At 46.4% G+C, this 72,089-nt stretch overlaps 2 long non-coding RNA genes and 1 pseudogene across 2 annotated transcripts; 2 read left to right on the top strand and 1 right to left on the bottom strand.

Moving 5' to 3' along the window:
* Positions 1-8,957: 8,957 nt before the first annotated feature.
* Positions 8,958-9,129, bottom strand: LOC126547494 (U2 spliceosomal RNA; annotated as a pseudogene).
* Positions 9,130-15,872: 6,743 nt separating this feature from the next.
* LOC126547362 (uncharacterized) lies at positions 15,873-32,375 on the top strand. Its single transcript, XR_011892238.1, has 3 exons — positions 15,873-16,458; positions 30,162-30,284; positions 32,090-32,375. It is a non-coding gene; the product is annotated as an uncharacterized lncRNA (long non-coding RNA).
* Positions 32,376-33,104: 729 nt separating this feature from the next.
* Positions 33,105-43,398, top strand: LOC129380772 (uncharacterized). Its single transcript, XR_011892239.1, has 3 exons — positions 33,105-33,290; positions 37,182-37,324; positions 42,949-43,398. It is a non-coding gene; the product is annotated as an uncharacterized lncRNA (long non-coding RNA).
* The last annotated feature ends 28,691 nt before the right edge of the window (positions 43,399-72,089 follow it).

Consider the following 72,089-nt stretch of genomic DNA (forward strand, 5'->3'; position numbering starts at 1 on the left):
AAGTCTGCCTATGTTCAAGGACTTTCAGCATTTATCACATTAAGTGCGTCTTTGCAGCCGTAGATGTGATATGGGAAGTCTTGAGCCGCTGGGTTATTCCCATGATTGGCCTAACTACAGCGCCACCGGAACTGGTTGATGTAATTGAGCCATCAGCATAGACGTGTGTTCAGTCGCTGTATTTCTCGTACACGAGGAGTAAAGCAAGTTGCTTGAGTGCTGCCAATTCCGAGTTTTTCTGAAGTCCTGGGATAGTAACGTTTACTTGTGTAGGGCTCACACACCATGGAGGAACCGAAGGTCTTGCAGGAGGTGCGTAACCTCACCTGAGACAGGCACGGTGGGCGAAGACAGTTGCACTTAATGTCGTGGGAGACTGCTGGGAGACTTGCGAGGTGGTGGTTAGCGGTCCGAGCGAACTGTCGTATTTGCACACGCATTGTTTCAATGGTAATGTGCGTTCTAATAGCGTAATCTGGAGCGACTTCAATAACTTCATTGTTTGACGCACTCCGCGGTAGACCAAGGCATATCTTGAGGGCTTGGGCTTGGATGCTTTGGATTGTATTCAGGTTAGTTCTGCAGCTGTTGGAGATGACCAGTAGGCTGTACCGCAGGAATCCAATAAAGAGGACCCTGTACAGTCGCAGCATAGATTGTATTGGCATTCGCTAGGTCTTTCCTGCTAGAAACTTAAACATAAGGCAAATTCCTGTCAGGCGTTTTCTCACATAATTCACATGAAGGGTCCAGAAGAGATTTCTGTCAATGACCACCCCCAAAAACTTCTGACTTGTGCTGTACAGATCAGCAATCCTTCGACAGATATCACGTATGGATATATTGGTTTTTTGGTAGATGCCACCACTGCACACTTTTCTCAAGATAATTGAAGTCCTTGTTCTCAAAGGTCGGATGATGTTAGGCCCAAACAATGAAATGTTCCTTTCCTTCGAGCGCTTCCTAACCTTACGTGAGGCCTCCTTACAGCGAAGGACCGATGGAGGAAGCAAGCGTACTCTGAGGGCCAAACAATGATATCTTCCTTACCTCAGTAAGGAAACCTTCATTGTGGTGAGGCTACCTTATGTCACTCTGAAAGCTTCCTTACTAAGGGGCCCTCGGTGAAGGCTTCCTTGGTGCTTCCTCAGCATAAGATGGCTCCAAAGCTACCTTCATGCGTCCTTACGCCGCTGCTGGCCCTGAGCGAGCGCTTCATCTCACTGCTTAATCACGTGACGTTTGCTTGCGCATGCGCGCTGTCGCCCACTTGCGGAGAAGCGCGAGCACGGTACGTCTTGCCAGGCATGTTCGTTTCAGTCACGCGTGCGTCATGAAAGCGTTGCTAGGCGTTGCACGACGCCGGCGTGCCAGCGTTGATGGAGCACATCAAGTTTTGCCCTGTAATGCGCTACTTTTTTGAACTGTAGTAAACAAAATTAGAAGAAAGCGCCCACGCTTCTCTATATTATCTATTCAATTTAAAGATTGTGCGACGATACAACATTTTTTTATAGAATAATGGTGTTCGCGTAAAGATTTTAAGAGATGGCCTCGAACCCAGGCATGCGGCAACCGCTCCTTACGTGAGGACGGGTGAAGGGAGCTATCAGAGTACGCTTGCTTCCTCCATCGGTCCTTCGCTGTAAGGAGGCCTCACGTAAGGTTAGGAAGCGCTCGAAGGAAGAACGTTTCATTGTTTGGGCCTGAAAGCTCTCTTGACCCGTGCTCACGTAAGGAGTGGTTGCCGCATGCCTGGTTTCGAGATTATCTCTTAAAATCTTTACGCGAACACCATCATTCTATAAAAAATGTTTTATCGTCGCACAATCTTTAAATTGAAGAGCTAATATAGAGAAGCGTGGACGCTTTCTTCTAGTTTTGTTTACTAAAGTTAAAGAAAGTAGCGCATTACAGTGCAAAACTTGATGTGCTCCGTTCAACGCTGGCAAGCCGGCGTCGTGCAACGCCTACCAACGCTTTCATGCCGCACGCGTGACTGAAACGAACATGCCTGGCAAGACGTACCGTGCTCGCGCTTCTCCGCAGGTGGGCGACAGCGCGCATGCGCAAGCAAACGTCACGTGGTTAAGCAGTGAGGTGAAGCGCTCGCTCAGGGCCAGCAGCGGCGTAAGGACGCATGAAGGAAGCTTTGGAGCTACCTTATGCTGAGGAAGCACCAAGGAAGCCTTCACTGAGGGTTCCTCAGTAAGGAAGCTTCCAGAGTGACATAAGGTAGCCTCACCGCAATGAAGGCTTCCTTACTGAGCTAAGGGAGATTTCATTGTTTGGCCCTTAGTGGCTGCCTTCTGAAGCCGCGCGCGAAGCAGCAGTCCTGTCAAATCCGACGTTCAAATACAGATGGTGTAGGCATGGATGGAGAGCCTAACGGTGCATGGGAGGGTGTCGGCGAGTCCAATGAGTGTTAGATTCAAGAGCGTTGGGCTCAGTACTCCGCCCTCACGCACCCCAGGGTTACTGTAATGCTGGAAGGTTGGGCCATCCTCGTTAAGTATGAAAAATGATCTCTTATCTAGATAGCTACTAATCTAGAAATAGATCGTGCTGCCAAGTCCTACTGCCTCTAACGCGTTGAAAATTGCTTCCTACGCTACGTTATCGTGTGCTCCTTCAACATCAAGCAACAGGGCAGCAGATGTTTTGCAGGACTTCTGGTGCTAGACGTACGTCACGAAGTCGATAACGTACGTCTCTGGAAGAACGGCCACGGCTGAAACCGGCCATTGTATCTGGATATACTTGGTAATGTTCGAGGTATCATTCTAGATGTACTAGAAACATAATCTCCATTAGTTTTCGCATGCAACTACTGGGATAGAACATTCAAAACAATCTAAACGCGTGAAATTTTAGCTTTTGCCACTTCAGCAACTGATTGATTTGACAAAGTTCTAAAATAAGTAGGGAACGAAATGCCTGGACATATTGGTCGTTTCGTCCCATTCTACTTCCGGACGGTATGTATGCGTTATCGACAACATAAACGTCAAAAATTAGCAATGTTTCTTGCGACCATAGAAGTAAATGGTTATGTCAAAAAGATAACCGCCCAAGCACTCCACACAGATGGTTAACCAGCGAAGCTGAAACGTGCGGTTCTGGTGTTTCTCAGTTAATCCCGATTGTTCATCAAACGACAGCTTGGTAGGCTGCCGGATCCTCGGTTCGCAGTTGCTGCTTGCGCTCGGCTGCACGGGCCTGTGCTTGTGCCCGGGCTGCAGCATCGGCACCGCGTAGACGAGCTCGCTCCCGGTTCTGCTCGCAGCGTTGCTGATTGAAAGCTGTCTGTTCCTCAGGAGGATTAGTGACGCGTGGCCTACCCATTTCGGAGCCGGAGAGAAACTGCTGCGCGCGTGTTCGGCTGCGACGGAGAGCAACGGCGTCCCTACTGGCACAGCAAATCGCTTGCCTCTCTTTCACTTTTTTCTTTTCGTGCAAGTGCATGGGGTATAGGTGACAGATGGATGCACGGGTGGACGAATCGGCCAGCCATATACAGCTTCGCTGTAAAACGTGCTTCAGTACAACATGCTCCCGACGCCGGCAAAGCCTTACCCCGCGTTGTACGCAAGGAGAACGCGGGATAAGCAATGTACGCATTCTACACATGTGCACATGGCACATATGCCTTCAAAGATTCGACACGTGCTGGCAAATGTGAAAAATAAGCTTCCGAAGAGAAAGTGCCTGGATTTCGTGTACTATATTTCTTGCGCCGATTGCAATCAACTGTCCATCTTCAAGTGTAGAATTGTACGTCAATCAAATGAAAACTGAAAATATTGAAAGTCGCCTCACAAGACATTGACATCATGTTAAAAAGTCGGAATTGTCGTTGAGCGCTACCACCGAATATTGTGTCAACATGCCACTATATTTACTGGAAAAGGGCACATTTGAGAGCAACTCAAAGTATCTGCCCTCGCGTGTTTATCTAGAGTCACTAGAATTCCAAACGACGGATTCCCCGATCAACCGCAATAACGGCAAACTTAATTTCCTTCATGCTATACTGGCAGCGCCGTTTATTTACGTGTATCACCCTCCAATTTTAATGTGTTCTTTCGTTGTGAGTAAGCCTCCCGTATGGAACACGGAACAACTTCTTTTACAGCGAAGCTGTTAGCCTCTAGCTGGCCATGAATTTACGTGCTGCGTCCTAACGAAAAAAAAAGAAACCTTCAGTAATTCGAAAAAAAAACATCCTTTCAGCGATTGAAGTTAAATTAAAAAAAAAAATTAATTATGGGGTTTAACGTGCCAAAACCACTTTCTGATTATGAGGCACGCCGTAGTGGAGGACTCCGGAAATTTCGACCACCTGGGGATCTTTAACGTGCACTTAAATCTAAGTACACGGGTGTTTTCGCATTTCGCCCCCATAGAAATGCGGCCGCCGTGGCCGGGATTCGATCCCGCGACCTCGTGCTCAGCAGCCCAACACCATAGCCACTGAGCAACCACGGCGGGTAGCGATTGAAGGGAAAAGTGCATAGAATTTTTGGTATCACACATACAACATACAGCACTGCATTCCTATCAATAAACAACAAGCAGAAAACAAGAATCCACACCATATCATTGATAATAAGGTACTCCTGCTAACAATGCGAAGCACGTATAGCGCTCGCATAACACCTTTCTCGGTAAAGACTGCTGTCGGGCAAGCTGCTGCGGCGATGACAGCTTGCGGCGTCGGAAGTCACGTCACTAGCCTTTCATATATGAAAAAATTGGCCTAGGATTTGATTTCTTTGGTGTGGCGGCACTGCTATACGTAGGCAACGCATAGTCAGGCTTCCCGAGGAGCAGCGTGAATACGAGGAGCGGCAAAGGGGAGAAAAAACGCCAGTACGACCAGCGGCGGCGTACTGCCAAAATTACTGTTACTCGCATTGCTACGATTACTCAATATTACCATTACAAGCATTACTGTAAGCAATAAAGCACTGCATGCTCCCAACAGCAGTAGCAGTAATGGTTTTCAACAGCCTCGCTCGACATCCACTTTCGGAATGCCGGGATAGCGAGCCAATTTTTTTTTTCTAAGCGAATAGCGTTCTTTTAAACAAGAGAACAGACTGGTGGACTAGTTGGTACTGCATAACTTGAGGCAAAGCACAAAAAACTCGAGGACAAGCAAAGGAAACGAAGACACAGTGCTACTAACAAATGAATTTTTATTGCACCTGTTTACACATGACGCATGGTTAAAAATGGCGCGAAAGTTAACAATACTGCAGGGAGGCGCCGTGACTGCAATAAAAAAAACACCGAGAAGCGTTTGTTTTGTGCATGGAAGGAGTGGTGTACCGCATTTTTCAAGACTGTTAGAAGGAATACATCGGTCAGACGGGAAGGTGCCTCAATGATCGCTTACGGGAACATTCGCACCATGTTAATAATCTGATAAAGACTGGTCATCTATCCGCGCACTGCTCGCGTTGTGGCTGTAAACCCTTGTTCGACAAATCGAAAGTGATATCTAGGAACCCAGATCAAGTCAGTAGAGAGATCATCAGGACGTTTTAAATCAGTACAAATGATAAATCTGTAAGTTTCCCATCTGTGTCGCTGTCAAAAAAAGAAATCATGTTTCTATCGTGGTAGCGGCCTGTAGTAGATTATTATGCCGGAAAGAAATCTATGTTGCGATATTATCCTGTTGTATGATGCTATATATGTAGTAACCATGTGCAATAAAAATTCAGTTGTTAGTAGCGCTGTCTTCGTTTCCTTCTCTTGTGCTCGTGTTTTTTTTTTTTTTTTTTTTTTTTGCACTTTGCCTGCGTTCTTTGATTCGTCCGCCCGTTTTCGTGCATGTTTGGTGGCGGATGGTGGGTAGTCAGACTGGCTAAGCAAAAACGTTCGTTCGTTTGGTCTCTCTCTCTCTCTCTGGTTCTCACACTCGTTTTCTCGCTCGCTTGCTCTCTCACGCTTTCGCTCGTCCTCTCTCTCGCCCTCTCGTTCACACTCTGGTTTGTTCGTTTGTTCCTTCCGGCTATTCACTTACACAGACACTCTTCTCGATGTTTTATGCGCATTTATAAAAGTTTTGGTCAGCATCTATTTTTATGTTTGACTGAGCACAAATATGCAAAACATCCACAGTTCCGCAAAACTGGTAATCTGCGCGTGGCCGCAATGCTCGTTTGAGAGTAGAGGAGAACGTCGGGTTAGCAGCAGCCGATAATAAATCTCTAGACGATAGCCCATGACGGTGACCGTTGAATTTTATCGTCGCCTATAGAATGCATACAGCATTATTACAAAAAGATTACCTGAACATATATCATTTGCGATAAATTTGCACAGATTTGGAAAAGACAAAATATATGTACAAAATAAATGCGAATGGAAGGAACAAAAATTATTGGGGTGCCACTCTTTCGGTCTGAACAAAAGTCTGGATTAAATTTTTTCGTCGGTTTGCGTCCCTCTGAGCGGAAGCACAAAACACATGAAAAACTACGGTGGTATTTAAGAGTCGCCAATGACATACAACAGCGCACATGATCTTTATGAGTTATATAATTAAAGTATATGCTTCCTGGCTGATCTTCCTGAACACGTGACATGTAGTTACCTGTATTTCTTTTTATTTGCTGCAGGGTTTGTGTGCCGCTCTTCTTTGTCATCATGTGCACCTACGTGCTTCCCCGCTTTGTAACTGGGCCTGATGCCAAAGGGTTTTTCCGGACGCTTGACGAGGAGATTGCTGAGACCTGGTGGGCGCTGCTTCTGCAGATTAGAAATTTCTTCGAAATGACCGAACGGGTAAGCAACGCACGTAAAGTTGCTCTCACGTGCAGCTAAAAGCTGCTGTTGGACTGTTGTTGTCACAATTGGAAGCAGCCATATGCGACGTTTGATCACCGGAAAGAACTTTTTCTAATTTGACTCAAGTCAACCTCCGCACAATCACGAGCATCAGCGCCGGACACCATAAATGGCTGGGTCATTGCGTGTCGCCTCCATCCAGACTGGGATCTCTTATTAAAATCGTCATGGCGTGGTACGGTGTCTCTGCATTGCACGGCGTTCTGAAGGAATTATTAGGGTATCACACTGAAAATTGCGTCAGTTCTTAGGAATTTCGAGGGTGCTGTGCGATCAATATTAGAAGTGTGTAGAGTAATTAGGCACGTTATAGAAAATTACATGATTTGTTAATTCCTCTGTGCATGATGTATCGGCCAGTATGCCGCTTCAGAAATACATCCTTGCGTTATGGGAGAGAACTTGCCAAAAATAAAATATGTTTTAAAATATAAATATTGCTCGAGAAATGTTATAGTTGTGTGTGCACTGGGGGCACCGTTAAAAATTATCATAGTTGTACCGGTTGGAGTTCTTCTCGACGCGTGCCTGGCGCAAACGGTAGGGCATTTGCAAACTACAAAGTGTACAAAGAAGAATATATTCGTAGATATAACGCGGCGCTTGGTGGAATGCGCTAGAGAAATGTCAAAGTTGTAGCTGCACTGAAGGCGCCGTAAAATAATGAAAATCGCTTAATGAACTTTTAGAATGCTCCTCCGTGCAGGGAATTCGGTTTTAGAATTGCGGCTGTAACCGAACGCCTCAACATTGCTGCTTAACAATTTTCTCACGTATGTGGAAGGCCTTCTACGTTTATCAAGAAGCTCTTCATGTATTTTTGTTATTTCAAAGTATCAATTTACCAGCAATAACTTTAAGCAGCCATGCATCAAAATTTATTCTTGAATTTTTTTCAGATGGTACACGTGAGGCCTTCTTTATAAGAAAGCTCTGAAAGTATGTTTGACTTCCATAAGTATTAATTTCAAACTGTATATTGCAAGCAGTCACGCATTCAACGCCGTCGGCGCAAGAGATGTAGCTTGAAGTGACGCGCACGGAAGGTCAGGGGCGTTGCACAAAGTGTGCGAAAACGTTTCACAAAAAAATCACCGCCCAAGCACTCCGTACACATGGTTAACCATCGAAGCTGAAACGTGAGGCCCCGGTGTTTATTACTGAGTTAATAACGACGGTGCATTAAACGATGGCTTGGTAGGCTGCCGGATCCTCGGTTCGCAGTTGCTGCTTGCGGTCGGCTGCACGAGCCTGTTCTGGTGCGCGGGCTGCAGCATCGGCACAGCATAGATTAACTCGTTCCCGGTTCTGCTCGCACCGTGGCTGATCGACAGCTGCCTCCTCCTCAGGAGTACGTATGACGCCTGGCCTATCTATTTCGGAGCTGGACAGAAACTGCTGCGCGCGCGCTCACCTGCGACGGAGAGCAACGACGTCATTACTGGCACAGCTAATCGTGCACCTATATTTATCTTTTCACGCAGGCGCACGGGGTTGCGCCGGAGGAGTTTTCCGCTTACAGACGACAGACGGACGGACAAATACAACTTCGCTGAAAAAACGCAAAGGCCTTCTCGCCGGGAGAACCCTCCCCTACAGGGAGCGCATAAGGCGCTGCCGACATTTTGGATAAGATAGTGCATCGTCGGAATTTGGGTTGCGATTCCAAATGACAGCGTCCATTGCCGTTTGTGAGTGCGTGTCTTCGCGTGTGCGTCCGAACTGTGCGCGTGATTCCGTATTCTGGAAAGTATCGCTTGACCTGTGATATCGTAGCGCGTACTGATGGTTGCGCAGATACCACACAATAGACGATAAAAACTAGTCAAAAAAGGGAGAGCACTTTTCCGTCTAGTTTGTCGTGCTCCTACATGGCCTCAATCGTTGTGCAATGTTCACGTTCACCTACGTCGTGTGTCATAACAGAAATCTCTGTCGTGCAAAGCCGCTGAACCTTCGCTTAGGCAATTGGCAGCGAATTTTCCCATACAGAATGTTTTTTTTTTCTTTTGTTTTTACAACGAAGCTGTATATGGTTAGTGTCTGATGAAAAATGTGTCCGTGGGCGATAGCCGAGTAGATCGAGAATTTCTCCTTATACATGGGCCGATCCCGAAGATATTGCAAATCCGGGCCGACCTAGACGCAGGTGAAGCTGGGTTTAAGCACTCCGCCAACTTGCAAAATAAGTTTATTGTCTTTGCTCCAAATACAACCCGTATCAGCGATTAAGCTGATAAGAACAGATACTACGCCTTAAACTGCGTTGGCCACGCCTACGTTCGCACCGCCCTCTCTTTCTCAGCGTTCCAAGCGCTTACGCATCTCCTTTGCTTTCCTTCCGCTCTCCAGTGGTGGCGGTCCCGTAAGCGTGGGGGACCGCCACCGATGGGGCCCCGATCCCTCAAACTTGGAACGTTTCACCGAAGCAACGGCCAGGTTTCAGAGGTAGTTTGTGGGGAACCAATCTTGTGTGGCCTCTGTTGTTTGTGACCGCTTGCGGTTTTAGAGTGGCCTCACAACCATTACTGCACGGCAGGAGGTCGACCTACGCACGATCGCATTGGCTACGGTGAAACAGTGTGAACCCTCGGAGTGGGCGAGGTAAAAGGTGTCGTGCCACGTTCTGCAACAATACCTGTATTAGTATACCCCACGGTGCCTCATCATCTTCCAAGGCTCAACATCATGGAGGAGCGACCAGTCACGCCTCACAATTCATTTATGTGCATACGACGTTTCACGCATGGCAGTGGACAGTTCGCCATTAAGGGGCCTAGATACACAGCTTCGCTTGTTATCCACCTTCAGAGTGGATTGGCACTATTTTTTTTAAATTTGCATGCGTCTTGATCGCGCTGGCAACCTAATATGGTAGCTGCTTTTGAAACAGGTCTTACACCCGCACACGCTAGACTACATAACTTGATTAAAACTTTTATTATTTAAGTCATTCTTCTTCTCTGCCAAGTATTTATTAGTACCTCGTGTCATCTCACTGATGTTACTGGGACCACAAGTTCTCAGTACTTGATAAATAACTCGTACAAAACAGTATGAGTTTTGCCATTTGTTGGGCGTGTTGGTAAATTGAAAGCATATTTAGCGCCAGCAAACAAGGACGGAAGGGAGACGACAACACAATGCGCTAACTTCAACAACTTGGTTTTTAGGAAGTACACCTATATAAACCATGCACAGTGGCGCCACCTCATCCAAATCTTATCCATCCAAAAAAGCAGTCTCCTTATCTAACAGGTCGATTGAAGGGGCACTAACACACGTGTCTCTATTCCGCCAGATAGCCTGCGCTTCAATGATCTCTCGCACGTCTTTATCTTTGTGCTTTGCAAGAACCCGACAGGATTCATAGACCGGCGCACAGCCGCATTCTTGACAGTGGGTTGACAGATGACCGATTTGCTTATTTTTCACAGTTTGGCAATGCTCCCGTAATCGGTCATTAAGACATCTCCCTGTCTGTCCGATGTATTTCTTCCCACAGGACAGCGGAAGCTCATATACAACACTTTCTGCGCATCCCACTGGCGCTTTCCGATGATTCGTAGAGCACCCGGCAGCTGGCTTACGGTAGGGGTCTGTCAATCGACATATTTTTGCCAGCTTTTCTGGTGCGGAAAAGACCACTTTTGTGTCCACCCGGCTAGCCATTTTCTTAAGTTCGCCGTAGAACCAAGGTTGAGCGCACCGGAACTTCTGAGCATTGTGCGAAGGATTTCAAAGTGCGCCCCACAAGGTGAAGTGAATCGATGTATCTCTGAAGGGGTCGATGTGGTTTCGCGCAACAAACCGATGGTCTCACGTGTACCGGTTAAGCGCGCAACTTCGTTTTTGAGGCAAAATGGTCTGTGTGTTTTGCCAGCGGACAAGGAAGGTGGCTTTGTTGTCCTCAAGGAAGGTGATTTTAATACGAAAGCCTGCTCTGCGATTGCCTCTGTGTTCAACCAGTGTAGTAATGTGTCTCTCCGAAAAATCAAGCTAGAAGCGAAGCGTCTTTGTAAGAAGGCAGACCTTAGACACTTGGTTCGTGAAATTGACAACGCAAAGTCTGGTTGCCTTCAAATTATGTTTAGTGCGAAGACGCACAAACCAGATTACCCATTAAGGGTAATAGTTTCAGAAACAGGTTCTTGGCAGAAAAAGTTCGCTCTTTTCTTGCAAGATAAGCTGCGAATTCTTAATATTGACGACCCATTTTTGGTTAGGGGCTCTGCAGAAATCGTAGATTTCCTGAAAAGAAATTCTGACAAAAGCTTATCAGCTTGCTCCTTTGACATAAAGGACTTGTACTACTCCTTGCCTCAAAAGAAACTAATTACTTGTGTAGAAGAGTGCATAGACGAGTATGGCGTGGTACCGTTCCAAAATTCAGCCGGTTTGTCCGTTCAAGACTTTTTAGACATGCTTAGTTGCTACCTTCACTCTACATATGCAGCATGGAACGACGACATATTCATTCAAAAGCAAGGGGTTTGCATCGGTTCATGTTTGGCGCCCATACTAAGTGACATCTTTCTAGCTCACCATAACAGAATCCTGTCCCGTACCTTGTCGGAGCACAGGGTGGTTAAAGTTGTCAGATACGTTGACGACTATCTCGTTCTTTTTGAACCTGACGCACGTTTTACGGTAGGCAAGCTTTACGAAGTATTTTCTGCAGGCCTTAGCCCACTTACTCTCACGATTGAAGAGCCCTCCAATAACGTGCTGCGCTTCCTAGACATTCAGCTCGAGTTCATGGAACGGCACACGTGTTGGGAGTATAAACCTAGAGCTAATAAGCCCCTGTTATCATATAAGTCAGCCCACTCGAAGCTCGTCAAGAGGAGCATTGCCAACTTATGCTTTGGAAATGCTCTAAAGAAGTCTTGCCACCACAAGATCTATACGAGCCTTATGGATCAATCGGGAAGGCTATCAGCAGCAGGGTTTCCGGAATCAGTGCAAGTTTCGGTCGTCGAGGGGCTGCTAAAAAGGTGCAGGTCGGATAGCACAATTCAGGACACGGCAAATCAAAGGACGGAGCGTAGAAGGAAGGTAGTGGTAGTGCCCTACCTGCATAGAACGGCACATAAACTTAAGAAAATGGCTAGCCGGGTGGACACAAAAGTGGTCTTTTCCGCACCAGAAAAGCTGGCAAAAATATGTCGATTGACAGACCCGTACCGTAAGCCAGCTGCCGGGTGCTCTACGAATCATCGGAAAGCGCCAGTGGGATGCGCAGAAAGTGTTGTATATGAGCTTCCGCTGTCCTGTGGGAAGAAATACATCGGACAGACAGGGAGATGTCTTAATGACCGATTACGGGAGCATTGCCAAACTGTGAAAAATAAGCAAATCGGTCATCTGTCAACCCACTGTCAAGAATGCGGCTGTGCGCCGGTCTATGAATCCTGTCGGGTTCTTGCAAAGCACAAAGATAAAGACGTGCGAGAGATCATTGAAGCGCAGGCTATCTGGCGGAATAGAGACACGTGTGTTAGTGCCCCTTCAATCGACCTGTTAGATAAGGAGACGGCTTTTTTGGATGGATAAGATTTGGATGAGGTGGCGCCACTGTGCATGGTTTATATAGGTGTACTTCCTAAAAATCAAGTTGTTGAAGTTAGCGCATTGTGTTGTCGTCTCCCTTCCGTCCTTGTTTGCTGGCGCTAAATATGCTTTCAGTATGAGTTTCCTTTCGTATTTTAGTACGCAGAACCGGCTTCTTTTATTCGGTTTATTGGCAAGGCGCCGGTCCGTTAAGCTGCACCTTTCAGTATTCCACCTTTCACAGGGCCGCTAGGACTACTCCGTCCCCATACCCTAATTGTTCTTGAACACATGTATGTCTTTGTCCAGACATTGACAATGGCTGTGCCTTTAATTTTCTTTCTTTTGATGCGAACCGCCTTTAAAATCGGTCAGGAGGCGATCGTTCGCTAAAACCGCAAGTAAAGAAAGGATGTTATTGCATTATTGTTTGCATCTTTGTAACCACACTATCCACGTACCTTCCTTTGGTATCGTTGTGTAGGTAAAAGAAGCCATTATCCGATGATCCATGCGTCGCTCCGTGTATGACACAACCGGAGCTAAATTTCGCCTCTCGCTCGGCGTCCAGACAGGAATAGCTCGGCAGTACGTTTGTCGATCCGAGAGGGAGTGGACGGTTTGGGAGAGCTCCTTCATTCACAGTAGGTACAATCTAAACTCAAACCAGTGCTCACCAGTAGTTATCAGGCCTACAAACGTCCAAAGCTTTTCAGAAATGTTACGCTTTCTTGGTTATGGCGCGCCCCCTATCGACACGCAAAGTCCCGAAATGGCGTGAACAGATTTAGACAACAGGACAGAAGGATGTGAATTCGCATCCACGATTGCAAGACTACACCATACACTAATTTACACCATTAAAGGTCGACAAGGGTGTAAATCGGTCTATGACTTACACTATTATACATTTGCAGGTGGGAGGGTGTGAGTTACAGACCCCTTATACTTTGCGCACACTTCGAAGTGTAAATTAGTTTACATTGTTTAGGAGACCCACTAGCTGTATCATAAGTTAAGCCGTAAGCTTTCTAATGCGTTGATGGCATGCGCTTTACTTTTGATATCATCGCGTATAGGAAAGAAGTCATTGCTCCATCATGCATGTCTCACGTGCGCAGATGGCGCCATTGTTAAATTTATCCCCACGTGCGGCATTAAGAGAGGCGTAGCTCGGCAGAACGTTTGTCCATCCGAGCATGAATGTGTGCGTTTGAGTCACCTTACTCTGCCATAGTACGAATAATATATCAAGCCAAAACTGGTACTGATCAAGAGAACAAAGAGTCAACAAAGAACGTCAAGAGGAAAGTCAGAGAGGCTGTGATAATGTCATGGGTGGCGGCAAAGGACGAGAAACCTGCCATGAGTAACTATTACAAAGCAAAAAAAACGAAATAAGAAAATAAACAATTTATGATAACTCAAAGGGAAGCTCATTACTTTTCGAAGAGAGATCAGGATGCCTTACAACAGGCACTTATAAAGCGAGATACAACAAGGAAGATGAAGCATGTACTTGCAGCGTTAAAGCTAGGGAAACGACGGAGCATGTTTTATTAGAATGCGAAAATATCTGCCCAGTGGTCGATTTAGACACCTCTGGCCTCTTCGAAGCCGTTGGGTTCAGCGAGAGCAGAGGGAAAGTAAACATTCCCGCAGTAGAGATTAGTAAGAGGCGATTGGAAGATTCATGGAAGAAAATTAGGGAAATGAAAAACAATCGAGGCGTGCAAGAACAAAGTTCCCAATAGTGGTTCAGAAAGGTTGGTTATGGGAATTCTTCGCAAATTTTTCTTTCCTTTCCTTCTTGTCTTTTTTTTAACATAGGTAGGACATTAGGCAATATAATAACAAGAGCTTGGTGACGTAACCCACCGGCCCGCTCCAAAGGGGACGCTCATCTCTTACATCCATCCATCTATCGCAAGAGAGCTGCGATTGTGGGGAAGCGTACAATCAGGCAGGGATCTTTGAATTTTAGTTTTATTCATTTATACAATGCTGCAGGCCAGTAATTTGGCCCTAGCAGGAGGGTCTACAAAGGATACATACAATGTAAGGAAGATCAACACCAACAAAAATCAAGAGAACACGAAGACCGCACGTGCTTGTTTCATTCTTGTCGTCGCTGATTTTAGATCCGATGATTGCAGACAGCATGACCAAAGCGGGTGAACTTGCTGGGTCGGTTGACACAAGCAAAGCCTGAACAATAACAAACAGTCGCATAGTGAATGCACTGCTCCCTACGCTTGCGCCGTGCCCACTATTGCGTTCCACTATCGAAGGCTATCGCGTTCCTCTCTTAAAGGCGAAGCTTAAGCATCCCTGCAATTTTTTTTTACCTTAGGACCCGAACACCATGTGCAAAAAAAAAAAAAAAACCTGCCTCAGTCACTTAGGAAGCGAGCACAATTGCAAAATTAGACCGTAAGACTTCCACTAGCTGTGACATAAGTTAGGCATCTAGGCCTTCTAATGCGTCAAGAAATGTAACATGTGCATTTGGTTACGTCACTTCTGTACCCTAAAGCACTGCAGTCTTTGCTATCAGCTCTGCGGCGCGGACAACACAAGCAACTGGTGTTCGAGATTAGAGAGCTAATCCATGCCTTGGCTGAAAAAGGACACCACGTGACATTTCAGTAGCTTCCAAATCACTGCGGAGTCACAGGTAACGAATACGCTGATAATTCTGCTCATCCGGCTTTTCAAGGCGGCAAAGAGGAGTCGATGCCGTTATTAAGGGCAGATGCCGCTAGAAAATTTCGGATGCTTACACGGGAATATCACGCGCTGCATGTGGAACATCCGAATTTTTCAAGGCAACCGGCTGCACCACAGTCTGGATCCCAGCTGGACCCGCCGACGCAAGGCTACTCTGCTTTGTCGAATATCGCTAGGAGTGGCTTTTACGAAGTCTTTTGCTTTACGAATCGGATGGGACGACGACGCCTCGTGTGATGACTATTATAGCGAGGAGACTTTTCAACACGTTTACTGTGACTGTCCTCGCTGCAATTTACAGAGACGATAACTCTCAATAGCGATTGCGCGCTTTGATCAAAGACCTTAAACAGCTAGTGGAAATCTTTTCAGAATTCCAACGTCACAAACCATCGTAGCGGAGGGCGACCAGGGTACTGCTGCAGTTTCTAAGGACATCAGACTTGGATAAGCGGCTGTAGCCTGAACTGATGTTCATAGTGATGCAACTGCTACTGTGTTGTGCGGTGATAGCATGCGGTGATAGTGACCGACTGTGATTGCGTATCTGTGCTGCCTTTCTTTTTCTCGCTCTGCTTTCCTGTCATTTTAACTCGCTCCCCTCTCTCCCCAGCGCAGGGTATCAAACCGGATCTGCCACTCTGGTTAACCTCACTGCCTTTCCCCATTCTTCTGTCTCTCTCTGTCTCTCTCTACCCTATAGTGATCACACACCCTCTGCAGCATGCACCAGACGTTTCACGCGCTCCACTGCAGTTGTGTCCCTGATACAGCCTGATACGTGGGTCGATCCCGGAGATAGTGCAATACCGGTGGTGGTCCATACCCGTGGCGTAGGTGAAGCAGGCGTTAAGCACTCCCCATACGTGGGCCTATCTGCAAGATAGTGCAACGCCGGGCCAACCCGCAGCGGAGGTGCAGTTCGCCATTAAGGGGCCCTCATACACAGCTTCGCTGCTCATCCTTCTTCACAGAGTGGAAGGGTATTGAGTTTTTTTTTTCTATGAAGATTCGCACTGGGGGGGGGGGGGTCGTGTTTTTTAACTTTTTGGAACAATTTTCCGCAATTATCCTCAAACACACCATGAGAACGCGGCTAGAGGATGCCCATAGATCTGTCTTCGTCTTTGCTTAGATGCGTCAAAACATGAAATGGTTTGCAGTGCTCTATGGTGGGATGCTTTAAAACGGTGTATATATATATATATGCCTTTCTTTTTTTTTATTTCAGACCCTTCTTGTTCACCTATGGTACTTGTCTACAGACTTCCAGCTTTTCGTCCTCTCTCTTCTCATACTGCTCGTACTGAAAAAGTGAGTTGACATATCACGACAGGCCAGCACATCATAGTGAGCCGCAGCGTATCAGCAGTACCACCTTTAATGTTATATCACTCTATGGAAACTTTATGTTTAGCAATCTGTTAAATTAAGTGGTGTGCAATGTTCAGTTTGGAGACGGGTATAAATTTTGTTTTTATAAGACGTGCAAACCCTATTTTAATGACGTTGCTTTTTGCTTTATAATCTGCGATAGAGTACAACCTCATTTTCGTTTCAAAAGTGACAAGCTGCCCTAACCTGCTGCCGGAAAGCATGCATTCATAATGACATCTTCCAATTAAGAAGATGCTTATGGATAGAGTTCGCAAGGTGACGAGCGGCTAAAAATTGCCAATATGTTATGAAGGTTACCATCAATAGAAATGGTCCCAAGAAGGGAAGAAAAATACCGCACTGCAATAAAGATAAACACGAAAAACTACACAAGCTGCCGTATAGATGAGCGATCGAGGTGGACACAAATTGCTTGATGTGCCGGTTAACCTGTTCAACGTATACGACTCTTGTAGCATCGTACAGGCTTTTAGAAATTCTAGCAACAGATATCCTTAATGTGATGCTTTCACGAGATCTGTACAAGTGTATATTAGTTAATTAAGCCCCGAGATCAGATGAAATACCTTACTCTGAATTCGATTTATGTTCTACAAGTGACATATAAATGCTTTGCACGCAGAGTCTAATATATGGCACGTTTCATTACATGCACAGGAGACTTTTATGTTTACTAAAAATGGTAAAACGCATTCTGAAGCCAAGCGTCTGACAAAAATCCATTGAATACTAGGCTTACTTGAGTGCTACACATTGGGCACTGTTTACCTTCTTCAGTCATTGATACCGGGTTTAATGTTGCCTCAGTGATTTAGCAAGAATTTCTAATTATGTATATTGTATTTGTTCAGTGGGTAGTAGCAGTGGCCTAATATTTTTCTTAGTTTGGTTCAGCAAAAAGGCGCAATGACAGATAGACATTGAGTTTCCTGGAACAGCAGCGTTCTGGCTATTTTGGCTGTAGGAGCAGAATGCCCACAAAGAATTGACATTTATTCCTCAGGTGAGTGCGGTGATTTCGTAGCCACCATCGTCGAGCCTATATGCCTGATGGCGCTTGGATTGGACTGGATATACTTCTTCGAGGGCGTTAGTCCAGTCTCTTTTTCTTCCACCGAGGATCTCTATGAGCACTGTTCACTACATGGCTCCCCTACCACTCTAGCGATGAAGGCACTGCCGTTGAGCGGTTTAAGGCGTGGGGATGGCACTGCCAGAATCTAGATGAGCTGACTTCAAGCGGTTGATCGAAATGGTCTCTTTGCGTCCGCTGACAGGAAGTGTGAAAAACTTGGCCTCGCGCTTGAGGACATTGAAGGGACCGTCGTAAGGAGCTTGTAAAGGAGAGCGAGTAGCCTCCTGACGGAGAAAAACGTGACTGCCATCAAGTAAAGGTGGGCTCATGTAAACATTTCTGCGGTCGTTACTGTTACGTTTCGCCTACAACGCGCGGTATAGCCGGCGCGGATGCAACGGACGCCGGGGCTTCGTTCAAAGCGGCGGACATTTTGGCCCGTTCAGCGCCGCCGATACGCCTCCCCGCCAAGCGCGTCCAGGCATGTTTCAATGCCACGTGTCTTCAAGTGTGCGTGTGTGTGTGTGTGTGCATGTTGGTGCCCACGCTTGTCAAAGCGCGGCAGCCGCGGAGAGGAGCTCCCCAAGTGTGAAGCGAGGAGGTCTGACCGGCGCTGGCCCGGCGGATGCGTCACTACACTCGTCCCAACGTGTCTCTCAGCCTGTCCGTGCCGCGCATCACGTGCGCCTCTGACGAGGCCTTCCTTCTTCCCCTCGACTCCGAGAGTATAAGAGCAGCTGCTCCCGGACGCCGAGAGAGGCTGCGATTTCTTCCGTTGAGTTACGTGCTCTCCCGTCTCTCCACTTCGGTCGATCTGACCGCCCGCTCTTTTGCGATGCTAGAATAAACAAGTTGTTCTGTTACCAGTCGACTCATGCTTTGCCGGGACCTTCGGATGCTTCCAGTTGTGCCCCAGGCCGCCAGGCCAACGCTACCCTTGGGGCTTGCGACCCATTTGCAACAACGGACGTCAGCGCTGAGGTTCCCAACAACTGTCTGCCAGCGGTGAGATCGCGACAACGGAGGCCAGCAGCGAAGATATGCAGTTCACTGTATGCTGAGCAGCACAACGACCATCCGGGAGCAGTGCAACGAGCCCTGTGTGATGACTGGTTGCCTGCAGCGGAACGACTGCGCTGAATTCTTGGCTGCGAGGTTTGGTGAGTGCGGGACTTTCTTCTTCTGAGTTTTGCCAGGCTTTTGTTAGTGTCAGAAACAGAGCTGGTAATTGTGGTTGTCGTTGCTGCCGGGTTAGTTTGCGGCAAGACAATAGTAGGCAGTAGAGAAAGCAGCATTCAGAGCAGCCATAGATTTGAAGTCGTTGCGCAAACCGAAATTGCTGGAGCTTGCAAGAGAGTTAGGTCTGGATGCCTCAGACAAACTCAGAAACCCAGAACTGCTAAGGGCTATTCTTGAGTTAGAAGCTGAGGATGACGAGCTGTCGGAATGCCTTGAGACCGTTGAGGAGAGGGAGACGGCAAAAAGACAGGAGCGCGAACGAAAAGAGCAAAATGAGAAACAGGAGCGCGAACTTAAAGAACAGAAAGAGAAAGATGAGCGCGAACGAAAAGAACAAAAAGAGAAAGAAAAGGAAGAGCGCGACCGTCAACACGCTTTGGAAATGAAGCGTCTCGAGGTAGAGATGGAACGCGCTCGTAATGGAAGTCAGGCACACGGTGCAGGAGAACGATTATTGTTCAAAATGACTGACCTGATGCGGCCATTTAAGCTTGGAGAGGACATTGGTTTGTTCCTGGTTAACTTTGAGCGAACGTGCGAGAAGCAGGGGTTCTCTCGGGAAACGTGGCCACAGCGCTTGCTCACTTTGTTACCCGGCGAGGCGGCCGACGTAGTCGCTCGCTTGAATAGAGAGGAGGCAGAGGATTTCGACAAAGTGAAATCGAGTCTGCTAAAAAAGTACAGGCTGTCAGCGGAGGCGTTCCGTCGGAAGTTTCGGGAAAATGAGAAAGGCAGAAGTGAGTCATATACAGAGTTTGCCTACAGGCTAATGTCAAACATGCAGGAGTGGCTCAAAGAAGAGAAAGCGTTTGGTGACCACGAGAAAGTTCTGCAGTGTTTCGGGATGGAAGAGTTTTATAGTCGGTTACCTGAGAACGTGCGGTACTGGGTCTTGGATAGGCCAGACGTTAGTACGGTTGCTAAAGCCGCTGAGCTAGCCGAGGAGTTTGTGACGCGTCGGGCTCGCGGAGCTAAGGACGGTCAAAAGGGTGAATTTGGCTCCAAGTTTGAGAGGCCGAAGTTCACGCCCATGAGAGCAAAGGGGGACACACGTAGTGCGGATGCGAGTGAAAGCAGTCCGACCGAACGTAAGGAGACGGCGGCAGCCAAAGCCGAACGCAGAAAGCGGTTCGAGACGAGGCAAGCGCTCGTTTGTTATACGTGCCAGAAGCCGGGTCACTTTTCGGCGCAGTGTCCAGAAACAAAAACAAAAGTCGTGTTTTTGTCATTATGCAGCACTGACGAGAACATGAAGCTTCTCGAGCCTTACATGCGAGACCTCCTCGTGAACGGGAAAGAGTGCCGAGTGCTTCGCGATTCCGCAGCTACAATGGATGTAGTTCACCCCTCTTACGTAGAACCCGATATGTTCACGGGCGAGTGTGCATGGATCAAGCAAGCCGTGGAAGCTCATAGCGTGTGTCTGCCCGTAGCAAAAGTGCTTATTGAAGGACCGTTCGGAGCACTTGAGACGGAGGCGGCAGTGTCATCTATGCTGCCCCCCCAGTACCCGTACCTATTTTCGAACAGGTCCGATCACCTCCTGCGCGAGAAGGGGCTTTTGTTTGGTGAGGCTAGCGTTCAGGCCTTAACCAGATCGAAGGTTCGGGAGCTCGCTGCAAAGGCGATAGTTGCGGGGCCAACGTTGTCGAACAATGAGAAAGGGTCAGAGGTGCAGCAAGCTGATATTCAGAGCACGCCCGAACTGAATAAAATTGAGCCTGTAGCGTTAAAGGCACCAGATACTGGAGAGGAAATGCCCGACACGGGAAAGTTAGAAGAGCTATCTGCAGATTTGCTCATCGCGCCTACGTCAGACGGACTTAATAGGTTGCTAAAAGTCAGCCGGGCGGCTTTGATAGCCGAGCAAAAGAAGGATGGCAGCCTAGAAAACATACGCTGCATTGTCAAGGAAGGTATCGCCAAGAAAAATGCTCGCTTTGTGGAAAGAGGTGGGGTCCTGTACCGGAAATATCTAGACCGCAGGGGAGTGGAGTTCGATCAGCTGATCGTGCCTCAGTGCTACCGTCAGGATCTGTTGCGCTTGTCGCATGGGGGTTCGTGGTCCGGACACCTAGGAGTTAAGAAAACTAAGGACCGTCTCTTGCAAGAGTACTATTGGCCAGGGTGTTTTCGGGACGCAGACCACTTTGTGAGGACATGTGACACCTGTCAGCGGGTGGGCAAACCAGGGGACAAATCGAGGGCGCCGTTGAAGTTGGTACCTATCATTACGGAGCCTTTCAGATGGCTCGTTATTGATACAGTGGGACCTCTGCCGGTAACAACCACGGGGTACAGACACATTTTGACTGTGATCTGCCCAGCGACAAAGTTCCCTGAAGCAGTGCCGCTTAAAGAACTCAGCTCAGTTGAGATAGTCAATGCACTACTGTCCATATTTGCGCGAGTTGGTTTTCCTGCGGAAATCCAGTCAGATCAGGGCACGGTGTTTACGAGCGCTTTGACGACAGCCTTTCTCGAAAGGTGCGGGGTAAAGCTGTTACACAGCTCAGTGTACCACCCACAGTCGAATTCCGTTGAGAAGCTCCACTCCGTCATGAAGCGCGTGTTGAGAGCATTGTGTTTTGAACATCAAACTGACTGGGAGCTGTGTCTGCCTGGGGTGACGTTGGCATTAAAGACCGCGCCGCATGCGGCTACGGGGTTTTCGCCAGCTGAGCTAGTGTACGGTCGCTCGCTGCGTTCTCCGCTTCGCATGCTTCGAGACGGATCACTGCCCTCTCCAATGGCTGCAGACCATCACTTCCACAAATGGCCGCCTCCTGCGCTGGAGCCTCGCTTTGCCACAACATTCCTTTGAGGTGCGTTACAAAAAGGGGAGTCTCAACGGTAACGCCGATGGCTTAAGTAGAAGCCCCTAACGTGGGAATCAGCCTCAAAATTATTTGTTACTGATGTTTTTCTTCCTGAGGCAGGATTCTTAAGATATTGCTTTTGTTTAGTGTTTCAAAGTGATGACGTGCTTTCTAGTGCAATTTTCCAATTTGTGGACGCGTTCTGAGTGTTGCTAGACTACTGTAAGGAACTATAGGCAGTAGTATAAAAGGGGAAAGAGCCTGGCAGGGCTTAGTGAGGGTTGTGTCGTGCTTGCTGACTGAGCGGTTGAGTTTCGGCGTAGTTCTAACGCTTGCTGGGAACGAGAGAAAAATGGCAACTCTCCCGAAGTCACTTTGCAGTGTCCTGTGTGAACCTGAACGAGAGAACGAGGCCTTCTCTGTGCTCTGCGCTCAAGAAACGCCGAAGGACGCCCGACTTCGTTTATGAGCATCATCGAGCGACATCCCTCCGGACAGCGGATGCAGTCCCCTGACCATCGGGATCTCCTTCCCCCGGCGGGGCGGTCTGTTACGTTTCGCCTACAACGCGCGGTATAGCCGGCGCGGATGCAACGGACGCCGGGGCTTCGTTCAAAGCGGCGGACATTTTGGCCCGTTCAGCGCCGCCGATACGCCTCCCCGCCAAGCGCGTCCAGGCATGTTTCAATGCCACGTGTCTTCAAGTGTGCGTGTGTGTGTGTGTGTGCATGTTGGTGCCCACGCTTGTCAAAGCGCGGCAGCCGGGGAGAGGAGCTCCCCAAGTGTGAAGCGAGGAGGTCTGACCGGCGCCGGCCCGGCGGATGCGTCACTACACTCGTCCCAACGTGTCTCTCAGCCTGTCCGTGCCGCGCATCAGGTGCGCCTCTGACGAGGCGTTCCTTCTTCCCCTCGACTCCGAGAGTATAAGAGCAGCTGCTCCCGGACGCCGAGAGAGGCTCCGATTTCTTCCGTTGAGTTACGTGCTCTCCCGTCTCTCCACTTCGGTCGATCTGACCGCCCGCTCTTTTGCGATGCTAGAATAAACAAGTTGTTCTGTTACCAGTCGACTCATGCTTTGCCGGGACCTTCGGATGCTTCCAGTTGTGCCCCAGGCCGCCAGGCCAACGCTACCCTTGGGGCTTGCGACCCATTTGCAACAACGGGCGTCAGCGCTGAGATTCCAACATTACGAAGCGGCGGTGGTATAACAGGGGCCATTGTAATGCGAAGGCGGTAGGCATAAGATTGTAGTCAGCAGATGACGGTTCCGAGGTGAAGAACTCACCGGGTACGCGAAGTGTCATACCGAAAACGAGTTCTGCTGAGGAACACTGTGCATATGCTTTCAGAGCTTTGCAAAGACCTAGTAGAACCAAAGGCAGGCGCTCTGTCTATGGAATCATGAAGTCATGGGCACGAAGTGCTGCTTTCAGTTGACGAAGGAAGCGTATTAACATGTCATTGGAACTTCAATCAATCAATCAATCAATCAATCAATCAATCAATCAATCAATCAATCAATCAATCAATAAATCAATCAATCAATCAATCAATCAATCGATCGATCGATCGATCGATCGATCAATCAATCAATCAATCAAATTTATTATTACATAAAAATAATATACAGATAGAAGTATACAGAAGGAGGTCCCATAGTTAAAGCTGAATTGGGACCTCCTGGGTGATAAGCTGTCGTTCGTATGTGCGTTACACCCAGAAGACGGGAGAGAGCTTGAAAGAGGGACGAGTCAAATTGTCTTCCTCTGTCTGCCGTTATTGCGTGAGGTACGCCGTAACGAGAAATTCAGGCATTTAAGATGGCCTCAGATACAGACTCTGCAGTGATGTGAGAGAGTGGCATTGCTTCAGGCAAGCGTGTGAAGCGGTCGATACAAGTATGTTTCGTTGGATCGAGGACAGTGGTAGCGGACCAACGATATCGATGTGAACGTGGCCGAAACGAACGTCTGGGGGTGGAAAATGACCAGGCGCGCTCATAGTGTGTCGACTTACTTTGGCGCACTGGCACTGTAGGCATTCCCGAGCCCAGCAACTGACGTCGGCGTTCATGCGCGGCAACAGATAGCGGGAAGTGAAGAGACGAGGTGTGGCACGTACCACAGGGAGCGATAAGGAGTGTAGTGCGTCAAAAACTTCCTGCCAAAATTGTTGTGGAACGTACGGTCGAGGACGACCCGTAGACATGTCGCACATCACTGTGACGCTGCAGCCAGCCAGTAAGATATCTTGAAAGCGCACAGAATTGTTGGCAGTCCGGACTGCTTGAAGTTCACGGTCTGTGAACTTCAATGCCGGAACGATTTACTTGGCTTCCATTTACATGAATCCGTGACAGAGAGTCAGCAACGGGATTATCGGCACCATTGATATGCCGAATATCAGTAGTGATATCGGAGATATATGCAATCTGGCGAATATCACGGGGAATAAGCGAGGAACTCTTGGAGGCAATAGCATAAATCAGTGGTTTCTGGTCGGTGAGAATAAAGAACTGACGCCCTTCGAGGTTGTGACGGAAGTAACGGACTGCGAGGTAGAGTCTTAGCAATTCGCGACCGAAAGTGCTGTAGCGGGTTTCTTACGTTGTCAGTTTCCTTGAAAAGAAAGATATAGGCTGACCTGTCTTGCCAACTAGCTGTTAAAACACGGTGCCATCAACTATGTCACCCGCCGTGGTTATGGTGTTGGGCTGCTGAGCACGAGGTCGCGGGATCGAATCCCGGCCACGACAGCCGCATTTCGACGGGGGCGAAATGCAAAGACACCCGTGTATTTAGATTTAGGTGCACGTTAAAAAACCCCAGCTGGTGGAAATTTCCGGAGTCCCCCACTACGGCGTGCCTCATAATCAGAAAGTGGTTTTGGCACGTAAAACCCCAGAATTTTTAACAACTATGTCAGAGGCGTCTACCGTAAGGGACATTGGAGCGTCTGGTTGCGGGTGTGCCGGTAGAGTAGTGGTAGCAAGGGCGTTCTAGGCAGAGATAAAAGCAAATTCAGCGGCATTAGTCCACGATGTAGGCATGCTAGCTCGTGTTGTGCCAGAGAGTAGAATGTTCAGAGGCTGCAAAATTGAAGCACAACGAGGAATAAAATGTCGATTGTAATTGATGTAATTGAATGCCCGTAATTGCTTTGTGGCAGAAGGACGTGGAAAATATTTAATCGCTTGGACACGGGCTGGGATGGGTTGGATGCCATGCTCGTCTACTCGATGGCGCGGGAAATCGAGAGAAGCAACGCCAAACTCCCTCTTCGAGATGTATAGAACCCAGCCATATTGACGGAGGCGTTCAAACACCTTACGTAGGTCAGATTCGTGTTCCACAGCAGAGCCAATGAATACAAGAATGTCGTGTAAATACACTAAACAAAAAGTCAGGCCATTGAGTACTTGATTGATGAAGCGCTGAAATGTGTGGGCGGCATTACGGAGGCCGAAGGGCATGCGTATGTATTCAAGCATGCCTAAAGGGGTAATGATTGCGGTTTTAGGAATGTCAGAAGGCTCGACAGGAATATGGTGGTAGGCTTTTACTAGATACACCTTGCTAAATATACAGCAACCATGCAGTGATGCGGTGCAATCGTGGATATGAGGTATAGGGTACCTATGGGGAATCGCCACTCTGGGGAAGGGGGGGGGGGGGGGGGTTTAAGGCGCGGTAATCGCCGCACGGCCCGCAATCATCCGTCTTCTTGGGCACCACGTGTAAAGCAGATGACCAAGGGCTAACGGAAGGACGAACGAAGCCCAACTGGAGCATGTGTTCGAATTCTTGCTTTGCAATATTCAGACGGTCTGGTCCTAAGCGGCCAGGTCGGGCGTATACTAGTGGTCTTTTAGTCACAATGTGGTGCGTGACGTTCCGCACTATTGGACGATCTGGCTAGGGTGGTTCGAACAGCTCTGGAAATTCCAGCAGGATTGTGGACCGCAGTTTCTGTACCTGGGTGTGTGCTTGTACGAGACGCAAAGGTGGTGCAGACGTGCTGATACCTTGTACAGACAGGTTTGTTGAGGAGTCAAGAAGGTGGCGGTGGCGAAGATCGACGAGAAGGTTAAACTTCCACAGAAATTCAGCGCCGATGATCTGCCCGCGGACGTCGGCGACGGTGAAGAGCCATCAAAAAGGGCGTCGCAGACCAAGGTCTAGAGTGACAGATTTATGACCATAGGTTTTAATGTTGGACCCGTTGACGGCAGTGAGAAAAGACGTGTCATGGCGATGACTTCTGCGGTCTTGAAAAATAGGGGGAATGACCCAAATTTCCGCACCAGTGTCGACAAGATAGCGAACTTTCCTGACGCGGTCGGTGACATAGAAAAGACGGCTTGACGTAGGGCCACTAGCACTAGCCGTCACCAGTGACTGACCCCATCATTTCCCGGAAAGTTGCAAGGCGGACGGCACTGACGTGCGCGAGTGCTATACCTCACGTGATACCAACAAATAAAGGGAGATAGAGGGACTGACGCGTTTTGGTCATGCGAGCGATGTCGCTGCTGATGGTTATTCGCAAGAAAACGTAAGGCAGCCAAATGGTTGGTAGGTTCCTCTACTGGCGAAGTGTGGTGCGTGCTTAAACTGTCGGGTTCGTCAAAGGGCTGCTGTAACTGGGGTCGTGTCGCCACGAGTGCATTAGAACAGTCAACAGCGGGTATCACAGGATGGAAAGAATTCATAATCTGGTCTACCATCATCGCTAAGGCCTCTACAGATGTAGTAGGTGAGGCACATAAAATCATGCGTCCCTGATTCGGTAGACGCTGGAAGAAGAGCTCCCGAAAGATTTTCGAGTCTGCTGATGATTGACTGGTTCCAAGGAGTTGTGTCATGCGGCGAAGCAGCTCAGTCTGTTTTCTGTCACCAAGTTGCTCCGATGAGAGGAGCTGTTGAATCCGTCGCGACTCAGAGTCGATGGTGCGCCGCAGTAACTCCCGCTTAAGGATGTCGTACTGATCATTGGGCGGAGGAGCTGGCGAAATGTTGTGGACCAAAGCAGCAGTGCTCCGGTTAAACACACTCACGACGTTGTCGTACTTAACCACCTGAGATGTGACTCCGTGACGGCGAAACTGCGCCTCGATGTGGACGAACCGGAGTTCACAGTCTGAGCGACAGAAATCGGGAAGGTTGAGTGTGGTGACGGAAGACGTTCCGTTTTCTTTGAGACGTCGTTGTTCGGCGGCTGGTTCCATGGCGTCGAAAAGAAACTTGGTAGACGTATACAGTTGTGATGTAGTCTCATGTCGGAGGTCACCAATTTGTAGGAATAGAAGGCCCACAAATAATTGCCATTTATTTATCAGGTGACTGCGTTGATGTCGCGGCTACCATCGTCGAGCCTATACGCCTGATGGCGCTAGTCCAGGCTCTTCCACCGAGGGGATCTATAAGTACTGTCCACTACATGGCCATCTGTCACCCCAAAGTCAGTGCTATGCTGAATCTGTACTGACATCGGTAGACGTGGCTTAATTACACTCGTATAAACGACATTCTTGTACATAAGGACGATGAGTCAGAACCTGTTCTGCGCTTCGTTTTGAAACAATGTAGGGCAAACAGCACAAGCTTTGGCACGTATCAATATTTACTGCTTGTAATGCATAGAAGAATTTCGTTGAACTGAGTCGATGAACATGTGCAATTCTCGTGACTACTAAAGGCCGATCCACACGACGGACCAAATTGCTATTTTGGACCGCGGTCCGCGCATCACGTGATAGGACGTCACCAGTTCATGTGGACCACCGTTGGCTTGCGCAAGACCGCGGCCCTCGTGGTCCAATAAATCACCGAGGCTTCTCTCTCTTCAGTTTTGGCGGTGGACCGCATGCAAACCGCAGCGATTTTGGCGTAGCCAACGAATGTTGTGCGGCAGCAGAGTGTGTTCAGCCAAATCCAATCTAGTTTACGGCTCAGCAAAAGCCAGTCGTTTCATGTGCGCCGTTCCGCCGACACGTGCGTGCAGCAGATATATTTTTTAAACCCCGTGTCCTCTTGGCGTGACGAGGAGGGCTTTTCATTTTGTATCCCTCGTTGAGCAGTTCCCGGCTTTGTGCGACTCGAGCAGGAATTAACACAATGATAACACTATGGCCAAGAGTGTAGCTGGTTGGTCTACTCTGCCGTCTGCTATGGCGGTCCGCCATGTGCATGTGCTCTGCACCGAACCGGACCGCAGCCGGATGTGACGTCGCATCACGTGACCGATTGCCCTCAGACTTGGTCCGTCGTGTGGATCAGCCTTAAAGCAGCAGGTCCACGGCATGAGAGCACTACTATTTGTGGCGCACTATGACTCACGGTTTTGTCTTTCATATCATCCAAACGTAGTGGCAATGTTGTGTTACCCGAGTAGACTACACAGGAAGCACGTCAATCTTCGTCGTCATGGCTCGTGAAATCTGCCAATAAAGAGCACATAGTGTGCCTACATCGCCCGCAGTGGGATATTGGTGTGGCAAAGCAAAAGTCGATGCTAGCCTATGCCGAGCCATTGCCGACGTACAATCTGTGTAGGAAGTGTAAAGGGTGCTCTGCAAGTGACAGCAATGCTTTTGTGACTGTGGAATGGGTACTCTGAAAAACTGATCGCGATTTAAACACATATTAAACATAATTTGCTTCCTTCTCCGTTGTTATGGTAATCGCTAAGCGGGAGTGGTAGACAACCCTGGCCGCACAGGCACTGAAGAGCAATAGTCACGAGTTAAGTAACATTCAAACTTTTGACCCTGAAATTCATTTGAAGTGCAGTGAAACTGACTGGAGTTGTCTTTGTACGTTGCGATGGATAAAGTTTAGCTCTCATGACGCTCATAATTTCTTCAAACTAAGACGTCTTCCTCTCTACTTCGCAGCAATCCCAAACTTTAGTGACAGCATTGCTGCACGGTCTTAAAAGATTAACGGCATCCCGTCGACCGTATACCTTTAACGCAGATGGTAAACATAAACCTATACTGAAAAACGTCTGTTTCCCTTATCCTTGCAAGAGTAAAAAGAAAGCGATGAGAGGTTCCTCATCATAAAGATCTGATAACTGTCTGTTGTGATTCTAACTTTATTGCTAATTTCCCTTACTACAAACATATAAAGTTTGTGCGAGGAAATACTGATAATAATAAACTGTTTTCACTTGCTGTTGTGTTCTTGCTATTTAGAGGGTTAGCTGCAGTGCGTGAAAGTACTTTGAATTTTTTTTGCACTAGTTTTCCCGCTGCCTTAATAATACGCTGGTTTCGTGCTAGGTGGTGTCTTGAAAAATAGGCATTTTTTTCAGAGTAGTGAAATTAATGTACTAGACCGAAGGAAAGATGCGACGGCACAAGAACTATTTGAAGCATTCCTTCTAAATTCATGAGGTATGAGCTGAACTGATGGTGTACTTTTATCACTTCTAGCAAGCCGATTTTTGAAAATATAATTTGCCGGGCATGCTCGTCACCTGTGTACACGTATTATGTTGTACACATAGGCTAGGCTTCGACAAATAATGCAGAGAATACAAAGTGCAGTGCGCGTCCTTTTATTCGCGCATTTTGTAGTCCCAGTGTACGGTGTTATGAATTGTTTAGGTGTCGACGAACCAGAAAGCAACAAATTCTTTTCACAATGTTTTTCGCTTCACAGAACACTGCGCACTAAATGTTTATGAGAAAGCGCATTCTTATTACGTTCTTGTCGGTTAATGCACGATAAAGTATGAAAGGTATCAATTTCAGTTAAAATTGACAATTGTCTGTTCTGCATTGACTGCGTAATACATGTATGCTTGTTTGCTAGAAAAATGGAGCATGTGTTTCTTGTGAGCATTTAAGTCAGCTGTATGATATTCTGCGTGCTGAAAATAAATTTCTGTTAGGTGTAACGCAATTTCGCGTTAATGCTTTCTCATTTTCATGTACACTAAGGAACAAGATCTTACGTATATCACAGCGTCACCTGTTTTTATATTAAAGCATGCATCATCTGAGATTAATGTATCATAAGTAATGCACTTATACAAGAGCAGTGTCATGGTATGCTCTCCCATTGCCTTTGAGATTGCGTGAGCAGGTCATGCATTGGTTTTCTGAATGCTTATCCCCGTATATGCAGCATGGCCAAGCGTGTACATGTTTGAATGCATGAAGGAATGCCAAATAGCTGCAGATGGCGTAGTCATGCCCGGATTGGCTAACCGATGCATGCCATTGATTGGCGCTTTTCCTGCCTCATTTAACACTGATGACTAGGCATAAGTCTGGAACACTGCGAGTCGCTAGTGTTCGACATCGAGGAGCAGCAAGGCTGTGGTGAAATGTGTAACATGCCGAAATAAACATGGACACGATTCACTTTCGTTAAGCTTAGCCCCTTTAACACTCCATTGAGAAGATGCATGACCATGTTACGTGTTAATCAGAGGCGTGCAGTTTTTCCAACAACTTGCTCGTCATTACTCCACAGGCGGAAAAAGTTGGCGCTGGCAACGTTCACAGTGCTTTCTCTTTTGGGTTGCGCCATCGCAATGTGGACAGCAACTAATCCAAATGTTCTACCCTTCATGGCTTATCCTGCTCACACAAGAAGGTGAGCCCTAAATCAGTTCTCAGAATCGGTATGTTTACTCAGTTTCACGCATAATTACAACAAGGTAGAGTATATACAAACATTTACTATATAGGATTTGTATCTCCGATATATGACCTGATGTATAGAATATTTGCTAAATTCTAAGCGTTGTCTCATACGTCATTGGTGCATATGTGATTTAATCACGCATTCTAGCAAATCGGACTTAAGCTTTGTATACGGCCAAACTAGAAACTGAAACACCAGTTAAGTAAATTAATTTTCTTAACGTGACACTCACATATATTTTATTGGAACATCAACCCTTTGAGTGTATTCAAATTCATAAAAAAAAAGTTTGCATCCATTCGAAAGTGGCACGAATCTACAGCAGAAGCACTTACGTTCTCCAGGCAAGAAGTTTTCGCAGTTCAATAACAATTTATTTTTAGCAAGCTACGAACCCGAAGTTCCAAGGCAGTTATAGTACTAACTTGGCTGATGGGAGGCTAGTCGTTCGCAGCAACGCTTCATTTTTTTGGCATCATGGAAGGGTATTGATCACCAACTCGATACGCCGGAATTTGGATTATAAACGGAAGTTCAGCGTAAGCACGCAATTTCGAGGCTGACTCACGAATAGGAGAGTTATGGGAACCCTATAGAGCCTGAACACAAGCTAGTCGGTCAAGCAGAAATCTCTATCGTGTTTCTATATTATATTAAGCGAATACCAGATTTTGCTTCCAAAAACTTCACTGTGGAAACGCACGCGCATGTGTCAACTTCAAGCATATTGTAGAATCCACCATGTGGGATTCCTACAAGCCATGCAAAACTAAGAGGTCTAACTTAAGCGCAGTCGTTTATCACGTTGTTCGGTGACACATTTGTAATACGCGCGTATATTTAGCAGAATCGATTACTTAGGTTTTTTTCTTACTCTTGCAACATCTGCTTTTTTTAGCCCTGTGCACATCCGAGTCACACAGCCAAAATGGCTGCGCAAATAGACTTCAAAATTTATATTCTCAGTAACTCATTTTCTCAACTGGAACATTGTGCACATATAGTCATAAAATGCACACCAAAACAGAAACTATTGCATCAAATGGGTTATTTCTCACAGTATCGCTATGCTTAGTTTCATTTTTATTTAGAAAACAATGCTTAGTCGGCGAAGAGCCAATGTTGTTTCTAGTTGGCTGGGCATGCTGAGTTAGACGTGCTATTACAAGAATAATAATAATAATATATGGGGTTTTACGTGCCAAAACCACTTTCTGATTATGAGGCACGCCGTAGTGGAGGACTCCGGAAATTTCGACCACCTGGGGTTCTTTAACGTGCACCTAAATCTAAGTACACGGGTGTTTTCGCATTTCGCCCCCATCGAAATGCGGCCGCCGTGGCCGGGATTCGATCCCGCGACCTCGTGCTCAGCAGCCCAACACCATAGCCACTGAGCAACCGCGGCGGGTATTACAAGAACGAAGACGCAGAAAATGTCTGTATTTACTCCGTTCATTTCTTTTCCTGCGTGATTGCTCTAGTAGTAACGTGTTTCTTTAAAACCTAAAAGTCGCAACCAAACCATTTGCGGTAGATAGCGCTGTTCCGTCGTCATGAAGTGTTTACCAAAAAGTCATGTCTTGCATGATAAATCGCAACAATTCAATTTTTATGTGGTCCCACATCAAAAAGATCTTGAGATGAAACAACAGCAGGCATTCCTAAGGTGACTCACCCACATGCCATTTTCTAAGAGGATTGACTTAAGCATTTTTTTCAGTACGCCAAACATTCTTTTTTTTTTTTTACAGTCTACAACTGACAACATTCAACTTGTACTACACGCGACCTTTCTACCATGCTGTATGCTTCTTCAGCGGTTGCATGACGTTACTCGTCTTGGATGACTTCAGCAACCGTAAAATTTCTAAGGTGAGTCAGCATTTATAACTAGGACCTGTTTTCCGAAAATCGAAAGAAAGGTTGGAAGCCATGGTTTGGCTCAGTGAAACGCAACTTTATTGTTCTTTTCTTTAGTCGCAACATCGATACTTAACGAGTTTGCCTCACGTAGACACATCCGCTGCGAACGTTATCATACAGTAATTACGGCCTTCCGACATTCACGCACACACGTTGCGCAGCAGGCTGAATGAGCGGTATTTTACAGCTGCAGCACTTATTTAACCATGCGCGATGTTTGTAACGAGGCGCCCATTTCTGCGTTTCGCGTGGGGGTCAGCCCTGGGGGTAAATGAGCGAACGAGCACAGCGAAGGACGAAAGAGCAAACGTAGAGCGCAGCGGGGATGAAAGACGCCGATATCAAAGAGCGCGCGAGGCGGAAAGAGGAAGAGCGTTTGGCGAAAGCGTGAGAAGCGCAGTGCCGCTCAAGACGCGCTCTGCGGCGACGGCCGCTACTCTATGGCCGCTACGAGGTGGCTAGGGCAGCGCGCCGTTGTCTGTTCACTGGTGGCATGCGGCGAGAAAGCGCCAACGATACCAAAGCGCTGCATGAGCGAAGGTCTGTCGGCGGCGGCTGCTGTGAATCGCGCCCAGGTCCTGGCTCTCGCTGTCTCCCGATTAGCGAGGCAGTCGCGCCACGCTTCGCTCCGTTTGCAATGTGCCGCACGAGACAGACTGTCCGCGCCAGCTAATATATCGCGAAATGAAAGCATGTATAAAGCTGCGCTCAAATTGCGCATGAGGGAGTGTCGAAATCGTCGGTTAATTTTTTTATCTCAATCTTTAATCATTTCCTTGCCCCTTAAGTTAGTACAAATGTTTGTTGTATTCATGAAAACGTTACTTTTACTCGGCTAGACGATGCAGCTCATATGCTGGAGCGTGGCCGTCACCAGTGCGCTCTGCGCCATCTTCATGAAGATTCCCTGGTACAAGCGTCGTGATCCCACCTCGGGAGCCGCAAAACTGGTGGCAGCCTTCTTTGAGCGAGTCCTTTGGTCACTGTTCCTTGCCTGGTTCACGTTAGCTTGCGCATCGGGACGAGGTGGTGAGTTCTTTCTAGCTGTTCTAATTCCATAAGGATTTTACACTCAGTAATAGATTTAGGAAACGTCTTTGTCCCTGTCCACATGGGCTATATATTATATACGAAGGTCTGTGCCACAAATTTGTATTTTTCGTTTGTCCCTTCTATGTCTTTTCAGAGGACAATCCATCAGGTGTGTCCATCCTTAAGAAACTTGAAATTTTGGAGGAATATGTGAAAACTTGGCGAAAAAAGGTTGAAGTACTTCGTACTTCGTACCCACCGGCGTGACACGAACCAATACAACTGCGCCAATACGCTGGAAACGAGTGTCTTCACCACTCAGCCACACTATCGACAAATCTAGCGATGAAAATGTATAGTATTTGTGACTCCAGTGTAACACTAAGTACTAGCATCTCCTCATGAATTTTACATAACGCGTGTTACAGTCTCGAACCCGCCACCACAGCCGAGTGGCTATGTCGTTGCGCTGCAGAGCACGAGGTCGCGTGTTTTATCACAGCCACAGCGGCTGCGTATTCCTATGGGGACAGCATGCAAAAAACCCACAATTTACTGTGCATTTGGTGGATGTAAAATAATCGCAGTGGCCAAAATTATTCAGAAGACATCTACCACAGCATCCCTATTAAATGTTAAACATCAGTGTTTTTCGCAGTATTGAATCTTTTCACGACAAAGTAGGTGAATGCAATCTCGTTAGTTGTTATGGCGATTGTATTCTTTAAGCCAACGAACCAAGACAGTTGGACGTTACATGGAGAGGCTTAACGGGGAAAGAAGTTGCGAGGGAGAGAAAGCAAAGGATAAATTAAAGGCAGGGATTTTAATCAGGACTGACCCTCGTTGGCTATGGCCTGCACGGGGTGAAATGGGTCAATGAATGAAAGTCAGCTATTCATGTGCGCTGCAGTCGCCGATATAGTGGAATTGTCAACGCTGTGTCACAGGCGGTCGCCCAGTCCTGTTTCCTTGAGGAATCGCAGCAGCGCTTATATAATCGTGGGTGTATGAAGGTGGTCTGAGACAGAATTTCATTAAGGAGTTCCAGGCTCGAAGAACGGCAGCCGTGGCAATGTGCCACATGAGGTTGACACGGCTATAGCCGAGTGGCTCGGCTCGTGCCAGCCTCAGTTTGTGCTCTGCAGTGGCACTTCGGCATCTGCGTGTGGGCTTCAAAGAATGGGCCAACTATTACGCACGTGTGCGTGTAGTCGAAGCATTTCTGTTTGTTGGAATTGTCTCCCTGCGGTCAGAAGTACAGTGTATTGCGAAAGTAGCTATTAATTCAGTTTCTTTTAACGTTCCCAGCTCTATCGTTTTTTCCTTTGTATATACCTATACGACATAGCTCATTACTGGCAATGCGTATCTGACTATGCCCTTTGCTTCGGCAAAGAGGGCGAGATATCTCATTTACAACATGAGTACTTGAAAATGACAAGTGGCATATAACGAAAGAACCATATGAAGCGAACACACAATGAAACAAAAAAGCATACGGGAAATTCGCTGTTATGTTTGATTGCAACGTATAAATAAGAAGTTGACAGTAACTTTAGCATACGCTAATGAGGATGAAGGAAAAGGCTGCGCGCTAACGAGACATTCATTACTGGACATTTTTATTCAAATGCGTCGTTACTTCCTATTGTATTCTTCCACCAAAGGTCGCAGCTTCGAGTGCCTTAACGAACTCTATTTTAATTAACTATGCCTTAATTAACACGGAATGTAGTGAGTTCAACTCTAGACCTCCGCGATGTCAATTGGAATCCAACTTGGAGATATGGCCTGTTGGCACATATCTCCATGTTGGGTCTTGGGCTTGAGTGCCTTAATTAACTTCGCCCTAATTAACACCAAGGGCGTGGGTTCGACTCCCACTAAAGGTCGTGGGTTCCAGTGACTTAATTATCTACATCTTCTTTATTTGTGTCTTAATTCGCTTCGCCTTAATTAACACCTAATGTAGTGGGTTCGACTCTCCACCTTCACGATGTAAATTGCAATCCAACGTGCAGATATGGCCGGTTCGCCAACATCTCCAGGTGCGTTCGACTCCCACGAAAGGTCGTGGGTTCAAGTACCCTAATTACCTATCTTAATTACATCTGCCTTAAGGAACTTTGCCTTAACACCACATGTAGTGCTGACGCTATTTCGTCGCCTGGGCTTCGCGTTTTCTTATACAGAAATCGATGGCATAATTTGGTGTAATTCATTTGGCATAATTTGGCCTAACTCCCACCAACGGTCGAGAGTTTGACTCCCTATAAAACTTGGTGCCATGAATTGCTTGGCGTCGTAACGCCGGACATCGGATTTTTCGAACCATGAGTCATATGAAGCATACAATTATTGAAGCCACAGAAAACATATGGGAAATTATCTAATGTAATTTATGGAAGTGTGGAAATAACAAGGAAAATGGAAATGGAAAGGCGCCAGAAGACAACTTGCTACAGGTGGGAGTCATAATATGCAAAAGAAAACTTGCCGCTTGCAGGTGGGAGCTAAACCCACATGTTAAGCATTACCAATGCGCTGCTTTACCATTGAGCTGTTGCGGCTGCCGCCTCCCTATCCACTTTAATGGGTATTGGGTAATTGTACAAGATTAGCCCTGGGAGCGTTACCCAGCGTTACTTAGGCCCATGGCGGCGGATATTGAACGTCCTTTCAACCATAGACATCCAGTAATGCGTGAACCTGGGAGCAGAAAACTGGCCGATACTCGCAGCGGCTGCTTAGTGGCTATGGTTTTGCGCTGCTGTAGCACGATGTTGCGGGATGAAATCCCAGTTGTAGAGGCCACATTTCGATGGGGACAAAATGCAATAACGCCCTGTGTACCGTGCATTGGGAGCAATTTAAAGAACCCCGGTTGCGCAAGATCAACCCAGAGTCCTCCATTTTGGCGGATTTCATAATCAAATCGTGCTTTTGGCACGTCAAACCCCAAAAGTTAATTTAATGTCTAACTGGCCAATTAACCGCTAACTCCTGGCACCAAAGCTGCTCATGTCGGCATATTAGCGAGCAAAAGAGGGGAACGGATGGGCTCTATGTTTTGTTAATTTAAGCCATATGAACCAAACGAATGCCAGAGAAAGCATACGGGTAATTAGCTATTGTAATTTATGGAAGTGTGGAAATAACAAGGAAAATGTAAATGGAAGTGCGCGAGGAGACAACTTGCAGCAGGTGGGAGCCATCCCCAACTGCGGTAGTCCTCGCGTGCATAGTACGTTAAATTAGCAGCAGGTTTCTCTTATTCTTAATTACCGTTCATTGATTAACGAGGGTGTCGACCTTGGCAGACCTGAAGCCATGAGTTTGCATACCAGTGCTGCTTGGCCATGTCACATATTGAAGGACGGCTGCGGTTTAAAGGATGTTTAAAGGCTGCGGTTTAATAGCTGCCATGAACTCGAGTAGCAGTTGCTTAACATCCCCAGAGACAATCCTCTAAAATACCCAAATACCTAAACAAACAAACAAGCAAGAGCACGGTAGTACGTGCGCCGCGTTAGCTTACTGGTAAAGCACCCCACGCGTAATTCGGAAGACGTGATTTTGGTTCCCACTTGCGACAAGTTGTTTTTTCGTCTACTTTCATTTCCATTTACCGTATTGTTTCTACATTTCAATTAACACCTAACAAGTAACTTCCATATCCTTTCTCTGGCTTCATTGTCTGTTTCTTCACGTGTTTGAAATTATAACTAAAAATCCATCCCTCGGTTCCCTTTATTCCTGTCGCATATAAAGAACATTTTGGCTAACTGGCACGATCATTCATAATTTATTTAAAAGAACGTGCTCGCAACCATGTTATGCTTCTGTATTATTTTTGAAAGGTATTTTTTCCCATTCTTCTCGCAGGATTCGTCGGTCGATTTCTGTCTTCGAGCGTCTTCACGCCAATAAGCAGGCTGTCATTTAACGTGTACCTAATACACTACCCATTCCTCATGGCAATGCTACACGCGTCTAGGGAGCGTATACACGTTTCTCACTTTACTCAGGTAAGGCCTACCACCGTGTAAGAAGTTTTCAAAATAAGCGTGTGATCGCTATATATAGTAAGCGTCAGGGCGTTATGCTTGGTGTAGGTATCTAGGCATGCGGCCCTTATCGCATGATGGTGCAAATGCCCTGTTGGGGCCAGCCGGGAAACCGTGACGACGCACTTGGGACTGTAATTTTGCACGTTACTTTTATTCTCTTTAGCAATAGAAACATACCTTGCGCAGGATATGTCCGTCTAATGCGTTTTGGCGGATCTGTACGGCCAGCGTATGCTGTTGTCGATTACATAAATAATTTTTGCTTGACGTGTCAGTGCGTAGATAATCACGGGTTATCTCAATGGTACCACGCCAATGACATGCTCTCCAAGAAGATAGTCATGCCCTTCGCGAATGATCAGAAGGCTAAAATGATCTTGGCTCCGGGGCGGCGCACGGCGACAAGAGGAAGGAAGCCAAGCTGTTGCGGATGTGGCATTGCGGAGGACGCCCTAGTCAGTCAACAATACTTAGAACCTTCGAAGTCCTTTGCGAGACGGGTAGCTTCATAAGAACGCGACACAGGACTGCGACGGCAGTTCAAGTGGAAAGGGATGCTTTGGGGTTCCTTTCTGCTAAAAATCACGGTGGTGTGCGCGACGGCAATGCGAAGGCCGCAACCTCAAGTTCATCAGTGTAGGGGATTTAAAAAAAAAAGAGGTCATATGCACCCGTACCATGTACATCTTCATCAAAAACTTAAAGACCGAGGTTTTGAAAACAAACCTGACTTTGCCAATTGCATTCTCACGAAATGTGACGAAGAACCGGACTTTCTCACTCGCCAGATCTGGACGGACGAGGCTAATTTCTCCAGAAACCCACAAGTTAACCTTTGCAGCACGTACAACTGGAATGATGGAAATCCCGACTGGCTGGCACAAACACGACACCAATACCAGCGGTCATTTAATGTGTGCTGCGGTATTTTTGGTGGCAACAACATCGGACCCATCTTTTTTTGACAACGCACTAACGACGCAACGCTACGTGAACGACATCCTCGAGAGCCCCGTGAATGACGTCTGTTGCAACATTTCACTTGCGCACCTTCGGAACATCTGGTTTCAACACGGTGGTGCTCCTGCGCATAGTAGTCAGTCTCGAGCGTGGTTCGACAAGCTCTTTGCTGGACAGTGGATGGGCCGGCACGGACCTGTACCCTGTCGTGCAAGGTCGCCAGACATAACACCGCTTGACTTCTTTTTGTGGAGCTACATGAAAGATGGTGTGTATCGAAGCGAAACTACCACACCGGACGCCCTAAAGGCAAAAATAAGCAGTCTCCCGCGAGATTCCAACGTCGTTGGTCAAGGCTGCAACAGCGCGAGTGTTGGAAAGACGCAAGTACTGTATTGCTTCAGACGCTGACCTGTTTGAGAACGTCAGTGGCTGTGGAAAATAACCGCTCAAAACTGTTGTAAAACGTGACTGTTTAACGCACCATCATGATGTCACCCCATCCTTGCATGGAAAAACCTTGCGACAAAGAAAGACATACGTAAAAAACTGCTTTGTTTTGCTTCTTTTCGGAAGTTCGAGAAAGAAAGGGTAAATGGCTAAACCAGTTGGACCTTTGGGTGTTTCTTTGTAGGCGACTGAGGCGCCTTACGTGCTTTTGGTTTATTTTTTATTATTGAATTAAACTCCTGAGTAGCTCTTTTCTGTTCTTCCGAGAGCTGCCTTTTCTTTTTTTTTTTTGTACTCTTTTGCGCACTGTCTTTTAACATTGGCTGAATTTCTTTTGTAGCATTGTTTCATGAAGCGAAGGTTAAAGCTATACCGAGTGCCTCATGATCCAGCACAACATTCTTGCGTACGCAGATGCTGACGCTTATCGCACAACGCTACTTATGTCGCAAAACCTGTAGAGCTATCCTACATGACGAAGCCTTATACGATGCGGCGAAAAACTAATGCAGCAGTATATCTTTCAAAGGTTGCTTCGAGGCGCATGAGTAGCGCGCGCGAGCGCGCATCTATATGATATTTCGCGTATTTCGCGGGCTTTTGTTCTTTCTTGAAAGAAACAGCGAGGCACACTTCAGCACGAAATAAATGGTTGATTCGGAGGTTACTTAAGGTGCCCTGTAAATTTGTAATTGACATGTTTGCGACTCAAACAATAATTGAAAAGTTCACTACTTAAAAGCAGTTAATTAATTAATGCTTCGTGATGCTAAATTACTTGCTGTAGTACACACGACTGCCGCTACTATGCAGTCGGTGCGATTTCTCCAGAGCTCCTAGTTCTTTTTAAATCTTGGTGCAAGTTAACTGGAGCACCCGGTATATATATGTATATATATACATGTTCCTATCTTATTCTAACTTTCAGAAACAGTTTAAGCAATGCTTTCGTTTACTGAGCACATATTAGACAACGTCGCCTTCTACTGAATGTGCGTGCGTGCGTGCGTGCGTGTGTGTGTGCGTGTGCGTGTGCGTGTGTGTGTGTGTGTGTGTGTGTGTGTGTGTGTGTGTGTGTGTGTGTGTGTGTGTGTGTGTGTGTGTGTGTGTGTGTGTGTGTGTGTGTGTGTGTGGAAATGAAATAGATTTGATACTTTCTGCGGATGCCAGCATAGTGCAGCATCTAGAAGTGTTAGGCAGGGTACAGTGGAGTGATAATAGGTTAGTGAGGTCTAGGATACACCTCAATGTGAATAAAGAAAGAGCCCAATGAGAAACAGGCCTACCTAGAAGCAGTAAGGGTAAAAGCAGACGAATTCAGGCTGGTACTTGCAAACAAATATGCAGCCTTAGAACTGAGATATGAAGATGACATAGAAGTAATGAATGGAACAGTAACTTCCCTGGTACCCGCCGTCGTTGCTCAGTGGCTATGGTGTTGGGCTGTTGAGCACGAGGTCGCGGGATCGAATCCCGGCCACGGCGGCCGCATTTCGATGGGGGCGAAATGCAAGAACACCCGTGTACTTAGATTTAGGTGCACGTTAAAGAACCCCAGGTGGTCGAAATTTCCGGAGTACTCCACTACGGCGTGCCTCATAATCAGAAAGTGGTTTTGGCGCGTAAAACACCATATTTTTTTTTTAACTAGCCTGGTTTCAGAAGCAGCTATTGAAGAGGGAGGTAAAGCACCAAGGCAACCAGTAAGCAAGCTCTCCCAAGTAACAAAGGACCTAATAAAGAAACGACAAAGAATGAAAGTGTCCAACTCAAGAGATCAGATATAATTCGCGGAACAGTCAAAACTGATCAACAAGGAGAAATTAAGGGATATTGAAAATTATAACGTGTGAAATACTGAGGAAGTAGTAAAAAATGGACGCAGCATGAAATCAGTGAGAAAACTTGGCATAGGAGAAACCAAGATGTATGCACTGAAAGATAAAAAAGCAGGGTAATATCATCAGCAACCTCGAAGATATAGTAAAATCAGCGGAAGAATTCTATACTGACCTGTACAGTACCCAGAGCAGCTACAATACCTCCATTCGAAGCAGTAATAAACAGTCTACAGAGGCTCCTTCTATAACTAGCGATGAAGTTAGAAGGGCCTTGCAAGACATGAAACGGGAAAAAGCGGCCGTAGAAGATGGAATAACAGTCGATCAATTATGCTGGAGAAACTGGCGGCCCTTTATACGAACTGTCTCACGACTTCAATTAAGGGTCCTAGAGAAATAAAATAATGCCAACATTATTCTAATCCACAAAAAGGGGGACGTTAAAGGTTTGAAAAATTATAGACCCATTAGCATACTTCCAGTAATGTATAAGAATTCACCAAGATTATTTTTAATAATATAAAGGCAACACTGGCCTTCAGTGAACCAAGGGATCAGGCTGGTTTCAGGAAGAGATACTCTACAATGGATAACATCCATGTCATCAATCAGGTAATCGAGAAATCCGCAGAGTACAATCAGCCTCTCTATATGGCTTTCATAAATTACGGAAAGGAATTTGATTCAGTAGAGATACCAGCAGTCATAGAGGCATTACGTAATCAAGAAGTACAGGACGCTTGCGTAAATATCGTGAAAAATATCTACAGATTCCACAGCTACCTTAATTCTCCACGAGATAAGTATGAAGACTCCTATAAAGAAAGGGGTCAGACAAGGAGACACAATCTCTCCAATGCTATTCACTGTGTGTTTGGAAGAAATGTTCAAGCTATCAAACTGGAAAGGCTTAGGAGTGAGGATCATCGGCGAATATCTCAGCAACTTTTTCTGTGCAGATGACATTGTCCTGTTCAGCAACGCCATGGACGAGCTACAACAAATGACTGAGGACTTTAACAGAGAGAGTGAGGTGGGGTTGAAGATTAATGAGTGGAAGACAAAGATAATGATCAATAGGCAGGCAAGGTAACAAGAGTTCTGGATCGCCAGTCAGCCTCTAGAGTCTGCGAAAGAGTACATTTACCTAGGTCAATTACTCCCAGGGGACCCTGATCATAAGAAGGAAACTTCCAGAAGCAAAAGAGGGGGTTGGGGCGCATACGGCAGACTTTGTGAGATCCTCACTGGAAGCTTACCATTACCATTAAAAAGGAAGGTATACAATTAGTGCATTTTAATTTTTTATTGCGCTCCCACTGACAACAGTGGCGTCCTACGGATATCGCATGCACATCCAGTGCCAGAACATGTATATGCTGCGTACAGTTTACTGACATATATGCCAGGGCATTTTGCACAGTGTTTGCCAAAATGTCTATTGCATTCGCAGCGCACGTTGTGTAACATGCCATGGACAGAGCACCCAGGTATCAAGAACATACACGTCATGTGCTCACGTTACGCACGTGCGCACGCATGTGAGCGGAAGTGCATTGTACTCCTAATTCTTCTGCACCACGCGCAAGTGCTTCATTGAACTAACAGCACTTTTCAAAGTAAATTGCGTCAGAAAATTCGCAAAGTACGATGCACACACGAGCTGCAGACTTAATAGCTTCTAATTGCAACTCGAACATGCTACGTTGAAAGTCAAAGGCAAGAACTTCTTGAAGGACAAGTATTCACTTAAATGCCAAAATAGATCCATCTGCAATGTCCTTAGGACATCCCTGAAATCCGTGATGCGGATACCTCAGGATTCCGACAGCGGACCGTGTGAAATATATTTGGGACGTCCGTGGTAGGTTATCCGAAAATGGACTTCCGGTGGCTGGTCTACTTGTTTCTGAGACGGTGCGCGGAGATTGGGACATAATTCGAATGCCGTACGGGTGAATTAAGGGGAGTGTAAGATTGGAGTTGTTGATAAGGCATGCTTTAAAGTTTGACTAACAATGCTATGACACCAGAGGGGACTAAAGTAAGACAGACCGGCTAGAGCGCTGAGTAAGCGCTCTGTTATCTCTACTGTCCCCTCTAGTGTCCTTGCGCTGTTAAGAAAAATTTTAAACCTACGGACGAAGCGTTTTCCTCCTCTGTTATGGTTTCGTAGCAAGCCATATACTCCGTTTGTATTTCCCTGATTGTTATCTCTCCTTATCACTTGTGTCGGACCTCAGGGTGCTGTTTATCTGGAACCCGCTAGCATTACCGATTTAATTCTATATGATCACAGTGGAACGAATGCATTTCTCTGATTTATATCAGGTGACCCTTTTCTTTGGGGTGCTAATCTGGAGCTACCTGCTGGCGTACATGGCATTCCTCGCATGCGAGGCCCCAACAGCAGCGCTGGACAAGCTGGCCTTTCAAGGACTGAGAGAGCGAAGAAATTCCGTGAAGCAAGAATCTCGGCCTGACAGTGGCGACACAGAATTAAAACTCGAAGACGCTTCAGCTCGTCCATTCTCGGCTCGGCTTTAACCTCATCCAAGATATATATATATAGATATATATAGTTGAATAAACGAAGGAGCACACTTCCGAAGATTGCAGTTTTAATGTTTTAACGTTTCGGCCGTGGTACGGCCTTCGTCAGAATACACATACACACACACACACACACACACACACACACACACACACACACACACACACATATATATATATATATATATATATAAGCAGCGCTTTTTGCTGCTCTATTACCCTAACATGTTTTGCTGCTGGCTACATTTTGTGAACAAGCAGCTGGCATACAGCGTACATCGACATCACACCGGTGATATACTTAAGATAGGGCACGATGTTCCTTCGATATTTCATTTCCCTGTAAAAATTTCAATAAACATTCCCAAAGAAGCTAAAACTTCAACAATGTGATTAATTTTCATGTTTTTTTTATTCTAGATGAAAACTGCACAGTGTGACTTTGAGAACAAAGTATGTACTGAGGTCGTACAGTAAGGGTGAAATAAGGAACAGGTCACATTTAAAAATGACTACGCCAATATTAAACCTCTGATGTTACACGCATGTTCACCACACATGTTCACGGTATTTTCATTGTTATTTTCGAGCATCGTTCTCTTTTATGCAAGACATAGTAGGGGTGGGCAGAAGAAATGTTACTTAAAATGCATAACATAAGAAACCGCCACAAAACAGCTTTAGTGGGTGTAAATAGAAAGTATGCAATAAAAAGAAAGAAAACTATAACAAAGGCAGACTAGCAAAAAAAAAAAAATGATCGATTCAGTGCAAAACATTTTTAATCTAAGGTTGCGCAGTGTGGTATGTAGGTAGTTCTACACTTTAGTAAGAAAAGTGCAAAAAAAAAAAAAACCAAAAACAACGAGAGCTTGCAGTCTTTGAAGTAACCCAAAGGCAAAATTTAGGTTGGTTGTCACGCAGAATTCTCAGAACAGAATTGCCGAATAGACAACTTCGGACACTGGGTATGTGTAACTGGCCATGTGCCACTGGGTCTTCAAATATCCTTGGCTAAATAATACAGAAAAAAATGAGACATTCACCCAATCATAGCCATTGTTCCAAAGGAAACTCATATGTGTTCCTCGAAACAAAACCCTCGCGGTTGAAGAAAAATTCGTCGTTGTCCGGGACTCTAACCCGGGACCACACTATTTCCGGGTAAGCCGCTCTATACCATTTCAGCGAACCAGAGGCCAGCAGAAGGTAGGGCAAAGTCGAACTTATCAACAGCTGGAAGCAAAGGCAAGAGTTTGACGTTATAGTTGTGGGGATACCCGCAAGGTGGAGAGAAGTAATTAATGAAGGGAAAATGAGACATCCAACCAATGGTAGCAATCGCTACAAAGGAAACCCATACAGGTTTCCTTTCTGATTGCTACCTAGTTAGCTCAGATGGTAGAGCGGCTGCCTCGGAAAGGCCGTGGTCCGGGGTTCCAGTCCCGGACCAGGACGAATTTTTCTTCAACTGCGAGGCTTTTCTTTAGATCAAGCCACATGGGTTTCCTTCGTATCAATTACTACGATTTGGTGGATGTCTCAATCTCCCTTTATTAATTACTTCTCTCCAATTTTCGGGTTTCTAGAAAACGATTACGTCAAATCCTTGGACAATCTCTCAAAATGGATGTGTGCAACTGTGTAGCTGTCCGAATTGTCAAGCAGTACAAAGGCAGAAAGGGAAGAAAGAAGCCTGCAAAATAAAATTGAATTTAAGGCAGAAAGCTGGGCTAGATGGTGGTTATTCGTATAAGGGGACATCGCACTAGCGCGTAAAAAAGGACACCGACAGGAACATGAAAAAAGACACACCAAACGCTAGACATCAACTGGCGTTATTCTCAAGAGGACACAAATACATATGCAAAAAAGACACGTGCTAGGTGATCAATCCCTAAAGCGCATGCGCAGTGGCACCTTATTGTGCAAGTATGTTATTTCTTTAAAGGTACGTTAGGTTTGCTGACGCAGGCCTGTTTTTGCCGATGAATAAGGAAGGCCTCGAGTATTTCACGCTCTCTCTGATCTGTGCTAGAAGTAATCACTTGAGTCTTATCGAACAGCGGCATGCATTCATTCTCACTGCGCTGGCTGTGAGAACAGCAATGTTACCTGGCCAGTGTGTCATGTGATAAAAACAAATGAGAGTTCCATTTGTGAGTCGGGGTGCACCTTTCTTTTTATAGTATGGGATGTTATCAACGAGGTTCTGATGTATCAAATGTCTAATCAAAGATATTCAATTAATAAATCAAATTATTCAAATGTTCAGTATTTTATTCGATTCGGTGATAGTCGAGTACAGTCAACCCCGGGTATATCGAACCCGGATATATCGAATTATTGCCTGTATCGAACAGTTGAAAAATCCCCTTGGGAATCCCATGCAAATGTATAGCGCTATTTCCTAAGTCCTTTTGGTATAGCGCTATTGTTCGCGTATATAGAACTACCGTTCACTGGCATATCGATGTATCGAACTCCGTGCTGAGCTGTGCCCCGGCAAGTGCGCTTCTCCCATCGCATCCCACCCCCGCACAGCACTCACATTGCAAGAGCTGTGAGAATGAATGCATGGCGCTCTTTGATAAGACTCAAGTGATTACTTCTAGCACAGATCACAGAGAGCGTGAAATACTCGAGGCCTTCCTTATTCATCGGCAAAAAAAGGCCTGCGTCAGCAAACCTAACGTATCTTGACGGCAAAAGAAATAAAATTCTTGCAGAATAAGGTGCCATTGCGCATGCGCTTTCGGGATTGATCCCGTAGCACGTGTCGTTTTGCATATATATTTGTGTCCTCCTGGGAATAAAGCCAGTTGATGTCTAGCGTTCGGTGTGTCTTTCTTTATGTTCCTGTCCGTGTCCTTTTTTTACGCGCTAGTGCGATGTCCCCTTATACAAAATAAAATTGAAGTAGGCCATTGAGAAGCGAAGAAGTCGGCAACAGATGCAGCTGAGTGGGAAGAAAAGAGTAGCTGAACCAAATGGGGACCAGAATGCGCATTGAGTGAGGAGCGTTGAGCCACATAAAAGTAAAGAATAAGTGAACTCATTTTATTCATCATCAAAGAAAGCTTGAACATACGTGTAACATATAACTGCGTGTTTTTTTCTTTTAAGCATCGAATTCCCAGTGAGGTGTCCTTACAATGGAGGCATATTGAGGAATGGGTCCCACAAGATGCAGAGTGATCATTTTTGAGTTCTACGGAATTTTTAAAAATTGCCTTTTGCAGATGACAATTTTTGTCCTCAAGCTGAATTATTCGGAGAGGCGGACATTACTAGCAGGCAAAACTGGAACGCATGTTCAGCTTTTTATCACGAATTAACTACTTCTTAATAAATTTCACATAGTTTCATATAATTTGAAAAAGGTGGCAAACCGACACAATGTCAATCTAGTTTTTCCAGCGCCTTACAAATTGTCAGCAGTGTGTAACCTTCAAAACAAGAAGCGCCAGAAACGCATGCAATGTCACACTAATCATCGGACCAATTACACCGAATGTACTTCAGATGTTGTGTATCAAATACCCTTATATTGTGGACGCGTTTATAGCGGACAAACCGGTCAGTGCTTCAATGACAAAGCTAGACAGCACAACAATGATGTAAGAAAAGGATACGGGAGTCACTTGGCGGAGCACTGAAAAAAGTGCGCATGCACACCCATGTTCGGGGACACAACCTTCCAAAATTCGGTGACCAAAAAATCGGTGACCAAAAAATTCCAAAATTCCCCTTTGGTGTTATCAGTGAATGTATGGAACGCCCTACCTCAAGATATTGTAACAATCACTGACCCGTCTGCCTTCCAATCAGGCCTGCACACATTTTTAAATGTATAAAATGTTCAGCTGCCACTTCTTGACTGGCCTGTGTTATATATATGTATAATTTCTAAATGTACATTTACCCCCACCCACCTGCCACTTGTGCCTTGTTGAAAAGTGCCATGTACAGCAAATATGAATTGTACCGTGTACTCTCACCCCAATTACCTTTCGTTTTTTTTTCTCTTTTTTTCATCGCTTTTTTACAAAGTGTTTCTTTTACCGAAATCTGTGCTTGATTGTTGCCTTCAGTCATATTTATTACGTTGAAATATCATGTGTGAATTGTATCTCCCCCCCCCCCCCCCCTATGTAATGCCTCTCGGGGCCTTTAGGGGATTGAAAATAAATAAATAAAAATATAAATAAATAAATAAATAAATAAATAAATAAATAAATAAATAAATAAATAAATAAAACCTTCGTGAGGAATGGAAACACAAAAACAGAAAGAGAAATAGTTGAGGCATATTTTATAAGGAAAGCAGGCGACAAGTGGGTCAGCTGTGCATATTTGATCTTGCAAGAAAAAGAAGTGACGTTTCTTTCGAGATATCTAGGCACTTGCATTGATTGACCATACAATCGTGTGTATGATCTGATTCATTTCAATCTTTGTGTGTATGATAATGAGTGCAGGATGTACCTGATGCGCAGAGCATAAATAGATGACCGTTTGTAATAAACGCCAGTTGGAAGTAGTGCCAGTCCTGTGGCATGTGTTCCTTCTACTTCGTCTTCGTCTTTAGGCATTTGTATGAAAACTATCGAGAGAAGTTCGGTTTTATGGCAGCAAATATGCTTTACAAACGTCTGTCTCTGACGGTGTGTTAATGGTGACATAAGGAACATATGATGCTTAGAGCACTTTACGAAAGCGATAGGCGTGGTCAGTTCTCTTTTTTATAGTTTATTCTTAGTCCTTCGAACTTCGCAGTGTATTGAACGAAACGCAATGCTAGTTTATCAATGCTCTGGCTTCCTATGCCTTCCAATAAGCCTGACGGTTCCTAATTGATAAATAAAATGTTATCGTCTGGCCACAACGTTTATCAGATATGTGGTCTTGGAGATTGAATACGCCCCGCAGACAAGCACAAGAATTAATGAGCAGTAACCACTGGAACGGCAACCTTTTGGCGTGGACATTACTTAGACTGCAGAAGAGCGACTGCAACTGGGCATCAGTTGGTCTAAGGTTATTCATTTATTTATTTATTTATTTATTTATTTATTTATTTATTTATTTATTTATTTATTTATTGACACTGCACTCAAAGTCAAAGAGATTACACAGGAGAATGGTAAAAAAAGGTTAATATAAAAAATTTTCTCATGTTTACACATTTTCAGCTAATATGCACACAACACTGAGAAGCTTTCCATGCAGATAAATGCTATAGCTACAAACTAAGTGAGCAGAGTTACGTATAGCGAATAAGTGCAAGGTTACAGAATGTTAGAGATCACGGTTTATGGTTTTGGATATAAGCAAGACTGAGTGGGAAGACAGTTCCACTCGTTAGCTGTTCGGGAGACGTACGACTGCAAGAGAGCAAGTGTTCGACACAACGGAAGGAAGTTTGGAAGAATGGTTGGGCCGCAGTGAAATGTACAGAGGAGGAAGGAGAAATTGGTCACGTAGATGAAGATAGTCCTATCTAGAAAAACGGCTGAAACGCTGAATTTTGCTACTAGACGCTAAAGATGGAATGTTAAGACTTGATTTCATTATTGTTATGCTAGTCGCACGGTGTCAGTGTGATCAAATGAAACAAACGCAGTTGCATTGCACGATTTTTCCTGCACGGGTAAGGCTTTCTTGACATGAGGCCGTATAACGTAAAATATTTAATTATGACTTTATTTACAAGATACAGAACTATTCAGAACTGTTTCTATTGAATTTCGGCCGTTAGCGCTCCACGATTGGTGAATGATTGGTTAAAGTCACGAAAACTGGAAAGACTACCCGCCCCCCGCCTCTCCCCATCTGTTATGACGTGTTGCACATCTATTATGTTTGATTAGGCCGAAAGCTTTTAGGCGAAAGCGTTTTCCCGCCATAAGTCATCCAGTAGCCAGGTTCATTAACTACGCAAATAGAGCATTACAAATAAATTATTACTTTGTTCACCCGTTGACGACTCTTCGGATCATGCATGGCCACCTGTTAACAGAATAAAGTTTAAAACGGCAGTCTTGCTGGCTCAGTTAAGTGAGTAGATGCTTGAGGCTGAATTGAAAAATGGGCATCGCGAATGGCAATGACCGAAAATAAAGGTAGATTTTTCTCTAATTTGAATGGTCTGGACGGATGGTGCCACTATTACACGAATGAAATAATGCTTCGACGAAACGTATTCAGTTTTAAACAAAAGTTATCGCTTACAACGGCCGAATCAATAAATAGCACCAAGCACGACCAACTCTCGAACGCCATATCTGAGCGAAGTGTCTGTGCGAGTGGTCGGTCGCGGTGTAGCGAGAAAAATCTGGCTCCCTGAGCGACGTAACAGGACGTACTACGTACATTTCTCGCGTAATATGCCCACTATAACCCCCTGGATGAAAGTTACCGCATTTTCATTCAATTTTATATTTGTTCATGCCTTGTTGTCGATGTGAAGCGTTAGAAATAAATCGAACATGTGAATTTTGACTTCACCGATTAGAGGAGCGAATCGAATACGACAGTATTCATCGAAGAGAAAATTGTATTCCGCCCGACGGCAGCATGATGCCATAACGGAAGACAATACTGGTTCCTGAGGAAGAAGGCTTCCCCAGGCAAGGGCGTTCCCAGGACAACGATGAGGTCTTCTTCAAGCGCGAAGTTTCTTTGTGAAAAAAAAAATGGCAGTTTCGCCTGAAGGAAGCGCGAAGCATTGAGAGCGATAGCAAGGCTTGTGCTTGAAATGCTCGGACGGTGTTCTAACGACACGCGGGTGCGACATGTCGGCGCGACGCAGGGCACAAGGCAACTCCTGCTGGGCATGGAAGGAACAGCGCGACCTGGCAGCTACCGGGCGTCTCGCGAAGCTGGCGTGATGAGAAGCACGCAGGCAAGCCAATGGCGTTGTATGACTTGTGCACATTTGCTTAAGAGTGTGTGGCAGATATACACCCCAAAGGGCGTAATCTTTTTTTAGAGTTTATAACATTTGTCAGGCGATCTATGAAAGCTCGAACAATGGCTTGCCGCAAACCACCGGGAAAGAAACCAGCGCGGCTTTTGCTTCGAAGGTTGCAGCAGTGGGTGGACGGTGGGGCTAGTTTCGGTATTGGCAATAAAGCGTCGCCGCGAAAATGGCAGCCAAAGGAAAATTCAATAACTTTTGCATTTGTGGCTCTATCTTTTCAGCCTGCATAACAGCAAAGTGAAGTGATGCAATTATGTGTACAAATAAAATGTGCTTTTGGCTATTTTCTTTTTCCACATCTTATATGTTTATTTGGTCGCTTCTTTTGTCGCGCCATCGGGCGGCGCTTTCGCTCTTTCCGCTTCGGCTGCCGTTCTCTTCGTCTGCTCCGGCCGCTTTCTGCGCACGCGCACGTTTCCTCTTGTGCTCTGCGGCCTAAAACTTTCTTTCTGCGCCCACGAATGTTCTGGCAATGCCGGAAAAACTGAGGAGAGGATGCACGGTTTGCTGCGCGGCTGTGGCAACTCGGGGAGCAACACGAGGGCGAAAATTTTCCGTTTCCCAGCGGACGAGAGGTAAGCACTACTTTTCTGCAGTCACTATGAAGAAGCAAGCAATGTGCTTATGAAAACAGCTATAAGACGAAACGAAAGATCTTCTGCGCTTGTTTTCAAGTGAATATCTTTTTTGGTTTTGCGCGGCGCATTTTTCTGCGGTGTTGTAAGAAACTGAATCTAGTTAGCCGATTGATGCTAGCTGACGCGCAGACGGAAATTTGGACTCGGTATATGTTAGCGGTTTCTCTTTTTTCTACGGCTAAAAAACTTCGAATCTAGATCTGCCGAAGCCATTTTAATGCTTGCTGCACAAACTGGTTACGCTGGAGAGAATTCCGATGACCAGTTTTCTGTTATTACATCACCACCTTTGAATAGTCATGAACACAGCACAAGTAAAAAAAAAGAGAAACCATTTACGTAGCAGTCACCGTTTGCGTTTTGAATTACAAGAAGTTCGAGTTACGTATGTGACGACATAGGTTCGCTTCACTTTTCAACCTGTGCCTAGAAGGGCAGATTTTTTTAGTTGCTTCTTAATTCGTACTCTCAACTTTCGTTTCGCGTTTAAGTGTTATTTAATCACGACCACGCGTTTTTTCCCCCATTTTTCAGATGCGACATATGGCGAAATATGGGGAGCCCTGGCGGGGCTGGCATGGGAGCAGATATATAACGGCTACGGCCTTTGCTCGGACCATTTCGGAGCAAGGGGCTACGCCTACGCTGTCGTGGTCGACTAGGCCGACTGTGGGAGTGCAATAGCGGTCACTGATCGATGAAGATACGGAAAACAAGTTATTAGTGAATGCCAATCTGTGCTCGTGTAGTTCATTATTTTCGTACAAAAACCACTTGACAGGGGACGGCGCAAGCGTCATGAGGACGGCCAGCGCTGTGTTTTGCTTGTCGCGTGCTACGGCGCCGGTTGCCCTGTGGCGTTACGCAACGAAATTTGCTCCGCGTGTGCCGAAAAACCGCGTGCTTTGTCAGCTTCTCGTTATTGCTTGCTCGTCTGCGGCGCAGGATATTCCCAAATATAGGCTAAATAGTTTTACTTTCGCGTTAATTAAGACTATAGCTGGTAACATACAGGAATTCTATAGCATTAACGAGAGGGTGGCAGGTCTTGTCGTGAAACTTAATAAGAGGTACAAATTAAAGGTAGTAGAGGTCTACGCCCCTACATCCAGTCATGATGACCAGGAAGTCGAAAGCTTCTATGAAGACGTGGAATCGGCGATGGGTAAAGTCAAAACAAAATACACTATACTGATGGGCGTCCTCAATGCCGAGGTAGGCAAGAAGCAGGCTGGAGACAAGTCAGTGGGGGAATATGGCATAGGCACTAGGAATAGCAGGGGAGAGTTATTAGTAGACTTTGCAGAACAGAATAATATGCGTATAATGAATACCTTCTTCCGCAAGCGGGATAGCCGAAAGTGGACGTGGAGGAGCCCGAATGACGAGACTAGAAATGAAATAGACTTTATACTCTGCGCTAACCCTGGCATCATACAATATGTGGACGTGCTCGGCAAGGTGCGCTGCAGTGACCATAGGATGGTAAGAACTCGAATTAGCCTAGACTTGAGGAGGGAACGTAAGAAACTGGTACATAGGAAGCCCATCAACGAGTTAGCGGTAAGAGGAAAAATAGAGAAATTCCGGATAAAGCTACAGAACAGGTATTTGGCTTTAACTCAGGAAGAGGACCTTAGTGTTGAAACAATGAACGACAATCTTACGGGCATCATTAAGGAGGGTGCAATAGAAGTCGGTGGTAACTCCGTTAGACAGGATACAAGTAAGCTATCGCAGGAGCCAAAGATCTCATCAAGAAACGCCAATGTATGAAACCTTCTAACCTTACAGCTAGAATAGAACTGACAGAACTTTCCAAGTTAATCAACAAGCGTAGGACAGCTGACATAAGCAAGTATAATATGGATAGAATTGAACATGCTCTCAGGAATGGAGGAAGCCTAAAAGCAGTGAAGAAGAAACTAGGAATTGGCAAGAATCAGATGTATGCGTTAAGAGACAAAGCCGGCAATATCATTACTAGTATGGATGAGATAGTTCATCTGGCTTAGGAGTTCTATACAGATTTATACAGTTCCAGTGGCACCCACGAATGCTATGGAAGAGTGAATAGTCTAGAGGAATTTGAAATCCCACAAGCAACGCCGGAAGAAGTAAAGAAAGCCTTGGGAGCTATGCAAAGGGGGGAGGCAGCTGGGGAGGATCAGGTAACAGCAGATTTGTTGAAGGATGGAGGGCAGATTGTTCTCGAAGAACTGGCCACCCTGTACACGCAATGCCTCATCACCTCGAGCGTACCGGAATCTTGGAAGAACGCTGATACAATCCTAATCCATAAGAAAGGGGACGCCAAAGACTTGAAAAATTATAGACTGATTAGCTTACTCTCCGTTGCCTACAAAGTATTTACTAAGGTAATCGCAAATAGAATCAGGAACACAGACTTCTCTCAACCAAAGGACCATGCAGGATTCCGTAAAGGCTACTCAACAATAGACCATATTCACACTATCAATCAGGTGATAGAGAAATGTGCAGAATATAACCAACCGTTATATATAGCTTTCATTGATTACGAGAAAGCGTTTGATTCAGTCGAAGCATCAGCAGTCATGGAGGCATTACGGAATCAGGGTGTAGACGAGCCGTATGTAAAAATACTGAAAGATACATATATAGCGGCTCCACAGCCACCGTAGTCCTCCGTAAAGAAAGCAAGAAAATCCCGATAAAGAAAGGAGTCAGGCAGGGAGATACGATCTCTCCAATGCTATTCACAGCGTGTTTACAGGAGGTATTCAGAGACCTGGATTGGGAAGAATTGGGGATAAGAGTTAATGGAGAATACCCTAGTAACTTGCGATTCGCTGATGATACTGCCTTGCTTAGTAACTCAGGGGACCAATTGCAATGCATGCTCACTGATCTGGAGAGGCAAAGCAAAAGGGTGGTGTTAAGAACGGCCCAGCTGAGGTGCAAGTTTTGCCAGCCAGTTGCGACAGCGACGGCAAGTTTCTTGGAAAGCCACCGTTACGCTCTAGTCTCGTCGCGATTGTGACCAAACTCGATCGGCAGACCAACTATTGTTACCGAACCCACCAACGCGACCTGTTCTGCTATGAGCGGCGAAGTTGCCGCGGGAACGTCTACGAAGGCCCCTTCCCACGCGCCGTCCAAGACGCAAGACAATGGGCATCTGGCGGCGCGCTGCGGGGGTCAGCTCGGGGAATAAAAGGCACCTTTCCTGACACCAGCCCCGAGCTATACGAAGTCCGTCTGACGTCGGCTCCGGACCGTGAACCTCGCGCAAAGAAGTATGTGTGTGAGTGTGTGTGTGTGTGTGTAAGCCGTCCCGCAGAGAGGCGACTTGTTTACGATGACTGGACGACCGTTTCCCTCACCTTGGGATCGAGGGAGGACCGAGTCTTTATAAACCGCTGCTGTGCGGCTGCTCAGTGCACTCTCTCAAGCAGTCATGTTAGACTGATGTAGATACTGTAAATAAACCCATATTCCTCGTTCTCGATGAGAAGCAGTCCTTCCCTTCAACAACGTCCTCAGCGTGGATAAGTTGGACGATGGCATGGGCAAGCTACCTTCTAATTCATGCCCGACTCCAATCTTGACAACTGATTACGAGCGATGGGATTGAGCCCCCAATCCGAACAGTGGGTCTAAAAAATTAATCTGCAGAAAACTAAAGTAATGTTTAACAGTCTCCGTAGAGAACAGCAGTTTACGATAGGTAGCGAGGCACTGGAAGTGGTAAGGGAATACATCTACTTAGGGCAGGTAGTGACAGCGGATCCGGACCATGAGACTGAAATAATCAGAAGAATAAGAATGGGCTGGGGTGCGTTTGGCAGGCATTCTCAGATCATGAACAGCAGGTTGCCATTATCCCTCAAGATAAAAGTGCATAATAGCTGTGTCTTAGCAGTACTCACGTACGGGGCAGAAACCTGGAGGCTTACGAAAAGGGTTCTACTTAAATCGAGGACGACGCAACGAGCTATGGAAAGAAGAATGATGGGTGTAACGTTAAGGGATAAGAAAAGAGCAGATTGGGTGTGGGAACAAACGCGAGTTAATGACATTTTAGTTGAAGAAATGGGCACGGACATGTATTGAGGAGGGAAGATAACCGATGGTCATTAAGGGTTACGGACTGGATTCCAAGGGAAGGGAAGCGTAGCAGGGGGCGGCAGGAAGTTAGGTGGGTGGATGAGATTAAGAAGTTTGCAGGGACGACATTGCCACAATTAGTACATGACCGGGGTAGTTGGAGAAGTATGGGAGAGGCCTTTGCCCTGCAGTCAGCGTAACCAGGCTGATGATGATGACGATGATGATGATGATGATGACGACGACGACGATGATGATGAGTTTTCGCTGACAATGAATGAATTCACGTTCGTAAAGTGTCGCGCCTTGAGGCGCTATAACGTAAAAAAACTATTCCAAACTTTTCTATTCCAATTCTGTTCTCAGCCCTACGCGATTGGCGAAAAACTTTTTTAGACCACCCCAACTTCACCTGTCTGTCGCGCGACGTCATGAAAACCTCGATAGCTCCCCGTCTGATATGACGTGCACACACTGATTATGAATGATTTGACCGAACAAAAGAAAAATAGTTATTTCTGATTCCATGCCTTTTCGGCATTAGCCCTCGGCGATTTGTCAAAAGTTTTAGGGCGACACCCACTTCTCCTGCCTGTCACGCGACATCACAAAACCGCAAAAACTCACCACGTGAAAGGGACGTGTACGTGTTAGGAATGCATTAATATGCCAAACAAAACTGAATTTTCCTTTGAATAGCCACAGGCTGCCCCGTTCCGAAACGAATAAAAGATGGCTGACGCCGATCGCTCAAGCACTGGCTATTCGCACCTTCCGGAGAGCATGGGTTTATTTCCGTGTAATAAAACTTTTTGCGTATCCGTGTAACGCTTTCGAGCACTTTCGGCACGTTTACAACCTCGTTCTGCCAAGTCTTTTTTGCTGAGGATCCGTTTTGGCGTCATTCTTAAGCTTCCGTTGCATGCCGCCATGATTGTCGACGAGCCACCGCAAGCTGAGTAAGGGAAAGCGGATCAATCGCAGACGCCGGCACCACCCTCTTCATCCGGTTATCGATTTTCAGTGCAGTGGCTCGGCCCCATCGAATCCCTCTCCACGTGAGCATGCTCCTCGCCTCTTGTGAGCCAATTACATAAGACAAGCCGCTGAGTGTAGGCAATGTTATTCATTTTTCAAGCAAACAAAAGTGACTTCCTATGAACGAGGATATCGTTTGATTGGTCTGTTCAGACAGCCCTGCGAGTGACCGCCCGGTGCTTGCGTCGGTGGTTACGCAAATTTTACGTCAGGAAATTGGAATAAAAACATATTGGAATAGTTTTATGTTATAGGGCCCCAGGTCTTGTCGCGCGCTGCCGTCTTCTCCTTAAGCGTGGTTTGCCACTTTATAGCAGAAATTCTTCCGGAGCAGAAATTCCAACGCTCAGTTGCCCGGCAGCTTTAAACTATTGGAAGTTAGTTTTGATCTTAAGGGTATTTTGCAGAAAAATCAAGCCAAAGTAAATAACACGCTAAATTAGCAAATCCTTAGCAAGGTGAATCAAAACTTTCATCGACCAAGAAAACTAGCTCTAAAAACGAATGGCTAGTATTCCTGAACTTGTTACATAAATATACCGCAACACTAAAACTTGGAACATTGGTTATTAAATATTGGGGGCGTATTTCTGCTTGAAATCCAGCAACCAAACATAATGAGAACTAACCTGTGTGTATTACAGTAGTATTTTACGAAAACAGTTCTGTTTTTTGTCACGTGCACTAGTAATTTGAGGATGAACGGGCTTTTCATGTCATATTTTTATAAACGTGAAGCGATGTCATATGGCACGCTTGTGTGGCCAGTGGAATTCGCTTCATAGTGGAACATGACACCCAAGTAAAGACAGGGCGCTGCGCTTGTCCCGTGTGCCTTGCCACAACGTGCAGCTTCAGCGAAAATTTGCGAACTAGCCTGACAAGATGTTTTGATGATGTATCTGTGTTCACGGGTTCTACACTACCGTAGTGAGGCCAAAAGCAGAAAATGTACTCACCAGAGACTACAGGCTTCATCAACCGACTGAGAGATGATGCAAAAAGGTATCACAAGTCAGAGAAGTTACAGAGCTGACGAATGATTACCACGAGGGAAGCACTACAGGAGTTGATGCATCATGTGAGCGCCGAGTTCTACCAACTCTTGCAGTGCGAGGTGTCGCTCCATTATCGCTAGAGCAAGGAAAGGACATGGATAAATCTTTTCCGGAACACGTCGGCGTGGTCGCGCAGTTGTGCGGTGTGTCCACTTCCAACGGCAAGTGAAGCTTCACGGAACCGAAGTTTTGCGATAGCCGGTGCACGGTGCAGAACAGTACGCGCGTAGAACCGGCCAACGTGCAACCGTGGAACAGCCGCTTGATTTGTTCGCAGGCGTACGCTCTGTGGAGCCTTGCGCACTCTTGCAGTGCATCCGCTAACCTTCACTTTCCTGCGCTTCTCGCGCGCACAGATAAGATACGCCTGCGGTAGGGAGGGTGCGTTCCTTAAGACAAGGCAGCCGCTTCTTTCCCAACTTCCCGGTTGAAGCGTCGGCTGGCAGGCGCACGGTGCCGAGGGCAGCAAAATGCACGTATTCTGCGTAATGCTCTATTAGCACATGTATTGAGGTACACCTGTGCAGGTGTACATGAACCTCGAACGCGCTCTACATAAACACTTCGGGCTGTCGCGAGTACTGCGAGCAACAAGGAACAGTTAAGCAACATGTGTTTTAATATGCACAAAAGCACGTTGTTAATGAACACGGATGTTCTAAAACCAGGACTAGGCATTCTTGCATAACGTACGTTCTACGTGCCGCGAAGGCACCATGCACTGTCAAAAGCAGGAATCACTGACCATAAAGGCGTCCATTGTACAGATTTTCAAACGCATCCGTTTCGGTCTGCGATGGCACATTACCATGACTCCGCCAAAGAGGGCAAAATTTCCCGTGGATATTCCTTCGTCCGTTGCCATTGCCGTGGCGCGGTACGTTGCTTACAGAGGTGCATGCGTGTTCATTTCACGAGCTTTAATTCCTCCTGTCGCACCTGCCCACGTTAACATCCGGGAGCGGACGGTCCAGATAACACAGCGCAACAAAACACGGAGACTAACGCAAACATGCCCACACGGCGCCATTGCCACGGTACGAAACCTGCGGAGCAACACGCGTCAGCGCACGAACACATAACAAAGCCGCCATTTTGGCCCGAAAGGCGTGGCCATGGAGGAAGGAAAAAAAACTAGGAGGGACTGTCACGTGATTCTGCTAGCCTCGGCAAGCCAACCTCCCCTGAAGCCGCCCCTCCCTCTCGCCGGGGACTTGTGCGTGGTGCCTCTCGAGTACGAATAGGCCCACATTTTAGAGCGCAGCTCTTTGGCGTCCGTTCCTGGGTTTCGCGTCGTCGTCGGCGTTGTCGTCGGCCTCGTAACCAGCTCCGCCCCCCTTTCATCCCCCCAGCGCTAGCAGCGACCGACTGATACCGCTGGATGCCGCTGACGCCGCTAGAGAGTCAAGATAACGTGACTGCATAGAACACCGTCGCCGCCATGCAGAAAGAGGAGGAAAGGGTCCCCCCCCCCTGTTCTTGTGTGGCGGATAGGGTGCTCTTCAGTTGCCGACGCGCCGGTTATTTCACGTAGGCCCCGGCACGTCGACGAATACGTGACCACCTTCCCACGGCTAGACCTGATTCTTAGCGCTGCGGAAGCGAGGGTATCATATTGTTTGTGTCGGCATCGGCGGCGTTGTCCCTGAAACCAACTCCGCAGCTGGGGTTGACTCACTATCGGCGTCAGCGGCATCAGTCAGTCGCTGCTATCTCTTCCCTCCTCCCTTTATCGTGTTGTCCGCTTGCTGCGCGCGCTTCTGCCCCCATCGTTTGCCGCTGGGTGTACACGCCGCCCCCCTCCCCCCTCTTCCTGCGAGTCTCCGGTTGTCAAAGCGCCGGCTCGAACTTAATTCCTTTCTTCGCTCCTCCTCCAACGCAACCCCTGTGCGGTGGCAATCAGAGAGCCAGATCGGTGGCGGCGGATCTGTATATGTGCACCGCCCGAGCCGAAATTGCCGCTGCCGTTCGCCCTGTGCGGTGGCAATCAGAGAGCCAGATCGGTGGCGGCGAATCTGTATATGTGCACCGCCCGAGCCGAAATTGCCGCTGCCGTTCGCCACTGCGAAATTATCTGCCAGTTCTTTCTGAGCCATGAGCGAGACGACCGATGGAAGTCCTCCGTCTGCTGCTGCTGCTGCTGCTGCTAAACGAGCTGCCAGAGCAGAGGCCCAGCGCCGTCGCCGTCAGAATCCAGAGGTGCGTGCCGCCGAAGCAGAAGCGTACCGTCGCCGCCGTCGAGATGATCCAGGAGTACGCGTCGCCGAAGCAGAGGCTAAGCGCCGCCGCCGAGAAGACCCTGCCGTTCGCGCCGCCGAAGCGGAGGCTCATCGCCGCCGTCGAGAGCAACCAGCAGTAAGCGAGGCTGAAACAGAAGCTCATCGCCGCCGCCGAGAAGACCCTGCAGTTCGCGCCGCCGAAGCGGAGGCTCATCGCCGCCGTCGAGAGCAACCAGCAGTAAGCGAGGCTGAAGCAGAAGCTCATCGCCGCCGCCGAGAAGACCCTGCCGTTCGCACCGCCGAAGCGGAGGCTCATCGCCGCCGTCGAGAGCAACCAGCAGTAAGCGAGGCTGAAGCAGAAGCTCATCGCCGTCGCAGAGAAGACTCTACCGTTCGCGCGGCCGAGGCCGAGGCCAAACGCAAACAAAGGCTCGCAAACAGTCAGGGTGCAACAAATGCTTTCCGGCGACAGTTTACAGACAATCCGTTTGGAAGTTTGTGTTCAGTGTGTGATCGGCTCTGGTTCCAAAATGACGTGAAACCGCTTCCGGATACGTGCCGTGAGAATCTCCGGTGTGCATCGAAAAGGTGAAACAGCTTATTTGCTGCGCTCAAATTTCGCATTAGGAAGTAACGTAATCGTCGGTAATTTTTTTGCCCCATGTTTTTGCCGGACCATTCGTGTTTGTTTGGTACGTGGTAACGACTAGTGGTTTAGTGGCGCCTGCCGTCAAAGGCACGGAGGCGCGTAGGAAGTACAACGCGTGGGTTTTTGCCACCACGGGTGTCGTTCTTCAAACGCGTTGCCTTGAAATGTGGAGAAAGACAGGGGAGCCAGAACCGTGGCCACATAAGCTTTAAAGCATCACTTGCTCTTACCACCGCAGTTAGCCGGCGCTCTCACCTCGAAAACCGTGCAGAGTATGCCGGCCCAAGCGTTGTCTATTTCGTCAAATCAGCTGTTGTTACGTAACACTCCCTCCTAGTATTTTCCTTCCTCCATGGGCGTGGCCGCTACAGCAAAAGAAGTAAAAAAAAACAACAAACAAAGAAAGGAGAAACTGGTACGTCATTTCCTCCACACTTCTCTCCTATCGCGCGGACGCGGTAGGGCCTCTCCTCTCTGCAGCGGAACCATGAGACGGGAAGCGTAGAAGGAACGGAGGGGAGACGGCCTGAGCATGCGCAGAGTTGCCAGCGGCGTAGGCATCCGCAGCCGCGTGGGCGATTTCATCTGCGCTATCGAGGGGGGGGGGGGGAGGCGGGGTGCCATGATGCGGGGAGGGCTATGTTCGTCCGGGGCGTCTGCTGCTGATCTCAGTCCGCGGTATCAGCATGTGTGAGGGGGTCGCTACTCCTGCAAAGGGCAATGGCGAGCGGCTACAAGTAAAGGTTGTTTCCACGTACTGCGACTGGAACGACGAAAATCGGTGTAGTCGCACGCGTCGCACTGCGATATTTAGAAGGCCAATTTAACATGATTGCGATTTCAGCAATGCGACTGGTGCGACGCCCAGGGTTGCTTACTGCCAGGTTTCGTGACACACGCTGCATAATTCTTTTATTGTAATGAACAAAACGTTTACATTATAATATTATTGACTTTTCTTGATTAGGAGCAAATAATATGCACGTTTAGTAATTTAAGAACGTGTTGAGATTTCTTTTGGAGTGCGCGACGGCGGTTTCTAAAGTTCAATGCGACATGGCACGCGTAAACAGCTGTTCGCAGGTGGTTCAGCGCCGTGTGTTGTCTCATCTACGCTACAACAATCTACAAGATGACCTATCGACAAGTTCATATAGCTACCCTCACCGCATATGCAGCATTCGGAATTCGGCTGCCACGAAGTCGTCCTGTCAGCCTAACAAAATCCTCGCGCTACCCGTGCTCGGCGTCAGCTTCTGGAGAAATATGTGTATATTGTTCGTGATTGCGCATATGCGGTGCCTGCTCCTAGGCATATGCTTGCGCCAAACGCAACAACAAGCACTGCGACCCGAAAGCCCGCATGTGCCCCTGAACGAAGCCGCAAATGATCTGTGTGATTACTGAACGTGGAATGAAAATTTTGTTGTGGAATTCAACCTTAGCGCTAGCCTGGTTCATCCATCACCATGCGTGTGCTGTGAATATATATGCATGGGAGTCCTCTCTAAATATTTCTAAAGGCGCAAAAGCCGACGCATCAAATGTTTTGAGCAGTCACGGTCACTTTTGTAGAAACCTGTACGTTGTAACATAGCATTTCTAAAAGGCACGCTTCTCGTACACTTTGTTGTCCTGTGTCTCGTGCTGGTAGTATACTCTGAATTTCTGACAAGAAGACCCTATCAATACGTGCTATCCATAATCCAGGATCGTAGGCCAACGGCAGACTCCCTTGCCGTAGGGTTTTTCAGCTTTCTGCTCGCCTCGCACGCCGCTCACGGTTAGCCTGTTTTGTGGAAATAAATATTGTTATTATATTAATAATGTTATTAGATATTACAGTTTCTTCGCTGTAATTTATAGCAATGATTCAGATTTCTTAAGCTTGTCCTGCATTTAACCTGTATTAGATCAACATTGTTACGACATGCTTATGGGAGTCATTTAAAACTATATTGCTCAGCCAGATAATGTACAACTGAAATTCTCGATGTTTATTCTAATTTGGTATTCCTAAACAGATTATATTGGCAGAATGTTATGCCTGTTTTCATTGCCTGCAATTCAATGTTCAGAGCTGGAAACATTGATTCCTTTCCTTGCTGTCGAAAGGCTGTTTCAATGTCGATAGCAAGCTATAATTATTCATTTCGAAAGTCTTAAGCAATGACTACATCTCTAAGCTTATCAATGCGTTTTCGTTCCACGAACACAATTAAGTTTTCTTTCTCCCTCTCATTGACAGCCATGGAATGAATCTGTTCACTTTCATAAGTATCAGGATGCAAACATTCTGGAGTTTGTCCTGAGCATTTGACCACATCCTGTAATGTACATGTTCGTATCAAGTTCTGGTGTTGCAATCGCAGTGATCTACGCATATTTTTATGTTGCAACAAACGAATATACTGAACTTTGTTTTCAAATCTACAATGTGGCCATGCAGTAACCACCACATTATAAGCAAGAAAATACAGCAGATTCAGTGCACGTGTTGGAATCTATGCGAAGTGAAGCTTTTGTCAAGTGGTCAATTAAGTGCTGCTAAAGTAACTGCAATATATACAATTTGTCTTATTTTCAACAATGCAACATGTCATCTTTTGCAAGGTTTGCTTATGCGCCGCATGGGTCACAATCTTAATGTCATGTAATTTTTACGCACTACACTGTTCACAAATCATACCGAAATGCAAACTGCAGTTAATGTAGATGCACACTACTAGAAATCAACGCAGTGACGTTGGTTGAGCAAAGAATGGTGCAATGTGTATGCAGATGAATGAATGACATGTGCTTATGTACTTATTTATTGATATACCTCACAGGCTGCAAGGTTGGAGTATTAGGTGAGGGGGAATAAAAAAGTAGTTAAAAAAGGAAGAAGGGTACTACACTAAAAAAAACAGCAAAAAAAGCAGCACGAATACAATGCATCAACTAGCCCAACGTGTTTTACTGGCACAACATTATACAATACTTAACAAACAATAACAGAAAAAGTTACTGCCCATGCACCCTGTACAGATGGTAAACCAGCGAAGCTGAAATGTGCGGCCCCAGTGTTTATCACTGGGTTAATTCCGACGGTTTATTCAAGTCTTTCTATATTATTGGTTATGTCTGTGTTTCTTAATGAGGTTACCCACACGTTTGGCTTGGGTTTGTCACATTGTTTATTTGGAATGCCACACATCACGCTTCGCAAGGTCACCACCATGGAAAGTGCAATGAGTGGTTCATTGTGTTAATCCAGCGGGTCCATCAAAGTCTTTCTGAATTATGTTACGCATTTGTGTTGTGTAATGCGTTAATCATATTATTTATAACTCGGTTATGCACTGTAGTTACCAAGTGACACACCGGGGCTGCACATTTCATTTAATTAAACACAGGGACACATTTCTGAACCTAATGGGAAGTCGGAGAAAGGCTGCGGCACGCGCGCTCTGCCGCGAGAGAGAAACAACGTCACTATTGGTGTAGCCAATGGCCGACCACACCTTTGCTGCTGGATAATTATGACATCATGATCTTGTCTTAACCTCGCCCCCTATGTGTGCCTTCCCTGCAATAATACGTAGATAAATGTATATGTTTTAAATGCGTAAGCATTTCTATGTCTATCCAACAAGAAGTTTCTCCGTCCGTCATGTAAGAATAATGGAATGGCTCACACCCCCGTAAACAATGGCTCATATCCCCCCACTAGCGTTTTTGGCATCGGACCACGAGTGTTTCGCCTATGCATATAAAGTTTCACTGGAAAAAGAATGAACACCTTTCTGCTAGAGACCAAGACAATCATGAGGCGTACTTACAAATGAAAGGTTATTGAACGTACAGAGTAACTGCTGGTTGACAAGCAATAAATCGAAGTTACACAAGAAGCAGAAGCAAAAACTGATGTGTCTCCATACAGATCCCAACAAGAAACGCATCCATCTCTGAAAGTGTAACAGAGGCCATGCTGACACAAGATCCTTCCAGTGTCTTTGCATCTCCAGCTTCCATAATTTCTCTAGGCCGCCGACTTCCACAGAATACTAGCTTCCTCTGCAATGCACTCTCGACACCTGAGCGTGCATTGTAGAGGAAGAAGCTAGCATTCTGGGCACATCGGCTGCCTAGAGAAATTATGGAAGCCGTAGATCTAAAAACGCTGGGCGAATCTTGTGAGCATGGCCTCCGTTAGAAATGGATGCATTTCCTTTCAGGAAACACAAACATTAATTTTTACTTCTTTTTGTGTATGCTCGGTTTATTGCTTGTCAGCCAGCATTTACTCGGCGTGTACATTAAACTTTTGGTTGTTAGATCATCTCGGTTTTCTTGTTCGTACTATGTGTTCTCTGGTGTCGTTTGCAGCCAGGCTATTAATTTTTTAGACTGCAACAAGTCACTTTAATGGCCCTTCTGATGCTTCTCTGTACCTTATAAAATCTTTTATTTGGCCAATGTAGCAAGAATGTATAGTGCGAAGCAGTGAGAACAGGGTACGCTAACTTCTAATTAAAAGGTGTATTGTGAAAATGCAGTGATTTATAGAGGTTACCAGAAAGTAGTACACCAATAAAACCTGATAAAACTAGTGCTTGATGGAATTAAACATAAACATGGGAAAGGGAGAAAATGCATATAAATATACAAGTCCAAGGGAAAAAAAAACATTGTGATCACCAAGTGCGCATGTGGCTACCTTCCAAGAAACTCGTTTTTTTTTTTTTTTCCAGTGGAATAGTGTGCTTGCATAAGCAAGCTGTCAGTCTGTCTATTGGTATAAGAAAAGTGTTTCTTGAAAGGTGCTGGCATGCAGGATTGGAAATTGTAATGATTTTTTTTCCTGCACTTGGAATTTTTCTGTATTTTCTTCCTGTAGCATTTTTATTTATGTTTGGCTGCATCAAGCACCAATTTTTATCTAGCCTTCAAAGATATCTTTTTTTCTGGTAATTTGTATAACTCGCCACATTTTTACAATGAACCTAAGTTGAAAATTAGTCCTCACCCATCTCTAGTGTCATCCTGTCGATACTGCTTCATGCTATGCACCCTAGCAACATTTGTGTGCGTGCGTGTGTGTGTGTGAGTGAGTGCATGCGCACTCGAGGATTTGAATGTGAAATCGGGCCCTTGGGCGGAGATATTCTTCTCCTGTGCAGCCTCATTAATTCATTACCTATAGTGCAACAGACAAAGCACTTTGTTCTTGTCCGTTGTCTATCTATGGTGCTTTAGTTAATAATGAGTACACACAAACTCGTCCAGTTTTCAGTTCTTATGTCGGGCGTATAAGCCCGCTTGTGTCCTGAAATATCTGCATGCCTATGTATCCTGTAATTTAATTCTTGGCCATGTGCTGGCAAGTCGCGTGTCAATCTCCTTACTGATTTTCCTGTCAATCTCGTGTGATGTGGGGGTCCAGAGAGTTTCTGGTGAATCTATGCAGGTGTGCAGGGCATTGTGCAGGGTGTAATTTGCACTACAAGTGCTGCTTTGATTGCTTTCAGTTCAGCTTTTCTAGGTGTAGGATGACCTGGAATGGTACTAACTTATATGGGGGTTTAATTTTATGTAGTGTCACACTACTTTTACACTGCTATTGCCACATCAGTGTACTATAGGTGCCTGATGTTTGCTTGCATCTTCATGATTAGCAACCTCCTCTGTGTGTTTGGCAGTTGCATATAGTCTCGTGGCCTAATTGTTTGCCCCCATATTGCACGGTATGCGCCTGTTGTGTTTCAAGTTCAGGTGCTCCTGAGGTTATTTCTGAAGGGAGGGGTAGTCGTCTTTGCATCTCATATGCTAGCTGGTATAGTATCTTGGGACCAGGTTCTGAGCTCTTGAGGTAAAGAATTGGTGCTGCAGGCTGCAACTCTACTCTGTCTAGGTGCTTGTTCGTTTGCTCTTTCTCTTAGAGGTCTTCAAGCATGGTAAATTCGGAAAGACCTGTTATTATCCGATGTCTGTATTGGATGAGTTGTCTGATTTGTGCGCTGCTGGTAGTTCATACCGTACAATACCTTGAACAGAAGTACAGCATCTGCGATTTTCCATAGTATCCACTCGTCCACCCCCCTTGCGTTCAAGATTATTCTTTTCAGCAGGTGTAGAATTTGCGTCCAGGCATGGCATAATTGTTTCACCCACGTGCTGGCTCTGCCATCATGGTCTTACACTACCTAATATTTGTGGAAGTTGACTTGCGGGTATATTTGTCCAGCTAAGTGGAGCAAAATGTGCAATCTGGGTAGTTCTTGATTCTAGTCTTTTTTCCGACGTCGATGTAAGCTGACTTATCAGAAAGGGAGAGGCCAGACTGGACAAGGAAGTCTGCAGTGTTGTCGAGGGCTCTTTGCATCATTCTTGATTTTTGTATAAGATAGCTTTCCCATAGACTGTAGTATACCATAGACTGTAGTACTTCTTGTAGTATACCTGTGTTGTTGGTGGGGTGTGCCAAATGTACCTCCAACTTTCACCTGGAATTTTCTGTCTTTCAAAAAGTTACCGTTTAATTTAAGCGCTCTACCAGAAATCTTTTTGCCCATCGTTCCTGTTAGAGTAGCATGAGGTATTGCTGTTAAAAGCCTCTTCACTCTCTTCATTCTTTCATAAGCGGTATTACACAATGCCCTGCGATAAAGTTTCTGCTGCTTATGGCCCACTCACATCGGCCAGAAGGGACAACTCTTGAAAAAAGTTTTCTTTGTGCTGTGTGTGCGACGTAGTATGAGCATTCATGTGTTGACATTTATACATCTGTAGAACCAGCTTTGTGACAGAGTACTTGCTATACCTGATTATGCTTATTTGTTCAGTGTTGTTGAACAATACATATTGATGCAATGGATCTTTACACACTCGAATTATCACGAAAGATGGCTGTTTTACAATTGTGCCCTTTGCTTTCGATTTGTGTCAGATTTTGCATAAGTATGCCCCCGTATGCAATAGTATTTGGAAATGTAAGGGTTCAATAAAAGGTGATGAACTAAATCTACGTGCAAGGGCTCTTTTTTTACCTAAGACTCCCATCGAAATACGACTTCCATGGCTGGCAATTGATCCCCTCGCATTGTGTTAGCAGCAGAATGCTATAGCCGCAGTGGCAGGTGAGTAAATTGAAGAACAATATTTTGTCCACATATTTCCTTTCTTGCCTGTTATGTAGGTAAAACTTGGAATAAGTTTGTCATTGCAAAAAAGTAGTTTGTGGTCCTTTATTGAATAAACCACATATTGTGTATAGTTGAAATGCAGAAATTTGCTCTAAAATCCCCGGGTGATATGTTCTTGCAAGTAGCACGTTGCCGCTCGTCATTCCAGCGTAGAATTCTCTTCTGTCGTCGTAATTGGGAGGCCGCGTCTACGGGGGTATGATCCATTGATTAAGGGGGTGTGAGCCATTCAACAGCTGCGTTATCGATGAGACGGAGATGTATAGTTCGTACATCCGAAGAATAACACGCATACGAGGAGCGCAGGTGGGAACAGCAACGGAATGTAAGCGGCGCCTCCACGAAACGACCACCGACGAAGGGCGTTCCCGCGAAGCTGAAAAAAAAAAACTACAATCGCGTACCCGGGCGCCTCCGATCGAACAATGACGCCAGACTCTCAACACAATATGGCGGCAGAGGTACCGGATGGACCGAGTCAACGACTTCAAAGGTGCGGATGCCATGTTCCGACGACACTTTCTGGATAAACATTTCGGACTTAGTTGCAGAGTGTGCGAGCGTCTGTGGTTTGAGAACGACCTGACGAGGATCGGAATTGCACGAGACGTGACCATTCGGTACCGTGCGCTACAGGTACTGTCCCGTACGTTCCCAGGCATTCCCGGTGACGTGGGCGACTTCAAGGTGTGCGGGACGTGCAAAGACGCGTATGCTTTGACAGTCGTCAGCTTTCCCTACCATTCCATCTTCACAGAGTGGAATGGTTGTCATTTCTTTTGCGCTAGAAGTCGACCAGTGTTTCTTTAGGGACATGTACGCATAGTTTATTACATATAATGGTAAACAAGTCGTTTATGCGACTCATTTACGGAGGGCGTCAGCCTGACGTACTGGACGAACCACGTTAACGAACCAGTTCAAGTCGATGAGACTCCATACGATATTTGTCAAACGTGAATACGTTGCCTGCAGAGCACCATCGTGCCTCCCTTAATGTCGGTGTTCTTATTGAGCTGCAAAATTATCGAGAATCGAGTAATTTCTTTAGAAATGTGTCATCCGCTTATTACAAAGCGACAGCGATCTCTGTACCAGTATCTAGCTTCTATATTACATTATCGAGAGCTTGCCTTAATGCTCACTTTCAACCTGTGAGTCCCATATGGCCTCCGATACTCCCCGTTGGTGTGGCTTCGAGAGAGTATTTGTCTCAAATGGGTGCATTAACACAATTCACTCTAGCACTACAATTACAAATACTACAGAAGATGAGCAAAACGAGAACAAGGTAAAAGAGGGAGCGAACGTTTCGACAAGTGGACTTGTCTTTTTCAAGGCGATACATGCTTTCCTCGGCAAAGTATATATAGGTAGAGTGTCTTTTTCAAGGCGATACATGCTTTCCTCGGCAAAGTATATATAGGTAGAGTTTTTATAAACGGGAGTGGGGGTAAGGCGGGTGAGTGCGGCAATGATCGAAGGTGTGTGTTAGCGGCAAGGGTGTAGAATTGTGAATGAAGGGGTGCTGTGGCACAAGGCCGGTGACACGGCCGTGTGTCAGCCGTCGTGTCAACGGCGTGCACAGCACCCCTCTATTGCCTGCTTCTCTGGTGGTCGTGGGCTATCGTGTGTCTGAAAGAGATTATAAAAGGAGCGGCAGAAAAAAGTGCTCGGGGAAAAAAGAAATATTACTGGAATGGAATAAATAAATAAATAGAATAAAAAAAGGAAGGAAAGAAAGGAAGGAAAAAAACCACGAAGCAACCAAACTGTGTTGTTGCCTAATTTCAAGCTATAGACAACAACACTTAGTTTGGTTGCTTACTGTTTTTCTTTCCTTCCTTTCTTTCCTTTCTATGTTTTCTGTATTTATTTATTCGATTTCAGTGATTAAAAAAAAAAACTTGCACGAGCACCATTTTCTGCCGCTCCTTTTATTATGTCTTTCGGACACACGATAGCCCATTACCACCAGCGAAGCAGGCAATATGGGGGTGCTGTGCACGCCGTTGACACGCCGGCTGACACACGGCCGTGTCACCGGCCTTGTACACAGCACCAAGGTCCCTCTAAATAGGTCGCGAAGCTTGGAACGAAAAGCGTGCCAAAACATATCGCCAAGGATATCAGTTAGTGGTGCACGATAGAAGCGCGACTAGGTGAGGGGGGGGGGGGGGGGGGGGGGAGGGCAAACACTGAAACTAGAAAACCTGTCTGCAAAAAAAAAAAATGCTCTAAAATTTTTAACCCATATACTGGCATACGAGTAACTTTTCCGCTTCAGATATTTTTCCTACAATACAAGGACAAATGCCATTTTCTTTTTCTATTTAACAATTCATTAGTTTTTTCTTGGCGACCCCTACCAACAAGTGTTTCTGGCGCAAGACTTGGGAAAGCTGTACATGCCAGCTATTATATCGTGAGGAATGAGGAATGGCGTTGCTCACTTGAACGCGGTCTAAGTGCTTTCTTTTTTATTTCCTTGCGTGTTTCTTCAAAGTGTGGTGTGAGCTTCACTTCAAACCTTCCGTGACCGAGCACACTGCTATCGTTCGCGAAAGGCGTGAGTGCAGGTGTTTTCTTACCGTGCCAGTTCACGCTGTCGCATCCGACGCGCTTGTCTCGTCGTGACGATAAATGCGGAACGCCCCGCTAAGAAACGTCGCGCTATGTTCGTTTACTCTCCGTAACACAGGCTCTGCGGGTACGACAGGCAGCAAAATTAGTAAGTGGAATGTTTTCTAAGTGATAATGTGGGGCAATGTCTGAAAATTGGTGGATATGAGTATTTGGCTTCGCAAGTAATTACGAATGATTCTGTGAAAAGGATTCGGAGAGGTCGCTATGCATTACAACTGTGTACTGGTGATAGTATGTTTCGTCATTGAAACATGCTTTTTTTTGGTCAGTTATATTGGTTGCATTATTCAAGACGAATAAAAGTGAAGTTGATTTTGAAAGCTCTTTGGCAGTGTCATTTATTTCCATCCTATTTGCTCACCTTCTTAAGGAAGCTACTGTAGCAATTGCCGTCAATAACAGCCTAATTATGTTCACATTAATGCCATCTTCGGCTGGTCGTTTCTGGGCGCTCTCGCGAGCGGCGTTGTCTTCGGCTGGTTGAAAGAGGATGCGCGTCCTGGGTTCGGCTGGTTCTCGATTGCTCTCCTCCATTTTCGAGCGCTCTCAGGCGCTCCGAGCCCTGTCGTCGGAGCATGCAGTCGTCGAGACTGAAACGTCATCGCAGCGCCGCGTCGCTGCTGTTGGCGACGGCCCACCGTAACCTAGGCAACCTAGGCCACTGCATGCGGGCGTCTCGACGAAGGCTCGTCCCGCCGGAGCGTCCGCCTGTTTTCCCGGCAGCGCCGGGAGCTTTGGATAGGCGAAACATCGGACGTTGGCAGTAGTCACGTGGTTTAGCATCTGCCATTTCCTCCTCCGAGAGCGGGTCGCACGTTCGGCTTGCGCGCTTGTCCTCTACCTCTGAGCTCGGGGAACGCCCAATCTGCCCGACTCCGCTTCGGGGGATGGAGGCGACCAGTGGTAGATACCATAATACATACACCACTGCTAATAGTTAAAGGACACGCTACTGTTTCAGCTGAGGCAAGTTGCAAGCTCGCCTCAGCTTCGAAAGAAAAAATAACTGCTGTCGTAGGAGCCGTAATGCCGGACGCTAAAGAAATTCAAACATTCGCGCCAAGCAGCGTAAGATCTTGACGTCACTGCCATTTTCAGTTGTGACGTGACTTTTTTTATTTTTTTTCTTGCTGTTAGGTGCCCCCACGATACGTAGATGGCAATGGTTACAACGAGCTAAATTTTTCTTGGTGTGTGGGCTTCTATAGATGCTTCGCTACCAGTTTACATATACCTTGCACAGCACTCCTTTATTCTCAATTCTACACCCTCGCCGCTAACACGCCATCGGCCGTTGCCCACCAACCTTACGTCTCTCCCATTCCGAAGAACCTTACCTATATATACTGTGTCGAGGAAAGCATATGTATCCTTGAAAAAAGACAAGTCCACTTGTCGAAACGTTGGCTCCCGCTTTTATCGTGTTCTCGTTTTGCTCATCGTCCTGAATCTCCCGCCTTCCTCGTGTTTTCCCTGAAACACTACAGAAACTATTCTTGATTTCCTTGTTATGCCGACTATTCTCGGGTGTGCGCTTCAAGTGCTCTTTTGAGTGGTGCTTTTGTGGGTTGACGCTGGCATGGCTGGGCTCATCTTGTCCGAGTCACCAATTTGTGGGAGGCGGCGCGAAGAGGCAGTCGCCGTAGCCACGCTTTATTCAGGCCGGTCAGCCACGGTGCAGCGGGATCTCGGGAGCGACCCACACCGCAACCGCTGAGGTCAAGCGCGCTGGCGTGTTCTGTTCTCGCACTACCTGCAATCGACCGCTCTTTATCTTTGCCTGCTTTGAAGGCGACAGACGTTGCATACAAATATAAATGAAACCTTCCAGAACATAACCGAACATACTGTTACGGATGAGATAGCTTAATTACAAGATGATAGATGGTTAGCGTAGAGCCAGGGACAGGACGGTCATGCAAGGCCAAAAGGCAGCGGCCAGCTCCTCGCACACACCTCTACTTCTCTTCCTTCGGCTGTGTCGTGCAGCGTGACAGCTTCTCCGGGGGCAGACGAAGCTCTCCGAGCGAGTTATGTAGCCCGATGGTGGTTCAGTTTGAGTAGGGCGATGTGCACGACTTGCGTTTTACGTGACCGCCGGTTGTGCGAAGTCACTCTTGCGATTACGTATGTCACGTCACGCAAGCGTTTCAGTATGACGTATGGACCGGTGTATCGTGATAGAAATTTTGGGTACAGCCCCTTTTTTCAGTACCGGTGTCCAAAGCCAAACAAAGTCCCTAGGAGCAAATATGACGAGCATATTTTGAGCGGCACAACGAGCCTTCGCACGATCTTGAGAGGAGAGAGTCCGGAGGCGGGCCAGTCGACGTGCTTCTTCCGCACTACATAAAGTCTGGCCTATGGAAGAGTCATCATGTAGAGACCAGGGAAGGATAGTGTCGAGGAA

This window comes from Dermacentor andersoni, chromosome 1 (assembly GCF_023375885.2).
Source record: "Dermacentor andersoni chromosome 1, qqDerAnde1_hic_scaffold, whole genome shotgun sequence".
In the NCBI taxonomy this organism is placed as follows: Eukaryota; Metazoa; Arthropoda; class Arachnida; order Ixodida; family Ixodidae; genus Dermacentor; species Dermacentor andersoni.